Source organism: Salvelinus fontinalis, chromosome 15 (assembly GCF_029448725.1).
Source record: "Salvelinus fontinalis isolate EN_2023a chromosome 15, ASM2944872v1, whole genome shotgun sequence".
Lineage (NCBI taxonomy): Eukaryota > Metazoa > Chordata > Actinopteri > Salmoniformes > Salmonidae > Salvelinus > Salvelinus fontinalis.
The window spans coordinates 44,238,093-44,310,181 of NC_074679.1; the positions used below are offsets into that span (position 1 = coordinate 44,238,093).

At 42.9% G+C, this 72,089-nt stretch overlaps 1 long non-coding RNA gene across 1 annotated transcript; it reads left to right on the forward strand.

Annotated features, from left to right (window-relative positions):
* Nucleotides 1-9,565: 9,565 nt before the first annotated feature.
* LOC129812049 (uncharacterized) lies at nucleotides 9,566-47,130 on the forward strand. Its single transcript, XR_008752976.1, has 3 exons — nucleotides 9,566-9,863; nucleotides 15,172-15,279; nucleotides 43,055-47,130. It is a non-coding gene; the product is annotated as an uncharacterized LOC129812049 (long non-coding RNA).
* Nucleotides 47,131-72,089: the final 24,959 nt, after the last annotated feature.

A 72,089-nucleotide genomic window follows, 5' to 3' on the forward strand; every position in this document is an offset into this window, starting at 1 on the left:
TTAGTCCCTTCCTGTACTCCCTGTTCACCCATGACTGCGTGGCCAAACACGACTCCAACACCATCATTAAGTATACTGATGACACAACAGTGGTAGGCCTGATCACCGACAACAATGAGACAGCCTATAGGGAGGAGGTCAGGGACCTGGCAGTGTGATGCCAGAACAACAACCTCTCCCTCAATGTGATCAAGACCATGGAGTTGATAGTGGACTACAGGAAAAGGCGGGCTGAACAGGTCCCCATTAGCATCAACGAGGCTGTAGTGGAGCGGGTCGAGAGTTTAAAGTTCCTTGGTGTCCACATCACCAACTAACTATTATGGTCCAAACACACCAAGACAGTTGTGAAGAGGGCACGACAACACCTTTTCCCCCTCAGGAGATTGAAAAGATTTGGCATGGGTCCCCAGATCCTCAAAAAGTTATCCAGCTGCACCATCGAGAGCATCCTGACCAGTTGCATCTCCGCCTTGTATGGCAACTGCTCGGCATCTGACCATAAGGCGCTACAGAGGGTAATGCGTACGGCCCAGTACATCACTGGGGCCAAGCCTCCTGCCATCCAGGGCCTATATAGTAGGCGGTGTCAGAGGAAAGCCCAAAAAATAGTCAGACTCCAGTCACCCATGTCATAGACTGTTTTCTCTGCTACCGCCAGGCAAGAGGTACCGGAGCCCCAAGTCTAGGTCCAAAAGGCTCCTTAATCTACTCCCAAGCCATAAGACTGCTGAACAATGAATCAAATGGCCACCGGACTATTTACATTGACACCCCCTTCATTTGTTTTGTACACTGCTGCTACTCGCTGTTTATTATCTATGCATAGTCACTTCACCCCTGTGACAAATTACCTTGACTAACCTGTACTCCTGCACATTGACTCGGTACCGGTACCCCCTGTATTTAGCCTCGTTATTGTTATTTATTGTGTTATTTTTTATTATTTTTTACTTTAGTTTATTTGGTAAATATTTTTTGAACTCTGTCTTGAACTGCACTGTTGGTTAAGGGCTTGTAAGTAAGCATTTCATGTTGTATTTGGCGCATGTGACAAATACAGTTTGATGTGATTTGATTTGAAATATGTCATACAGTATACGCTTTTAATTTTTGTTGCCCTAGGCTACCTACCTAAAATACTTGCTTGCCTACCTAATTTCCTTTCATTGGCAACAATAGGCCAGCTAGTTAACATTACCATAATACATCTAGCGACATGTTGACTTCCATCCTCTCAGGCCAGGGGGACAATGTATGAATTTATGGTTGGATCAGAATCCCCGTTATAATCATTGGCCAGTATGGAGAATTAAGTAAAACCACAAGTCCAAATTCCTATCTCCATCCAAGGCTAAGTTAGGAAAGGGATGATTTTAGCTAGCTAGCTAGCCACTGGATGACAACACAATGAGATGCAACAATTTTCTTTATTTTTCTGTCAATAATAACATTTGGCTTGTAGTGTGAAGCCAAATCCAAACTGGCTTCCCTTGACCCTTTTTTCTGTGAATGGTCCTGGTGTTATCCAGGATCATTCACAGCTGAGCTCACTCAGTTTTGCTCAATGCTGATTGGCTATTATTATTATTTTTTATTATCAAGGGAAGCCAAATGCTCGCTGTCTTCCATTGCATTCAATTCTACAGTGGCAGCAATGTCATACTCTTTCTGACCAGACAGCATCAGATAGATACCCGACACATACTGAGACAGCGCTGAAATACTTTCAGCAGCCTCTTGCGAATTGAAGTAAATGTAAATGATTTTGTATGTTTTTTTTCTTAGGTAATTTTTTGGGGGAAGCCTGCCTTCCCTTGGCATCCATGAGCACACGCCACTGCCTGGATGGCAAGGAGCTCGGCCCCAGTGATGTACTAGGCCATAAACACTACCCTATAGCGCCTTGCGGTCGGATGCCAAAAAGTTGCCTTACCAAGCGGTGATGCAGCAAGTCAAGATGCTCTCAATGGTGCAGCTGTAGAAAGTTTTGAGGATCTGAGGGGCAATGCCAAATGTTTTCAACCTCCAGAGAAGGAAGAGGTGTTGTGCCTTCTTCACGACTCTGTTGGTGTGTGTGGATCCTGTTACTATCTTTGTGATGTGGACACAGAGGAACTTGAAGCTCTCGATCTGCTCCACTTCAGCCCCATTGGTGTCGATGGGGGTGTGCTCATCCCTACGTTTCCTGTAGTCTCAGATCAGCTCCTTTGTCTTGCTGACATTGACGGGGGGGTTGTTGTCCTGGCACCACACTGCCAGGTCACTGACCTCCTCCCTGTAGGCCGCCTTATCGTCGTTGGTGATCAAGCCAATCACTGTGGTGTCATCAGCAAACTTAATGACTCTCTTTCTCTATCTCTCTCCCTGTGTCCTTCTCCACACCCTCTAACCTCCCTCTGCATCGCCAGGGCCTGTTAAGAGCAGGGCGGGAGGGAGGAAAGGCTGGAGGGATGGAGGGAGGGAGGTAAAGTGTGTTGTGTGGGTAGCGGTTGGGTGGTGAGGCCCAGGATTTACCTGCTGGGCTGCAGCAGCAGACATTAAGGCAGCCAAGAGGCATCAGGCGCCACTGAAGCCTGACAGTTGCCCACATCAAAGTACAGAGGGAGGGAGGACACACCTTGATCCAGCCAGTAGGCCCCCCACCCCGCATCTCTCTCTCTCACTCTCTTGTCTCCTCTGTTCAACCCCCTGTCCCCTCACGTATCCCCTCACTCTCTCCTCCTTTCTCTTCTCTCCTCGCGCACCTTGATCCACCCACCCCTCAATTCTCACTCTCTCCTTTTTCCTCTCTTCAACTCTCACTCCTCACGCTATCCCACTCTCTTGTCCTCTCCTGCCCCCACCCCCCTCCACTCCACACATACACCCCATACCTGTCCGGACAGACACACCAGACAGTAGGCCACCCAGCCTCAGTCCCAGCCTTCAAAGACCTGAGAGCCTGAGAGACACGAGACACAAATAAACGTCTAGACGCTATATCTCACTGTGACCTAATGTCTTGGAATCTTTCTTTTTGTTCCATTCTTCTTTTTTTCTCTCTTTCTTTTTCATACGTGCACACTGTGTTGAGTTAAGATGACAGGTCAGGTCCAGGAAGTGGTGGAAGGAGGAAAGAGAGAATACTGTGTGTCTCTAAGAGCAATTAGACACTGGGTGCTTACATGGGAGGGAGTGTCACTTCACTCCCAAGCCTCAGTCTCAAAACCTAAAAGATCTGCACTGAGATGGTTTGTGAATATGGGCTCAGGTATGTACATGAAATGCATACAGACTCACAAAGATCCACTCCTATATGCTGTAGTCCATTTGGTTAACTAAATGTCCTGATTGCCTTTCAGAGTATAATGATTCCAGATACTCAATGCAGTAATTCCATAGACGAGCAAGCTATTCAACTGTCACACTGCACAGGGACATACAGAAATGGCGAGAGAGAGAGGGAGGCAGCTAGGCTAACAAAGTGTCTATGTGGGCATTTATAGCAGATAAACACTTAATGGCCTCCGCCACGTCATCTGTGTGTTTTATCTCCTTTCCTCAATCAGTCTCTTTATTAGAGCCTCCTCTAACGGTCTGTAAAATCGAACATAGTCAACGTACACTAATACACCATGTGGCCATGAATTACTGGGTGGCGTTCTGCTAGTTATGCTGTGGGACTAAGGCTCTCTCCTATTGATAGGCCCATAGATCATGTCTGCTACAGACAATCACAGATGGGTAATTGGAGCTTTTATGGTTGCAGATTTTATGCAGCTATTTGATATAAATTACCACACAAAGCACTAGCTGACCCAAGTCCTTTTATTCCCACACAGTCTTTGTTGGATTGGACAGGGCCTGTCTGAATAGTTCCTCTTAATAGTGTGAGGACCTCGGAGCCATTGGATCCCAATATTGTTTTTAATACATACCTGCTCCTGTTCTGTCTGAGGGCATTAATTATGTTTAGTACAGCTGGAAGACAAAAAGAGAAAGGAACAATCTCTCTCTCTCTTTCTCTCTCAGCTCCTCCCGCCACCCAGTGCTGGAAGGTGATTTTAATTGCCATGTGAAAACCACAAAAAAGAGAGCAGGCTCTCAATAAACATACGGAGCCACACCTAATGGGGGAATAGTTTAACCTTGCAGAGGAGAGAGAGAGAGGCTACCCGCACTGTAATTACAAAAGGAAAGTATTCTAGTGTTCTGTTGGGGGAATTCCAGCGTAAATGGAATGTGATTTCCTTTTTACGCACTTTTTACGCATATTGCGACATTGAACTTTAGCAAGAGAATAGCATGCTATTCACCCGCCATGGAGGAGGTGTGCCTTTAGATAACACCTTTACGCGCAATGAAACAATGAATAAGGTCGAGCAACCAGTGGAACAACATCGACTTTATTTTGTCTGATAGGAATAACACAATTCTCCATACACTGCAATTTACAAATTGATAAGAGCTATTGATAAGAGCTAGGTAAATGAGTAAGCCATTTGGATAAGGACAATTATTTTAGATCGATTTTATCTTATGATCACCGGAGACTAATGTAAAAACCAGTCAGCCAACTGCAGCATATCAACGTTTTCCATAGTAAGGTTCATGAAATGCTGCCCTTTATAACTTGGAAACCCAAATATTTGGCTTCAGCCTTGCTCAAATGACAGTCTAGAGACAAACCTACCGAGTTGATTTATGATTTCTATAACTTTTTAATCATATGCCCAGGCTTTTTTTTTGTACAATTTATAGATGACAGGTTGCCCATTATAGGGCAACCTGTCATCGGCATCTGGGTCCCAGGAGCATTACTTGGAGACGAGGCGATCTCTCTGTCTTGTCATTCAGTTAAGCCTGTACTCGATTGAACTACTGAGAAGTGCATAGGAAAATGTGTGCGTATGAAAGCCGTACATTTCCTAAGTCTGAATCGGTCCCTGAGTGATCTGCATGGCTTTATAGTGTACAGAGGTGTACAGAGGTGGTGGTAGTGGAGGGAATTATATTAATCAAGAAAAGGCCTAAATCAATCCATTTACAACAGTCAAACCATTGCTAAGGTCACAGCACACTCCACCTGTACATTTTGGTAACATATTTCACTGTATATTGATGCGGTTCCCAAACTAGGGGTCACATGGGGTCGCCTGATATGAAAATGGGGTTGCGCGATAATTTCCAAAATCCCTGAAACTTCTACAGTATATATATGCAAAAATATACATATATATAATATCGTCATTGTATCTCAAAATCACGGTAATGTGGTTCAACTTAAAAATCTAAATGAAAATGATTAAAATCTAAAAGAAACCATTTTTTCCAGTGCCCTTAGAGCATGGTAAAAGGCCGCACTTGAGCGTTGCACTTGAATCATTCCCACGATGAATAGCCAGGCCCGCTACGCTATGAAACCACACACTATAGCAGAGACTTTGATATTACCAGCCGCAAGTGATATGGTGAGGCAGAGGCACAGAAACTCACATCAATACCTTTGTCAGATAACACCGTTAAATGAAGAATTCATGCTATTGCTAGCAATCAAGAGGAAACTGACTGAACCACTCAAACTCCCCAGCTTATGCTCTCCAAACGGACTTTAGCTGTGAGGGCTGAGATGCCCACGTAATTACTTTTGTTCGCTATACATGTCGGGGGATGCTATTCACGAGGACATAATGTTCTGTCACATGATTCCCGGGCAGGAAACGGCACAGGGGATGTTCAGTGTGCTGCGTGGCTATATTGACGAAAAAAACTATTCCGTGGGATCGAATGGTTGGCTTTCGCACAGATGGGGCTCCATCAATGGCGGGATGGCGGGTAGGCCTCTGCACTCTAGATATGAATGTGTCTCCCTCTGCCATATGGACGCATTGTCTGATACACCGAGAGCAACTGGCGGCAAAAGAGCTGAGCAGGGAACTCTGAGATATACTGCAGCAGGTAACTTAGATTGTAAACTACATCAAACCACATCGACTACATGCACTCCTGTTCACAAAACTATGTGGAGATATGGGATCAGAGCGTGACAATGTTCCATTTCATACCAAGGCTTGGTGGTTATCGAGGGGCAGTGTTGGAATGATTTTTCACATTGAGAGAGGTTCGAACTGTTGTCATTCACAATGGATGTAAAAAAAAAAAAACTGACTTGGTTAATTATTTGGGAAACTGAACAAACTGAAAGCAAAGCACACAGGGGAAACACAAAAACATTCTACAGATGAGTGACCGAATCAGCGGATTCAGAGAAAATTATTATTATTGGAGAGAGAGTCTTTCAAAAGAGAACCCTACCCCCTTCCCTCGGCTGTGCCTGTTTCTAACAGAAAACAGCATCAACAAGTGTCCCACACGAGTGATGACTGCTCACCTCCAACGCTTGGAAGAGCACTTTGGGACCTACTTCCCAATCCGTTTGACTGTGATCCTGCCTCAGTTGACAAGCTGGTAAGTGAAATCGAACAGCTGATCCAGCTGGCATGTGACCGATTGCATTCATTAATGCAGCATTCAAAACAACTGGGAACTCGGAAATCTCAGACTTCAGTGTGTTCAATACAACTGGGAACTCAGAAAAAATGTAGCTCCGACTGGGAAAAATCATTTTAAACTATCATCCAACTCGCAATTCCAACTTGGGAACTCGGGCCTCTTTCTAGAGCTCTGACTGAGTTCCCAGTTGTCTTGAAAGCATCATAAAACTCATGATACCTTTCGTCAGCTCATATCTGTGTGAAGCTGGATTCAGTGCTTTAGTCTGCATTAAAACCAAATATCGATCCAGGTTGGATGTGACAGCAGAGATGATGTGCGCACTGTCGACCAAAACCTGACATGCGTCAAGCACTCCCATCTCATTGATACGTTAAGATACATTATGTCAGACTAATTTGCAATTGACTGTCATAGCCCCACATTAAAAGTATGTGATGGTGAGTTGAGAAGACAATCAGAAATACTGTTAGAATGTTTTTCAATTGACTGCCAGAGCCCCAAATAAAAAAGTAAACATTGGCTGTTAATTACATCATTTTCTTTTACATGGTTGGGGTCGCGATAATTTTCAGATATCAAAATTGGGTCATGGGCCCAAAATGTTTGGGAACCCCTTTCTTACACACATCGACTAAAGAGAGCGAGATTACAGTCGTCCGGAACAGCTGGTGCTCTCATGCATAGTTCAGTGTTGCTTGCCTAAAAGTGCGCATAAAAAACATTTAGCTCGTCTGGTAGGCTTGCATCGCTGGGCTACTCACGGCTGTGCTTCCCTTAGAAATCCGTGATAGTTTGCAAGCCCTGCCACATCTGTTGAGTGTCAAAGCAGTCCTGTATTGATTTGCCTGTTGGATGAAGTCGTAGCGGGATTTCTTATAAGTGTCCGGATTAGTGTCGCTCTCTTTGAAAGCGGCAGCTCTAGACTTTAGCTAAGTGCTGATGTTGACTGTAATCCATGGCTTCTGGTTGGAGAATGTATGTTCAGTCACTGTGGGGACGACATAGTCGATGCACTTATCAATGAAGCCAGTGATGTGGTGAACTCCTCAGTGTTATCAGATGAATACCTGAACATATTCCAGTCTGTGCTCGTGAAAATGTCCTGTAGCTTATCATCCGCTTCATCTGACCACTTCTGTATTGAGCGCGTCACTGGTACTTCCTGTTTGAGTTCTTGCTTGTAAGAAGGAAGCAGGAAGAACGAGTCATGGTCTAATTTACCAAAGGGAGGGTGAGGAAGGGCCTTGTATGCGTTTGTGTGTGTGGAGTAAATGTGATCTTGCGCAACTCATCAGTGAAGAGCACATTTTGCCAGTCCTGTCTGGTCCAGCGACGGTGGGTTTGAGCCCATAGGTGACTTTGTTGCCGGTGATGTCTGGTGAGGACCTGCCTTACAACAGGCCTACAAGCCCTCAGTCCAGCCTCTCTCAGCCTATTGCGGACAGTCTGAGCATTGTGCGTTCCTGGGCAGTTGTTGTTGCCATCCTGTACCTGTCCCGCAGGTGTGATGTTCGGATGTACCAATCCTGTGCAGGTGTTGTTACACATGGTCTGCCACTGCGAGGACGATCAGCTGTCCGTCCTGTCTTCCTGTAGCGCTGTCTTAGGCGTCTCACAGTACAGACATTGCAATTTATTGCCCTGGCCACATCTGCAGTCCTCATGCCTCCTTGCAGCATGCCTAAGGCACATTCACGCAGATGAGCAGGGACCCTGGACATCTTTCTTTTGTTTTTTTTCAGAGTCAGTAGAAAGGCCTCTTTAGTGTCCTACGTTTTCATAACTGTGACCTTAATTGCCTACCATCTGTAAGCTGTTAGTGTGTTAACAACCGTTCCACAGGTGCATGTTCATGAGTTGTTTATGGTTCATTGAACAAGCATGAGAAACAGTGTTTAAACCTTTTATAATGAAGATCTGTGAAGTTATTTGGATTTTTACGAATTATCTTTGAGAGACAGGGTCCTGAAAAATGGACGTTTCTTTTTTACTGAGTTTATGTATGGTCTGCAGCTGATCATACGTTATTCTAACTGAGCAAAAAAACTTGACACTGCCTTAACATTAGAGATTGGTCACCAGCTGTTGTTAACAAAGAGACACATCTCTCCTCCCTTCATCTTAACCGGGTCTGCCATCCGGTCTTGATGATGCATAGAAAAACCAATGAAACTTGCAGTACCAATCAAAAGTTTGGAAACACCTACTCAATTCAATTTTTTACTATTTTCTACATTGTAGAATAATAGTGAAGACATCGAAACTATGAAATAACACATATGGAATCATGTAGTAACCAAAAAAGTGTTAAACAAATCAAAATATATTTTATATTTGAGATTCTTCAAAGTAGCCACCCTTTGCCTCCATGACAGCTTTGCACACTCTTGGCATTCTCTCAACCAGCTTTATGAGATAGTCACCTGGAATGCATTTCAATTAAAAGGTGTGCCATGTTAAAAGTTAATATGTGGAATTTCTTTCGTTCTTAATGCATTTGAGCCAAACACAAGTTGTGTTGTGACAAGGTAGGGGGGTATACAGAAGATAGCCATATTTGGTAAAAGATCAAGTCCATATTATGGCAAGAACAGCTCTAATAAGCAAAGAGAAACGCAAGACCATCATTACCTTAAGATATGAAGATCAATCAATGCAGAAAATTTCAAGAACTTTAAAAGTTTCTTCAAGTGCAGTCGCAAAAAACATCAAGCGCTGTGATGAAACTGGCTCTCCTGAGGACCACCACAAGAAAGGAAGACCCAGAGTTACCTCTGCTGCAGAGGATAACTCCTTCAAGACTGTTGGAAAAGCATTCCAGGTGAAGCTGGTTGAGAGAATGCCAAGAGTATGCAAAGCTGTCATGAAGGCAAAGGGTGGCTACTTTGAAGAATCTAAAATCAATTTTGTTTTGTTTAACACTTCTTTGGTTCTTTGGTTACTACACGATTCCATATGTGTATTTCATAGTTTTGATGTCTTCACTATTATTCTACAATGTAGAAAATAGTCCAAATTAAGAACAACCCTTGAATGAGTAGGTTTGTCCAAACTTTTGACTGGTACTGTATGCCCATGTCCTCTTTCAGCCACGACTCTGAGAATCATAGGATATTACAGTTGTTCAGGTCCTCTTGAAAGGATAGTCTCGAACTGATCTCATCGATTATGTTCTCCAGTAACTGCACATTTGCCAAAAGAACAGAGGGCAATGGTGGTCTATTTGCTCGCCAACATAATCTTGTCAGGATGCCGCGTCACCTGCCTCTCTTTCTGCATGCTTCTTCCTCCGAGTCCCATGAGAGAGTAAGCAGAACGTCCAGAGCTGCCGACTCGTTGAAGTAGATATTCTCGTCCACATCGAGGTTAGTGATCGCTGTTCTGATGATGTCCAGAAGCTGTTTTCGGTCGTAGGAAATGATGGCGGAGACATTATGTAAAAAAAAACCCGAAAAAAACACACAAATTGGTCAGGAGCCGTATTCACTGCAGCACCATCTCTACACCGGGTCACAAGCCAGTGGCTACACCACAGTGTTTACCGCAGAAGACCCACAACATAACACAGATCTCCCCCTCTCTTCCTCTCTTTGTCCCTGGGATAGAGGGATGACAGACGGGAGCAGCGAGCGAGAGCGCGTGGGCGAGTGAACATGAATTGGTGCGCTGCTGGGACTGGCACTCTCAGGTCTGGGAGAAAATATGAGGGAAAATGTATGGGATTAGAAGAAAGGTTGCTGGGTGGATTAGCTGGCCCTTCATAGTGGAAGTACGTTCGTGCATGCAGGGGTGTTCTGCTGATGTGGACTACAGGGAAACAAACTGACACGAGGCAGAAGCATGTTCATTATTGTGACCATAAGCAGTAGGCCTAATTATTTGTTAATAGGATAGGGAAATACAGTCATTGTTTGTGTCTCTATTATTGAGTTGTGTGAAGGTCTAAGGCTATGGTTAGAAAGAGGGAACAATTTGATGATGGCCTTGTGGTTTTGGCTCTCTATGGCGTGTTTAGCAGGAGGGGTGTTGATTTGAGGCCTGGGGAGGCAACAATGATGGTCTGTGTGTGTGTCTGTGTGTGTCTGAGAAGAAGTGATGATTTGGGGTCTGTAGTGCTCCTGTGGGGAGGCCTGTACTGTGTGGCAGGCTGAGGGTTGGTGTTGGGTGAGGAGGGGGAGACAGACAGACAGACAGACAGGGTGAGGAGTGCGGGTTGGGGGTCTTGGCTGGCACTCAGTGCAGGGCTGCAATGTGAGACAGTTATCAGCAGGAGCCATGAGTGTCCCTCTCACCCCAAGAGACCTGGAAGAACAACATGACTGCTGCCCCGCATGGCTACACCCTGGCACACACACACACACACACACCCTGGCACACACACACACACACACACACACACACACACACACACACACACACACACACACACACACACACACACACACACACACACACACACCGCTTTGTTTTGGTGAAATCTCAGGAAATTTTGGAGTGTAAAAATGTTTGACCACAAAAATTCCTATTTTCCCTAAACCCTAACCTATTCCTAATCTTAACCACAAACTCCTAAACCTAACCCTGATTTCAACACGTTCTCACTAAAGAATATTTGCCAGAAGTCTACTGGCATGCTCTGATAATACAATTATGTACCTTGTAATAAAATACAGCTCTCGACAGTTAACTGACAGTGGTAAGGTGCTGAGTTCTTGACATCTATTACCACTTGTGGTGTGAGTTCAAATCCCCCATGGTGCCCCCAAAATATTAGAAATGTAGACTCTTTTCCCAATACAATACTGCAATAAAAGTAAGGTGCAATCACCACCTTGAAAATGAAGATCAGGGGCTCAATTCAATCCAACCCGCATTGCAGTATTTACTCAAAAGCACTTTGTCCAATGGTCAAATTATCTCACAGATTGGTCTTGGGTACTATATAAAAACCTTCAACTACTACCAGGTCGACCCCACACACAAGGTATGCTTTCACTTTTTGGAATTAGATCTGTGTGGGTATGTCACGTTCTGACCATAGTTCGTTTGTGTTTTCCTTGTTTTAGTGTTGGTCAGGACGTGAGCTGGGTGGGCATTCTATGTTTTGTGTTTCTATGTTGGGTTTGTTGTTTGGCCTAATATGGTTCTCAATCAGAGGCAGGTGTTTGTCATTGTCTCTGATTGGGAACCATATTAAGGTAGCCTGTTTTCACTGTTGGTTTGTGGGTGATTGTTCCTGTTCGTGCGTTCATGGTTTCCATGGTCTCTGGTTCAGGACTGTAGCTTCGTTGGTTTTTCGTCTGTTTATTGTTTTTGTTCATAATTGATTAGTATTCTAATAAATATGGATACACACCACGCTGCGCTTTGGTCCTCCTCTCCTTCTACCGACGGAAGACATTACAGGGTACGGATGAATATTGTAAATAAAGGACAACAAAACAATATGTATATTTCCCTCTTGTGGGATTAGAACTCAGTCATGGTGGTTGGGAAAGATACGAGTTGACATCACCACCAGTGTCATCTAATTTCGTGTTACGATGGATCTAGCTACAAATATAAAAGTATAATCGTCATAACCTACATGTTTTTGTCTTCGTAAAAGCACATCGATGTGTATGAAATGGTAAGCAAAAACTGCCTTACTGCCTTTTGAAATTTCTGTGATATCAATAGTCGAGCCAAGGAAGCATCATGCTAAATATATCGACACACCACTTACCAAGACCATTGCCAAATAAGGCACACTGTCACCTGCTTTTAGGTACGCCTTGAGGTGGTACCACCAGGCAGAGAATGTATTTCATACCGAACCCCTCCCTTGCGATGACGTAGAGGCACCTGCCTCTGCGTCACAATTTCAATGGTAGAGTTGAACCGCTAGTGGCAAAAAGAGCTAGATTTAATCCTAAAAGACCAACATATATAACTTTTGCAACAAACTGTCAAAATTAAGACTAGAATTGACATGTTTCACTATAACTAAGCCTAAAACATCTGGTTTTTGATTAAATACATATTTTTTTCATGAAACTTCATCTTAAAAAATCAGCTGGGACAGCACAGGTGAAACACATCCTGACTAACGAGATGACTCGCCAGCACAGGTGAAACACATACTGACTAAGGTGATTCCGGTCATTGTGCCAGCTAATGTGCTAGCGTGCTAACCAACCTTGAAATGGAGAGAAAAAACAACCTGTAAAACACACACACACACACACACACACACACACACACACACACACACACACACACACACACACACACACACACACACACACACACACACACACACACACACACACACACACACACACACAGCTCCTCCTCAAGTCCCCCACTCCTCCCCCCTTTTAGTTTGATGGCATTTTTTCAGGTAAATGATAAAAGCCGACTTGCAGTTAGGAAATGAGAAGTGTTCCTGACAGGCAGCCAGGTTTCATACGGGTCCAAACTCAGGGGCTGACATTTTCATTAGCAACATCCAGAGATGGGCAGTATTTCTGTTACATGTATTTGAAATATGTGCTTTAATTACTTTTGAGTATTTTGTATGTTGTATTACACTGGGCTAAACCACGCTCCAATGTAGTTTGTAACAAAATACTTTTGAAAGCTGTCATTTGTATTTTCAAAATACTTTTCTATAGCATTTATTTCCAGCTGTTCACAATTTTGTGGGCCCCTTTCACCCTAGATTGGCATCAAAATCTAAATGAATTCAATGTAAAAATGAACTGTAATGTATTACTGTAATGAGCTCCGCCCCAAAACAAGGCTAATAATAATACCCAGTGTGCATTGCAGTTGTTAATTTTCACATTTACGTTTACAATTAGGTCATTTAGTAAACGCTCTTATCCAGAGTGAATTCAACTAAGGTTGATAAACAACAACATATCACAGTCATAGCGAGTAAGACATTTCTGTAAATGTTACTAAGAATGTTGTTGCTGTGTGGCTGGCTATTTGCAAATGTATTTTGGTGTTTTAAAATACAAACTGGATGTATTTTAATTAAATACAATACAATCTTATTTTTTATTTTGATGCATTGGTCTTTAGAGTATTTTGTACTTGTATTTAGAGTATTTTGTACTTGTATTTTGTAATTGTAATTTATGCACATCCCTGGCAACATCCGCCTTTGAATTAGCTAAGCATTGTTGTTGGGCTTTGTGGTTTCACACACAGCATATACTTTGCCTAATCTCCCTAAAGACGCTTGGCAAATCTGAACTGTTTGTGTGCTTCTTTCAGGAATTTCGTCATTACAGGTTTTGTGTTTGTTTGTTTTGATTTTCTCCCTTTTTATATGTAGCACGGCCTGTCTTTCATCATGATCTGGTCTTATTGGAACCACTGACAGAAAACGACTGTAGCTTTTTCATTCTCACTATCAGCCACTGGCATGACCCCATGGAAGACAATGCCATCTTGCCATATCGTCTGCCCTGCCTATACTACATCAAATCAATGGCATAACTACACTAACCACAAATCATCAGTAAATGTCCATATAGACTACTTACTCTACTGTATCCTATATTTCTTCAGTGGAATGACAGGCTGTTGGAATGTTGCCACTGAAAGAATGTCTCGAGGAATGTTCTTCTAGTTAGCAGTTTACTGTCCAATGTGCTGACGCATAACATTCCTGAGATTGCAATACTTTCAGGTTTGAGAAAGTACAAAAGAAAATGTAACTTTCTCCACCCTGACCTACTTTGCGTGTGTGTGTGTGTGTGTGTGTGTGTGTAGTCCCATGGATATCTTATCCACATCACTGCTCCACCCACAGTGCAGGGTAGAAGTACTGGTACTCTCAATAGGACGTTCAGTTTGATTGTGTGTAACTACTGTATGTGCACCTGTCCGCATGAGTGCAGTGTTGTCTCCCTCTCTTTCTCCACCCATAACCCATCTCCCATCTAGCCTAACCAATCTTACAGCTAACCTCAACATCTGCAACCCCCTCCTCTCCATCTTTACCGTCTCTTCCCTTCAACTTATTTTTGCTTTCCCCCCAAAATACACCCCCCCCCCCACCCCGCTCTACCCTGCCGGCTCCCCTTCTCTAACCCCACTTCTCCCCCTCTTACCCCTTTCCCACTCTCCTCTCAAGACCCACCTCCAGACCTTCTTCTTCCCTTACTACAAATCTCTACCCCTTCCTCCACTCTCCAACCCAACCATCCTGTTCCTTCCTTCCCCAAATCTCCCCCTCCTCTCCCTCCCTGTCTCCCCCCTCTGTCCCGTGGTGCTGTGTCCTCTGGCTGCTGTGTCATGTGCTGCTGCCATAGGGGAGGTCCTCTCCACCCAGAAGGTTGTTTTACAGGTAGTTACCCTCCTCATTGTGGATATAAAGCCACTAGATAGACACTGTGATCTGCTGCCTGCCGTCAGCCGCCCGTCCCTGCGCTCAAACACAGCCCGACATCATGTGGCCCTTTCTAGGCTTTGAGGGCTGTCGCTACTTGCTACGGACAGGGGTCGTGTCCCAAATGACAACCTATTCCCTATATAGTGCACATCTTTGACCATTTGGGAGGCATACAGTCTCTCACTGCTGATGGTCCTTACAGCATCTCGACCAGGAGATGATCAGAATGACCAGGTATGGATAAAAACGTGACGTACACAGATATTTATTTCACCTTTTTTTAGCCAGGTAACCAGACTGGAGGGAGAAGATAATACATTTGCTATAGAGGACAGACTGGAGGACCCACTTTTCATCCACTTGACTCCAGATGACCAAATGATGATAGCCAGGTAAGACATTTGGAACAAATGTTCCTTTTTAGAGTAACAACATGATAAGAGAGCCTGAATAGGATTCTCTGGCTGGTTATGTTTTCTCCAAGTATAAATAAATCACTTTTTAATATCTTTTTAACATTTGTAATAGGATTTAGGAGTTATGCTAAACAAGATGATTTGTCACTCAATTCGACACATGTTGTATTTGTAAACTATTATAAAAAAAATATTAATCTATCTAGATTTATAATATTTTTGACTAGATAAATTGAAAATGTTTCATTCATAGCAGCGTTGTAATTTACATCTGCATAATCTGCTATTTTGATTAATGTCTTTCGGAGCATATGCAGCGGGGATATGGGTACTTTTAACTCTAAACGGATTTAACATGTTGGATTAGCGCAAAGGCAGGAACCTCTTCCAAATTACAAAACATTCTTAATATTTTCTCATTTGCTGAAAATGGATGTACAGGGATCTTTGCGTGTAATACCATGAACATGTGTGTAAAGTTGGAGATGGAACTTGGCCCTGTGCTGCCACAACAAACAGACCTATCTGACAGCTCACACTTTAATCCCTGATTTTATTCACTAATCATTATTCAAATTAGATTTCTGGAGGGAAAAACAAAGATATGTTAAAAATCGGTTTAGAGTAAGAGAGTAAACTACCGGAAAATAAATAGCCTATTCAAACAGCAACATCTAAAATACCTTAGACTACATATTCAACCAATGATGGACATACACTATATATACAAAAAGTATGTGGACACCCCTGCTGACAGGTGTATAAAATCGAGGACACGGCCGTGCAATCTCCATAGACAAACATTGTAGAATGACCTTAATGAAGAGCTCAGTGACTTTCAATGTGAGATTGTCATAGAATGCCACCTTTCCAACAAGTCAGTTCATCAAATTTCAGCCCTGCTAGAGGTGCCCCGGTTAACTATAAATGCTGTTAATGTGAAGTGGAAATATCTAGGAGCTACAAGGGATCAGCCGCAAAGTAGGTCCTTGGTTGCAAACCTTCACTGACGAGTTCCAAAATGCCTCTGGAAGCAATGTCAGCACAAGAACGGTTCGTTGGGAGCTTCATTAAAATGGATTTCCATGGCCGTGCAGCCGCACACAAACCTAAGATCACTATGTGCAATGCCAAGCGTCGGCTGGAGTGGTGTAAATGCTTGCCGCCATTGGACTCAGTGGAAACGCGTTCTCTGGAGTGATGAATTACGCTTCACCATCTGTCAGTCCGGATGCCAGGAGAATGCTACTGTACCTGTGCCAATGCATAGTGCCAACTGTAAAGTTGTGATGGTCTGGGGTCGTTTTTCATGGGGGCTAGGCCCCTTAGTTCCAGTGAAGGGAAATCAACACTACAGCATACAATGACATTCTAGACGATACTGTGCTTCCAACTTTGTGGCAACAGTTTGGGGAAGGGCCTTTCCTCTTTCAGCATGACAATGCACCTGTGCAGAAAGTGAGGTTCATACAGAAATGGTTTGTTGAGATTGGTGTGGAAGAACTTGACGGGCCTGCACAGAGCTCTGACCTGAACCCCATCAAATATCTTTGGCCTAATCGCCCAAAATCAGTGCCCGACCTCACTAATGCTTTTGTGGCTGAATGGAAGCAAGTCCTCGCAGCAATGTTCCAACATTTAGTGCAAAGCCTTCCCAGAAGAGCGGAGGCTGTTATAACAGCACAGGGGATCAACTCCATATTAATGCCCATGATTTTGGGCTGAGATATTCTACGAGCATACTTTTGTCCACATACTTTTATCCATGTAGCGTATGTCTATTTTCAGTATGTTGGTGTGTGCACGTCACGCACATGCTCTACTCTCGCTCGCTCTCTGTGCATGCGTATGTGGGAATGTGCACATTCATATTTAACATACAGTTAATCCCACTGACCCCCAAAAAATTGCTCCTAAAAGATGTGGAGGAAACAACACAACAACCAGCACAGCCTCCGGTCTGATCGTGATTGAACAGGTCTTTAGATTAAGTCAACTTGACCAACCTGGGTTCATAAATACAGCCAACAACTCTCTTTTTCTCTCCCTTTTCTCCTTTGGTCAGTGGATTTACTGTGGTAGGAGTAATAACTGTCAGGGCAAATGCCTGGTAAAGTGCCGGACAAGGGACCAGCGGAGGGGGAGTATTTATCACGGTATTGACTTTGTGACTGCGGTGTCGTGAACTCTTTTGTCATAAACTGGAGCACTCAGAGCGAGCGCAGGCGATCAATACGAGGAAAACTGCTGTCAGGTCCTCTCCCAGGGAGCATTGCTTTTGTTACAGCCACTTAGGGGTCTGATAAATGCCCCCGCCGCAGAGAGAGAGGGGAGGAGAGGAATCGAGAGGCAGAGAGAGGAACCCAAATTCCTACACCTACCACCCCCCCCCATGCAATTCACACACACACACGCACACACACAGGGGTCCTTGCTCTGAAGGTAGTGAGTACAGACACAGAGATTTCTAGGAATTTCCAAAGCAATTCTTATAGTGCTAGAGAGCGTTTGGATTGTCATATTTCTGCTGTACTTGAGGCTATTTATAGCTCTTTTTTCTCACATTGTGTTTTGCCTTTCTTGGATTGAACCCTACCGGACCTTTCCACTGTGTTCAAAAAAATATCCTACAAAATATTTAAATTCATAAAACTCTGTAAAAACATCTAAAAATGCTTCCACGGTGAACGCTGGAAACCTTGGTCAGGATGTGAAAAGGCACGGAAGAAAACACAAAATAGAGGACTTTTCTATTCTATAGCATCGCAGTGGTAGTGGATAACAAATGAGTACGTAGCGCTGGATTCAAGGAATGTATGTGGAGTACAATGGATCCCAGGAGCAGTGCTGAGTTCTTCTCTAACCTACTGTGTCTCAATTCTTTTTACCAAAAGTCACACCTACAGTGCATTCGGAAAGTAGTCCGACCCCTTGACCTTTTCCACATTTTGTTACTTTACAGCCTTACTCTAAAATGTATGAAATAGTTATTTTCACCCGTCATCAATCTACACACAATACCCAATAACGACAAAGCAAAAACAGATTTTTAGACATTGTTGCACATTTATTAAATATCAATAGCCACAATATGACATTTACATAAGTATTCAGAGCCATTACTCAGTACTTTGTTGAAGCACCTTTGGCAGCGATTACAGCCTCGAGTCTTCTTGGGTATGACGCTACAAGCTTGGCACACCTGTATTTGTGGAGTTTCTCCCATTCTTCTCTGCAGATCCTCTCAAGCTCTGTCAGGTTGGATGGGGAGCGTTGCTGCACAGCTATTTTCAGGTCTCTCCAGAGTTCGATCGGGTTCAACTCCAGCCTCAGGCTGGGCCACTCAAGGATATTCATAGAATTGTCCCGAAGCCACTCCTGCGTTGTCTTCGCTGTGTGCTTAGGGTCGTTGTTCTGTTGGAAAGTGAACCTTCGCCCCAGTCTGAAGTCCTGAGCGTTCTGGAGCAGGTTTTCATCAAGGATCTTATTGTATTTTGCTCCGTTCATCCTCGATCCTGACTAGTCTCCCAGTCCACGCCACTAAAAAACCTCCCCACAGCATGATGATGCTGTTACCACCATACTTTACCGTAGGAATGGTGTCAGGTTTCCTTCAGATGTGATACTTGGCATTCAGGCCAAAGAGTTCAATCATGGTTTCATCAAACAAGAGAATCTTGTTTCTCATGGTCTGAGAGCCTTTTGGCAAACTTCAAGCGGGCTGTCATGTGACTTTTATGGAGGAGTGGCTTCCGTCTGGCCACTCTACCATAAAGGCCTTATTGGTGGAGTGCTGCAAAGATGGTTGTCCTTCTGGAAGATTATCCCATCTCCACAGAGGAACTCTAGAACTCTGTCAGAGTGACCATCAGGTTCTTGGTCACCTCCTGATCAAGACCCTTCTCTCCCGATTGCTCAGTTTGGCGAGCCGGCCAGCTCTAGGAGGAGTCTTGGTGCTTCCCAACTTCTTCCATTTAAGAATGATGGAGGCCACTGTGTTCTTGTGAACCTTCAATGCTGCATGTCTTGGTACCCTTCCACAGATCTGTGCTCTGACACAATCCTTATTAACTCAAGACATTTCAGTTTTCATTTTTTACTAATTTGTGAAAAAGCCTAAAAACATCATTCCCCTTTGACATTATCGGGTATTGTGTCTGAGTTACACAAAATCTCAATTTCATTCATATTAAATTGTTGAAAAAGGCAAGGGTTGTGAATACTTTCTGAACGCACACCAACCCACAGTATTGTACACTCTAAATAAATGTATTAAAAATAACCCAGCGCTGGGACACACGTTGGAGTATTTTTGACCCAGCCAATTGGATCCCTTATTTGGGTTATTGAGCCATGATGAGAAGGCTGGACGTGTGGCTTAGTATGGGCATGGCTTTCAGATAGTCATTTTTCACCACGTGTGAGAGTAAATGTCATTACGGTTCATCTGTTCTGTTGTATTGTGAGGTTGCGTGCTGACATTTTTGTAACTTAACCTGTCTAGGATGAGGGTGCCGCTGGCGGCACTCCCCCCCCCCCCCCCCCCCCCCACTGAAAAGGCAGAGCCGCGAAATTCAAAAAAAATATTTTTTTTAAATATTCAACTTTCACACATTAAAGTCCAATACAGCTAATGAAAGACACAGATCTTGTGAATCCAGCCAACATGTCCGATTTTTAAAATGTTTTACAGGGAAGACACAATATGTAAAGATGTACATCTATTACCTAAAAACACATTAGCATAATCCACCATCTTTTATTTGTCCACCAACACCAGTAGCTATCACCAATTCGGCTAAACTAAGATATTTATAGCCCCTAACCAAGAAAAAAACTCATTAGATGACAGTCTGATAACATATTTATGGTATGGGATAGGTTTTGTTAGAAAAAAGTGCATATTTCAGGTAGATGGCATAGGTTACAATTGCACCCACCGTCACAAATGGAATAGAAAAACTACTTAGAGCAACGTGTTTACCTACTTACTAATCATCAAACATTTCGTAAAAATACACAGCATACACGAATCGAAAGACACAGATCCTGTGAATACAGACAATATTTCAGATTTTCTAAGTGTCTTACAGCGAAAACACAATAAATCGTTATATTAGCATAGCACATAGCACATAGCAGCCCAGCATCGATTCTAGCCAAAGTGAGCGATAAAAGTCAACATCGCCAAAATATATTAATTTTGTTCACTAACCTTCTCAGAATTCTTCAGATGACACTCCTGTAACATCATATTACACAATCCATATAGAGTTTGATCGAAAATGTTTATATTTAGCCACCAAAATCATGGTTAGACAATGTGAAATGTAGCTCAGCTGGTCAGAAAATGTCCTTGCGCCACTTAGACAGTGATCTACTCTTATACATAAATACTCATAAACGTGACTAAAAAATATAGGGTGGACAGGGATTGATAGACAATTTAATTCTTAATACAATCGCGGAATTACATTTTTTAATTTATCCTTACTTTTCAATACAGTTTGCGCCAAGCGAAGCTACGTCAAAAAACATGGCGTCCTAAGCCACTAAAATTTTTCGACAAACACGATTTATCATAATAAAAATGTCCTACTTTGAGCTGTTCTTCCATCAGTATCTTGGGCAAAGGATCCTTTCTTGGGAGTAATCGTCTTTTGGTGGAAAGCTGTCCTCTTGCCATGTGGAAATGCCAACTGCGTTCGGGATGAACTGGAAGCGTGCCCAGCTATTCACAGCTTTTCAGAAATAAATGTCCCAAAATCGCACTAAACGGATATAAATTGCTATAAAACGCTTTAAATTAACTACCTTATGATGTTTTTAACTCCTATAACGAGTAAAAACATGACCGGAAAAATATAACAGGCTAAACTAAGGCTTGGAAAAATAGCAGGTCGATGTCCTCCACGCGCATTACGCAGCTGCAAAGGAGCTCCTACCTACAGGGTTTTTTAATTTGTAGTGCCTGTGAACGCGCAATCGACCCCATTCAAATCGTCATCACGTAAAGGCATCCAGGGGAAGACGTAAGCAGTGTCCGTATAGTCATAGCAATAACAGTGCCCTTTTAACTGACTCCAGAACAGTGGCCAAAATTTCTGAAATCTGACTCCATGTCAGGGAAATTGCTGTAGAATGGGCTCTGTTCCACTTAGAGACAAAATTTCAACTCCTATAGAAACTATAGACTGTTTTCTATCCAATAATAATAATAATATGCATATTGTACGATCAAGGATTTTGTGGGAAGCCGTTTCAAAAATTACACGATTAGCATAAATAGTCACAACAGCGCCCCCATCCTCAACAGGTTAATCATTCTTGCACAAGACGAGTTCCACTAGAGCCTACATGTATGCCAATATTGGGATAGTTAACAGTTGGTTATGATATTTACATAGTAATGTTATTAATTGCATATTAAAAGATGCACTGAATGTTAAATTAACCCACACCAAAGGAATGGACTATTGGGGGCTTGGCTTTCACATAGTTATTTTTGGCCAGCCGTGACAGTAGATGTCATCCATATACACTGCAAATTCAGTGTCCTTCAATTTTTTTGGACTTCACAAAATAAAAAGTGGTAAGTATCCAAACATTGGGCAATGTATAGGCACTTAATAATGAACTCATACTCTTGTGTACGCCTTATTAAAACTGCAAAAGTGTCAGTACTCAAACTTTACATGTGTTGACAATGCAACAACACAGATTAATCGGAATGGCATTTACTCTCACAGGTGGCCAAAAATAACTAGCTGAATTAACCCTACTAAGCCACGCCTCCAATCTTCAGATCTGAGTCAGTGGATCATAGCTCAATAATCCAGTATCCACAATCCAACTTAAAGAAAACACACACACACACACACAATCTAAGAAAAAATAGACATACAGAATGGAGTAAAGGAAAACAATTATAACACTTGACACGTGTAAAAAACATAATTGTTAAACAGAAAAAAAGAATGTGGTTAAACAGACTAACATACAGTGCAGCCATGGTTGGATGATATCGAGACAGAAGCCTTGACCATGACCCCCTGTGACCCTGTGACTCTGTCTGACATCACATGGGTCAAGAGTCAGGGGGTAGTTGACTCCCAGGGGGAGTCTGGGCCCTGGGGAAGGAACCAGGGTTAACGTAACCTCTGACCTCTAACCTCCGGCTGTCAGGGGGCTCTGGAATGCTAGGATTAACGGCTGTGTGGAGGAGAGGTTAGTACAGGACCTCTACATCTCTGTGTCTCTTTTCTTTTCGCTCTGTCTCACGCCCGTCTATTTTATCACTATCACTTTTCTCCCAGTTTCACTATTTCTCTGTCCATCTGACTCTTCTCTTTCTGTCTCTCTGGTCTCTGTCTCACCATGTTGCAGTGAAATAGACTCTAGAACAGAAAGACTACACCTCTCTGTCATCTCCCCCCTTGGGACATAGGTTAAAGTAGGGCAGAGAAGGTGAATGGATGTACTGTATGGATGGCCAGACTTTGTGTGTGTGTGTGAGTGACTGTGTGTGTGTGTGTGTGTGTGTGTTAACATGAGGTTGGATGCTCCAACAGGCAGAAAGAGGGACAGATGATGATAGATCAGTGCTGACCTGTGAATGAAGCGGGAGAGAAGGAAAGAGGAGGGAGATAAGGAAAGAGGAGGGAGATAAGGAAAGAGGAGGGAGATAAGGAAAGAGGAGGGAGATAAGGAAAGAGGAGGGAGAGGGGTTTGAGCTGGGGGGCCGGCTGTAGGGATCAGGCACACTGATTCATGTCACACAGCCTCCCTCCTCTGGGAGTCCTGGGTACTAATGACATAATGTTCACTGTGAGGTCAGAGGGTGTTCAGGTCTGCAGGGTTCTGTGTGTGTCTGGGGTTATGTATTTGGAGACCTTTGGAGACATTAAGCTGCAAACAGCAACGCTTAAAATAGAAAGACTGATAATGAACTTTATAATATCTCTTTCTAAAACGTGACTGAAATAAAGAAGAAAAAAAATGTAATGGAAGAATCAACTCCTACAGTATGAGAACAAATTAATTCACTACTGACAAAATGGTCTCTCCGCCACCCTTTGGTGACCATCCACTACGATGTCATGTTTGACAGATTCAGAAGCAGCTGGGTTGAGGGTGAGAGGGTTCCAGACTGGTCTAGGATCAGCTAGTCCAGTCAGAGATGCTATAGAAGCTTTCAGGTGTTAACCCTAAGCTACAAATCAGCTGGGAGAAGCAGGGAAAAGCAGCCTGGACATCATCCATCACACAGCTACTCTGTTCTAGGTGACTGTACAAGTCCTAGAATTCCTAGAATCTCATACAGCACACTCTCTTTCATTCTCTCTCCATCCCTCTCTCTCTCTCTCTCTCTCTGTTTCCCCCTCTCCATGTCTCTCTCTCAATTGAAAATATATGATGTGGTAAATTGTGTTGTGAAGTACACCGCTCAAAAAAATAAAGGGAACACTTAAACAACACAATGTAACTCCAAGTCAATCACACTTCTGTGAAATCAAACTGTCCACTTAGGAAGCAACACTGATTGACAATAAATTTCACATGCTGTTGTGCAAATGGAATAGACAAAAGGTGGAAATTATAGGCAATTAGTAAGACACCCCCAAAAAAGGAATGGTTCTGCAGGTGGTGACCACACACCACTTCTCAGTTCCTATGCTTCCTGGCTGATGTTTTGGTCACTTTTGAATGCTGGCGGTGCTTTCTCTCTAGTGGTAGCATGAGACGGAGTCTACAACCCACACAAGTGGCTCAGGTAGTGCAGCTCATCCAGGATGGCACATCAATGCGAGCTGTGGCAAAAAGGTTTGCTGTGTCTGTCAGCGTAGTGTCCAGAGCATGGAGGCGCTACCAGGAGACAGGCCAGTACATCAGGAGACGTGGAGGAGGCCGAAGGAGGGCAACAACCCAGCAGCAGGACCGCTACCTCCGCCTTTGTGCAAGGAGGTGCACTGCCAGCGCCCTGCAAAATGACCTCCAGCAGGCCACAAATGTGCATGTGTCTGCTCAAACGGTCAGAAACAGACTCCATGAGGGTGGTATGAGGGCCCGACGTCCACAGGTGGGGGTTGTGCTTACAGCCCAACACCGTGCAGGACATTTGGCATTTGCCAGAGAACACCAAGATTGGCAAATTTCGCCACTGGCGCCCTGTGCTCTTCACAGATGAAAGCAGGTTCACACTGAGCACATGAGCACATGTGACAGACGTGACAGAGTCTGTAGACGCCGTGGAGAACGTTCTGCTGCCTGCAACATCCTCCAGCATGACCGGTTTGGCGATGGGTCAGTCATGGTGTGGGGTGGCATTTCTTTGTGGGCCCGCACAGCCCTCCATGTGCTCGCCAGAGGTAGCCTGACTGCCATTAGGTACCGAGATGAGATCCTCAGACCCCTTGTGAGACCATATGCTGACACATGCACATTTGTGGCCTGCTGGAGGTCATTTTGCAGGGCTCTGGCAGTGCACCTCCTTGCACAAAGGCGGAGGTAGCGGTCCTGCTGCTGGGTTGTTGCCCTCCTACGGCCTCCTCCACGTCTCCTGATGTACTGGCCTGTCTCCTGGTAGCGCCTCCATGCTCTGGACACTACGCTGACAGACACAGCAAACCTTTTTGCCACAGCTCGCATTGATGTGCCATCCTGGATGAGCTGCACTACCTGAGCCACTTGTGTGGGTTGTAGACTCCGTCTCATGCTACCACTAGAGCGAAAGCACCGCCAGCATTCAAAAGTGACCAAAACATCAGCCAGGAAGCATAGGAACTGAGAAGTGGTCTGTGGTCACCACCTGAAGAATCACTCCTTTTTTGGGGGTGTCTTGCTAATTGCCTATAATTTCCACCTTTTGTCTAATCCATTTGCACAACAGCATGTGAAATGTATTGTCAATCAGTGTTGCTTCCTAAGTGGACAGTTTGATTTCACAGAAGTGTGATTGACTTGGAGTTACATTGTGTTGTTTAAGTGTTCCCTTTATTTTTTTGAGCGGTGTATGTTTATGCTCACTGTAATTGCATTTAACCAGCTAGGAGCAAGGTACTTTTAGGCCAGCACCTAAACATTTCAACAGCACACTTTCAAACCCTTTTTTCTCTCATTTGAACAAACAGATATTTGATTTTGTTTAATTAGACTTTGGCAAAATGAAAAATTTAGCTTGACCCTAAATCAAACAAAGAAGAAATATGATGTTTGAGAACGTAGTACCAGTGCTTTATTACAAAAGTTTTATTTCCAGGTGTAACATGTGAAATTACACTGTCTCTCCAATTAGAGGGGTGCCACTGTTACAGGAGTTGGAGGGTGTTAAAGAGTCAAGTCACTTACTGCTACAGAGCCAATTGAAAACAGCCCGTCTGCTGTTCGTATTGACAGATTGGAATGTGCAAATATCAGGAATAATACTTTGAGTCCCTAAATAATGAATTTCTTCTACGGGAATTTTAAGAGAGAGGGAAGGTAACGATATTGATGGCATGAATGGTATTTTTACATTCCATCTTTTATGATCAGAAGGCCACTATTTTTATCCGCTGCAAAAAATGTTAAACAACTACTTTAATGAACACTGGTATGAAAGTTTAACTTCTTCCGGTCATTCTGGAACAGGTGTTTCCCCATTGTTATACCTCACCTTACACCAATCTGTGACAGAGCGACTTCAACTATGACTTTAATAGAGAACCCTTTAACAATGAGCAGAAGCTATTAGCAGTGTGTTTTCAGTGCACTGCCTCTGCTGGTAGACAGTCTCCTAAATAAAAAAATACTAGCTCCAAATAATTGTATTATAAACTCATCAAAATTACAAAAGTCTCTCACTGTCAACTGCGATTATTTTCAGCAAACTTAACATGTGTAAATATTTGTACGAACATAACAAGATTTAACAACTGAGACATAAACTGAACAAGTTCCACAGACATGTGACTAACAGAAACGGAATAATGTGTCCCTGAACAAAGGGGGGGGGGGGGTCATCATCATCAAAGTAACAGTCTGTATCTGGTGTGGCCACCACTGCATTAAGTACTGCAGTGCATCTCCTTCTCATGGACTGCACCAGATTTGCCAGTACTTGCTGTGAGATGTTACCCCACTCTTCCACCAAGGCACCTGCAAGTTCCCTGACATTTCTGGGGGGAATGGACCTAGCCCTCACCCTCCAATCCAACAGGTCCCAGACGTGCTCGATGGGATTGAGATCCGGGCGCTTCGCTGGCCATGGCAGAACACTGACATTCCTGTCTTGCAGGAAATCACGCACAGAACGAGCAGTATGGCTGGTGGCATTATCATGCTGGAAGGTCATGTCAGGATGAGCCTACAGTAAGGGTACCACATGAGGGAGGAGGATGTCTTCCCTGTAACAAGCTCAGTCCGATGATGCCTTGACACACCGTCCCAGACCATGACGGACCCTCCACCTCCGAATCGATCCCGCTCCAGAGTACAGGCCTCGGTGTAAGGCTCATTCCTTTGATGATGAACGCGAATCCGACCATCACCCCTGGTGAGACAAAACCGCGACTCGTCAGTGACGGTGGGTTTGTGCCCATAGGCGACGTTGTTGCCGGTGATGTCTGGTGAGGACCTGCCTTACAACAGGCCTACAGCCCTCAGTCCAGCCTCTCTCAGCCTATTGCGGACAGTCTGAGCACTGATGGAGGGATTATGCGTTCCAGGTGTAACTTGGGCAGTTGTTGTTGCCATCCTGTACCTGTCCCGCAGGTGTGATGTTCGGATGTACCGATCCTGTGCAGGTGCTGTTACACGTGGTCTGCCACTGTGAGGATGATCAGCTGTCCGTCCTGTCTCCCTGTAGCGCTGTCTTAGGCGTCTCACAGTACGGACATTGCCATTTATTGCCCTGGCCACATCTGCAGTCCTCATGCCTCCTTGCAGCATGCCTAAGGCACATTCACGCAGATGAGCAGGGTACCTGGGCATCTTTCTTTTGGTGTTTTTAAGAGTCAGTAGAAAGGCCTCTTTAGTGTCTTCAGTTTTCATAACTGTGACCTTAATTGCCTACCGTCTGTAAGCTGTTAGTGTCTTAACGACCGTTCCACAGGTGCATGTTCGTTAATTGTTGATGGTTCATTGAACAAGCATGAGAAACAGTGTTTAAACCTTTTACAATGAAGATCTGTGAAGTTATTTGGATTTTTACGAATTATCTTTGAGAGACAGGGTCTTGAGAAAGGGCCGTTTCTTTTTTTGCTGAGTTTATGTGTGAGGCATGTTCTCAATATAGCAAGATACAGCCCAGGCCTACCGTTGACTCTACATTAATTACTGAAATACGTTTGGAGGAGCATGTCTTTGGCAACCGTATGAGAGGCTCTCTTAGTGGACGGTAATGGATACTTGAACAAGCAAAATTAAATGATGCAGGTAGGCATATGTGTGTATGTTTAGGACAGTGGTCACCAACTTTTTTGGAGTCGAGGCCACTGTCTGAGTCAAAATTACAAGCCGAGATCTAACATATGTATACTTTTTTCACGTGAAAAACGTAACCCTATGCAACATTAACCTATTATAAACAGTCCCGGAGTAATGAGGTGTGTGCAGTGGGCTATAGGTCCAACACATTATCACTGCATATTGGCTTTGCTTAAATTGCCCTGCCAATGCATTGCTGTTCTTCTCAGACCATTTAAAAACATTGAAATCAACATTTGAGGTAGGCTATATGATCCCACCGGTAATAGATCAGTTGTTGTATTTCCTGTTAGACACAGTGAGTGAGAATAAATGTTTTATTTTACTGGGCTGGTGGTGCCTGCATCTGATGGTCAGTCCCAGTGGAGGGAGAGGACAGCAGATTGAGGGTCTGCCTCTCAACATTCCTCCGCTCTCCCTTTCCTGACACTCACCAAAAAGGGACGCAGTCCTCCAGCTGATAGCAAAACTCCAGTGGCACTGCATTATTTCTGCCTCGTGCACCAATTCATTTTGTTACAATGACCAGAGAAAGTGAAATATTCCTTGATATTAAAAAATAACCCAAAGCCTCTAATAATAACAACACAAGCCTATCGATACACTTTCCTACTCATTCATTGCAGCTACAGTGCTGGTTGTGGGGTGAGTGGAAGTAGGTAGAACGCACATGTTATGGCTCATAAAAGAGTTGAATAGAAAGCTTTGACAGTGCTGAGTAAAAACTTAAACATGAACTCACTCGTAAAAACAGCATCTCTTTACTGTATTCATTGACAGTCTCTAGTCGTGGTTTTAAATGTTTAGAAATCTGACAGTATCAACTTTGCCGTAGCCTTCTTTTATGCCAGGTACGTTACTGTAGACAGGGTAATCTGAGCCATCCGATTGGCCAGTGGTACGCCTATAGTGAACTTGATTTACTCCACGTGCCTGCGGTGAATGCATAGTTTGTACCTTCAGACATATGAAATGGTTCAAAATGGGAACGTGTCGCCTACCTGGCGCGCGGGGCAGCTGAATCGGGTGCACCTAACGCCAACAGTGCAAGACGAATAAAAAATGTTTATCGTTGGGTTTTTAACAGAAATGTTTGGCGATCGATTAGAAATGCCTTGGAGATCGACTAGTCGTTCGCGATCGACCGATTGGTGACCACTGTTTTAGAATGTGCATCATATTTTCAACTCAAGGCAACTCAAGGCACAATGTATAACACCTTTTATGGATAGGCTGCTTGGCTGCTAGGCCAGCATAAAAAGGATACCCGACAACCCATTGCTGTTGATCCAGACTTTGTTATAGCTGGGTGCGGGTAGCCTAATGAAGGCTTGGTTTTTAACCAAGTGATTAAAAACCAAGTTACAGCAAAAGGACTTAAATGTTTCTGAACACGACGGTCACCGGCATCATCTCATATCTCGTTTCATGATGGACATGTGGACACATGTATGGAGGGGTTTTTAAGCACATCCAAAATAATAACGGGAGCTAGCTGAAATAATGTACAATAGCCCACATTAAATAAAAAGAGGATGTCCGCTCGCAGTTTTGCTGTTCCCAAACTTGATCTTTTAATAAAGCTTTGGTGTGTATGATTTATTTCAAAGCAGTCTCACAAGCCCAAGCCTTTATTGATAGGCTTGGCTAGCTACTAGTACTTGGTGAATGCAGTGGGCAGGACGGAAACAGCCTTCATTGAGGGGAGGGGAAGCTATGCTTGATTTTAATCAAATTAAACATTCCCATAGCTATATGGGCAGTGTGCGTTACGGCTGGATAGGCTGTGCTTCCGCTCTCAAAATCCATGTCATTACCAACCTGTAACGTCCTGACCAGAGTTCTTATGTGTTTTGCTTGTTTAGTGTTGGTCAGGACGTGAGCTGGGTGGGAATTCTATGTTGTGTGTCTAGTTTGTCTGTTTCTGTGTCCAGCCTAATATGGTTCTCAATCAGAGGCAGCTGTCAATCGTTGTCCCTGATTGAGAATCATACATAGGTGGCTTGTTTTGTGTTGGGGATTGTGGGTGGTTGTTTCTTGTCTCTGTGTTTTGTCTGCACCAGATAGGACTGTTTCGGTTTGCCACATTTTGTTGTTTTATATCGTTGTAAGTGTTCACTGTTTTGGTTTAATTAAACATGTTGAGCACTGGCTACGCTGCGTGTTGGTCCGATCCCTGCTACACCTCTTCTAGTGAAGAGAAGGAAGGCTGCCGTTACACAACCGCGTTACCACTAAGACCTGCTTTTCATTGGTCTTAAATCTTACCATTTGCGGCGCATGAAATTGTCACTTTTATGCTTGTTTATAAGGACACACCTCAAATATTGTCACCCCCGTCCCTCAGAGCAAGTGGACTGATGTTAGAGGAGTAAATTGATGAACCTGGTGCAAGGGGGGGAAAATTCCAGAGCAACAGTTTTTACATGCTGAAATTGCAGACTAAGGTGTTTAGCGCCAGCAAAAAAAGAGCCTTCTATCTCTATATTTCTCTCTCTCTCTCTGGGCCATTGTAGTGTGTTTGACTGGTGTATTGTAGTGTTGTGGCGCTGTGCGCCCCTGTTCCAGGGGTCAAGGTATTGTGGAGGCTGGAAGGCAGAGCCTCATGTTCCCTCTCTATTGTTCTCTCTAGAGGTGGTGGGGGAACACTGCTCTGATGAAAAGGTGACAGATACATTCATGTAGTAGTGCAAAACCTGTGCTCACACTGGAAACACACACACACACACACACACACACACACACACACACACACACACACACACACACACACACACACACACACACACACACAGGGTCTCACCTTGAGTTGATGGAACTCAGTTGCAGAGGCGTCATGCCCAAAAAGGGCACAAGGGCACGTGCCCCCTTAGATTTTTTCAAATGTTGTTTTTTTCAAATGTCAAATGAATTACTCAATTTAATTTTTAAGCCCACATTTTAGCAAAATTATTTATAAAAGATCTGTCAGTGGTATTTTGTGGAGGAGACACACTGACTGAACCATGCAAAGAGTACAGCATATACTGTGTGCAGATAGTACTGTCAGTGGTGGAGAAGAGAGAGTGTTGAGTGATACAAACAGTGTTTGATTTGATTTTAGCTGCCGGTGATGGGCAGGACTCGCAGGAGGTATGTTAGTAAATTCATTTGATCAAGCTATGTAGCCAATTGATTCATCCTTGATGAATAAATAAAACAAAAATGTTTTGTTGTTTCTCTCTAATACTAGCCACCTAGCAATGCTATTAAGTTACCTTTAGCTAGCCAGCTACATACCTAGCTACCAAGCCATTTCAGGCTATTAATCAGTATACAGTAATCCCTCGTTTATCGCGGGGGTTACGTTCCGAAAATGACCCGCGATAAGTGAAATCCGCGAAATAGAAAACTTTTTTTTTTTTTACAATTAGCAACTATTACATGTATACAAATACAGTGACTCACGTGTAGGCCGTTTCACTGCTCTTCAGACTGGGCCGCTGCATCCTGACTGCGCTCTGCAGTGTTCTCTTCTTCTGAAGCCTGCGGTGCAGGTGTGTTTGTTCGGGAGAAGAACATAGTGATAGGCAGCTGTTGTCGCTCTTTTTTCTTCTTTGCAAAAAGATCCTTGTACACCGACATGCCACCATCGATTACGTTGGAGAACTGTAATGAACGGCTCATCAAAGGGTCCCATTCCTCAGCTACTCGCTTAAGTTCAGTGGCCATTCGCACCATGGTTGCTAAGCGACCAAGCGTTAGTCCTTCCTCCTCATCTCTCGTGTCCAATTCGTAGCATGTTTTGATACAAGAAGCGGGAGGGAGTTTTTAGCGAATCAGAATGCAGAGCACAATGCACCAAAAAAAAAAAAAAATGCATTATGAAAATCCGCGAAATAGCGAATCCGCGATAAGTGAACCGCGAAGTGGCGAGGGATCACTGTATAAGAGAACTAATAGGACTGCCCTGGGGGAGCTCCTGTCCGAGTTGGTTGGAACTTCTTCAGCGCACTGATAATAAAGGATGATTCCTTTAATATTGACTTCAGGTGTCCCTGGTGATAATTTCCATGACATGGTGTTGAATTTCCACAACAAGCTGTTGCAGGCCAGCCCCCCTCTATCCTCATGTATTTAGTGCCCCCTCTAAAATAATGTGTGCACGACACCCCCTCTCAATTGTATAGTGCAGGTGATGTGAGCATCTCTATAGTGGAAATAGAATAACTTGAGACAGAACATTGATTTGAGTTCCTGCCTCCCCACTGTGATTGAAGGGCAGTGAACTACTGCACTCCTTGATTGACACTGTGTTCAACTTTTGTTTGTCTTCTTAAAAAAGGCTGCAGCCTGCTTCATTTCCACACAAAATGCAGGAAGTACTTGTTGCACATGCACCACGAATTAGGGTAAGCAGATCTTCAACTAACCTGTAGAATAATTGTTTTTGTCTCTATTTTGTCTCTAATAAAAGCTGTACTCACGGCCAAATAAAACATTCAATTTTTGTCAAAAAAAGTTAACATATTTTAGTGATTTGTTTTATCAGCCATAGCGGCTTCAAGCATTTCTTCAGACACACACACATAAATGTCTTTAACATCGGTTTCAAGGAAGTTTGGTTTTACAATGACAACGTCAATAAAACAGGCATTGACTGCTTCTCGCCCTAGTCACAGGGCCCTCATAAATGACTCAGAGAGAGAGAGAGAGAGAAGAAATTGAGGGATAATGATGAGACAGGAGACAGGGAAGAGGGATGAACCTACTGTACACTCAGAAAAAAGGGTTCCAAAAGGGTTCTTTCAGCAAGGATAGGGTTCTACCAAGAACCATTTTCATCTGAAGAAGCCTTTTTGGAAGAGAAGGCAAAGGCAAATAGTTCTACCTAGAACCTTTTTCATCCTAAGAACTGTTTTTAGAATAAAGGGTTCTTTGATAATTGTTTGGAAGGCAAGAAGGGTTCTACATAGAAACCTTTAGAATCTGACTTCTTTGGGATAGGGGGCAGTATTTTCACGTCCGGATGAAAAGCGTGCCCAAAGTAAACTGCCTGTTTATCAGGCCCAGAAGCTAGGATATTCATATAATTGGATTTAGATTTGGATGGAAAACACTCTGAAGTTTCTAAAACTGTTTGAATGATGTCTGTGAGTATAACAGAACTTATTGTGCAGGCGAAACCCCGAGGACAAACCAACCAGGATGTTATTTTTTGAGGTCACTCTCTTTTCAATGGGTTTTCTATGGGGATCTAGATTTCTAAGGCAGTTGCTTGCAGTTCCTATCGCTTCCACTGGATGTCAAGTCTTTAGCAATTGGTTGATGTTTTTCCTTTGTGAAATGAAAAAGTAGGGCTGTCCAGAACGAGTGTCGAGTGAAGTGTACTGTTTGATAGAGGCGCGTGACCTGAAAAGCACGCTCCACTTTGTTTTCCTACTGTATTGAACGCAGTTTATCCCGTCTTAAATTGTATCGATTATTTACGTTTAAAAATACCTAAAGTTGTATTAGAAAAGTTGTTTGAAATGTTTGGCCAAAGATTACAGGTAACTTATGAGATATTTTGTAATCATGTTGCGCGAGTTGGAAACGGTGTATTTTCTGAATCGTACGCGCCAAATAAATGGACATTTTGGATATATAACGACAGAATTTATCGAACAAAATGACCATTTGTGATGTTTAACCTCTTAGCGCTAGGGGTCAGATTTATTTTAAATTTTTTTTAATAACGTGTCCAACGTAAACGGACATTTTCTCTGGCCCAGATCGTAGAATATGCATATAATTTACAGATTAGGATAGAAAACACTCCAAAGTTTCCAAAACGGTCAAAATATTGTCTGTGAATATAACAATACTTATTCTGCATTCGAAAACCTGAGAAAATGTAACCCGGAAGTGATTTTTTATTTGTATTATTATTCTTATTTTTTATCTGTGTTTCCTGGCCTATCCTCCATTTAAAGGGGTATCTACCAGATTCCTCTTCCTCAGGCTGTGACCAGGCTATAGTTTCAGGCTTTTATTTTGAAAAATGAACGAGTTTATTCAAAACTAGTCAAGTGTCCTCCGAATAGTTCCTGCGCGCGCGAGAGGAGCTCCCCATTTTCCGTTTGTCTCTTATTGAATAGGTTATGGTCCGGTTGAAATATTATCGATTATGTTTGTTAAAAACAATCTGAGGATTGATTATAAAAAACATTTGATGTTTCTACGACCATTACGGATACTTTTTGGAATTTGTCGAAGGGAACACGGCTTTGATTTTCTGAGCATAATGCGCAACCCAAATGGCGGTTTTTGGTGATAAAAGTAATATTTATCGAACCAAAATAACATTTGTTGTGTAACTGGGAGTCTTGTGAGTGGAAACATCCGAAGATTATCAAATGTAAGCGATTTAATTTCATTGCTTTTCTGACTTTCGTGACCAAGCTAACCAAGCTAATATAAGGCTAGCTTGTTGTAGCATTGAAAGCTACACTCACAAAAGCTTGGATTACTTTCGCTGTAAAGTATATTTTCAAAATCTGACACGATAGGTGGATTAACAACAAGCTAAGATGTGTTTTGGTATATTTCACTTGTGATTGCATGATTATAAATATTTTTTGTAATATTTTTGCATTTGGCACCCTGCAATTCTAGCGGTTGTGTAGGAAAGTGATCCCGTAAAAGGGATCCGTAGCTGAGAGAAGTTAATGGACATATTGGAGTGCCAACAAAAGAAAATCTTCAAAGGTAAGGCATGAATTATATGTTATTTCTGACTTTTGTGTTGTGCCTGGCGAGTTGAACTATGATTTTCATGTGTATGTTTGATGGGGTGCTGTCTTCAGATAATAGCATGGTTTGCTTTCGCCGTAAAGCCTTTTTGGAATCGGACACTGTGGTTGGATTAACAAGAAATGTATCTTTAAAATGGTGTATAATACTTGTATGTCTAAGGATTTTTATTATGAGATTTTTGTTGTTTGAATTTGGCGCCCTGCAATTTCACTTGCTCTTGTTGAGGTGGGATGCTAGCATCCCACAAATCCCAGAGAGATTAATTAAGCTTTAAATTGTATTTTTTTCTTGGTACTAAGTAGTCTCCATATACGTTTGAAGTCGGAAGTTTACATACACTTAGGTTGGAGTTATTAAAACTCGCTTTTCAACCACTCCACAAATTTCTTGTTAACAAACTATAGTTTTGGCAAGTCGGTTAGAAAATCTAATTTGTGCATGACACAAGTCATTTTTCCAACAATTGTTTACAGACAGATTATTTCACTTATAATTCACTGTATCACAATTCCATTAGGTCAGAAGTTTACATACACTAAGTTGACTGTGCCTTTAAACAGCTTGGAAAATTCCAGAAAATTATGTCATGGCTTTAGAAGCTTCTGATAGGCAAATTGACATCATTTCAGTCAATTGGACCTGTACCTGTGGATGTATTTCAAGGCCTACCTCCAAACTCAGTGCCTCCTTGCTTGACATCATGGGAAAATCAAAAGAAATCAACCAAGACCTCAGTAAAAAATTGTAGACCTCCACAAGTCTGGTTCATCCTTGGGAGCAATTTCCAAATGCCTGAATGTAGCACGTTCATCTGTACAAACAATAGTACTTAAGAATAAACACCATGGGACCACGCAGCCATCATACCGCTCAGGAAGGAGACGCATTCTGTCTCCTAGAGATGAACGTACTTTTGTGCGAAAAGTGCAAATCCATCCCAGAACAACAGCAAAGGACCTTGTGAAGCTGCAGGAGGAAACAGATACAAAAGTATCTATATCCACAGTAAAACGAGTCCTATATCGATGTAACCTGAAAGGCCGCTCAGCAAGGAAGAAGCCACTGCTCCAAAACTGCCATAAAAAAGCCAGACTACGCTTTGCAACTGCACATGGGGACAAAGATCGTACTTTTTAGAAAAATGTCCTTTGGTCTGATGAAACAAAAATAGAACTGTTTAGCCATAATGACCATCGTTATGTTTGGAGGAAAAACGGGGAGGCTTGCAAGCCGAAGAACAGCATCCCAACTGTGAAGCACGGGGGTGGCAGCATCATGTTGTGGGGGTGCTTTGCTGCAGGAGGGACTGGTGCATTTCACAAAATAGATGGCATCATGAGGGAGGAAAATTATGTGGATGCATTGAAGCAACATCTCAAGACATCAGTCAAGAAGTTAAAGCTTGGTCACAAATTGGTCTTCCAAATGGACAATGACCCCAAGCATACATCCAAAGGTGTGGCAAAATAGCTTAAGGACAACAAAGTTAAACTATTGGAGTGGCCATCACAAAGCCCTGACCTCAATCCCATAGAAATTTTGTGGGCAGAACTAAAAAAAGCGTGTGCGACCAAGGAGGCCTACAAACCTGACTCAGTTACACCAGCTCTGTCAGGAGGAATGGGCTAGAATTCACCCAACGTATTGTGGGAAGCTTGTGTAAGACTACCCAAAACGTTTGATCCAAGTTAAACAATTTAATGGCAATGATACACTCAATTAGTACTTTGTATGTAAACTTTATGATGAAAGAAATAAAAGCTGAAATAAACCATTCTAGTCTCTCTGCTATTATTCTGACATTTCACATTCTTAAAATAAAGTGGTTATCTAACTGACCTAAGACAGGGACATTTTACGAGGATTAAATGTCAGGAATTGTGTAAAACTGAGTTTAAATGTATTTAGCTAAGGTGTATGTAAACTTCCGACTTCAACTGTATATCTCCATTCATTTTTTTCTACTGGTACCGGGGGACCTTCAGACGAGTCTTGTGAGGCCTTAAGGCTTCCTAGATCAAAACAACCAACATGTACATGTTTGTGAGAGGCTATATGCCAAACTAGCAGGATGTCTCATGGTCTGAAAACACCGCTCCCGCTCCGTCACGTTTCACTGCAGATGCGGAGGTGCGACTTCGGCTGATGGGGTGGATCGTGACCGCCTCCAATGCAAAACAGATATCTCTAGCTTAAACTGATTATTTTTATGGGGATATTATTATTATTATGCGAATTTGATTTCCGTAGGGGGCCTCTGACATTGACTCTCGGGGGTTTTAATACAGTGGCTGGTATGGCCTCAGAGATACGGACCAAGAACTGATGTCCACTAGAGAGGACAAAAATTAATTACTGGGTCTCAGGAGGATATGGAACACAGTAAATGTAGCAATGGCCAGTTTAAACTAGTGTGGATTTTTCAGTGTAACATTTCTAGTGTGGATTTTTCAGTGTAACATTTCTGGTGTTGATCCATGATTTAAATGAACTTAACACTCAGTGGTGTAAAAGAACAATATCACTCTAAACCCCAAGGCATTTTTTAACTAAAATACTTATAGTAAGTTGAACTCAAAACAAATGAAAAGTCATCATTGTCTAAAATATTTGTGGTACTGACTCAAAACTAAATGAGAAGACACATCAGCTCTATTTTGTTAAGCGATGATAACAAATCAAAACATTCCCGAATGCTCTACAGCAGGTTGGTTGATTAACCTTACGCTACATGAAGATAAATAAAAAAAATCTAAAATAATCCAATAATTTAGTTCGATTTTCACCCTTTACTGAAATGGTTGTTCCCGTTCAAACGCACCGTTCTTAATCCTGGCAGTCATTATGAATGCAGATTGTGGGTGAATACAAATGTCTACTGTTGGATATCCTCGGTCTGGCAAGATTCCAATAGGAATTACACATCACTTATCAAGCCAGTATAATATTATATGCAAAATTATGGGAAATTTCTCCGGTATTCTAGAAATCCTGGTTGGAAATATCTTCAAATTTCTTCAACCAAGGTTTTTTGAAAATTCAATAATTTTGGTTAAGTTTCTGGAATTTTGTAACCCTACTCTAAGCCTGATGTGGCCTTTCAACCATGCGTTTCAGACCACAGTATTAAGCTAAAACTAGGCCTCAAAATAAGGCTTTATGAGATGCGCAATGTATTGTTATACAGCGTTTAGTCATAATTAAAACATTCACTCACTTAGTGAAAAACACAGGACTGAAAGTCAATGAATTCAACAACCATGTCTCCTTTCCACAAGTACAATCATGGGTGGTAACTCTACACTTCACTCGAAAAGGCAAAGCACACTTGGACATTATGTTGGAGGCGTGGCTTAGTGGGAGTGTTAATCCACATTTTCAAGCTTACACAAGGGTCACGGTTTGAGTAAAGACTACAAAATCATTGAAAGTAACTGTACTCAGATGTATTAAGTGCAACGAGTCTCCTCAAAAGTTTTGAGTAATGACAGCACATTGGGGTGTTGTCGTTAATAACCAGAGTTGATAGTGATTGTGTCATCTTCCCTACCCTGGCAGGTTGTGGGTTATTGACAGCGCCAGTTGTTGGATATTCTTACTCTTGCTGGATTCCAATAGAAATCTCATGTCCCTTTACAAGCCAGCATAATGTGACCTTTAATCCAGGAGTTTACTAATATCATTGTGTTCGGGTATAACTAGGGGCTCAAAGAAAGGCCTTTATGAAATGTATTGTCATAAAGAGTTAATATTTTAAAGGCTGGTTGAACTGTTCATAAACTGTTCTTGGAAGAACTCTTCTAAGATAAAAAAAAAAAGGTTCACGGTAGAACCCTTCATAGAGGGTTCTAGTTAGAACCGTTTACAGGGGGTCCTAAAAAGGGTACCCCTATGGGGACATACCAAAGGGCACCCTTTTTCCCAAGAGTGTAGAACGAGAGTGTGATGGAGAAAAAGAAAAGAGGAAGAAAGAGGAGAGGGAATAGCAGACAGGAGAGTGGAGCAGAGCGCAGGGAAGGGGAGTGGAGCAGAGCGCAGGGAAGGGGAGTGGAGCAGGGCGCGGGGAAGGAGAGTGGAGCAGAGCGCGGGGAAGGGGAGTGGAGCAGAGCGCGGGGAAGGGGAGTGGAGCAGAGCGCGGGGAAGGGGAGTGGAGCAGAGCGCGGGGAAGGGGAGTGGAGCAGAGCGCGGGGAAGGGGAGTGGAGCAGAGCGCGGGGAAGGGGAGTGGAGCAGAGCGCGGGGAAGGGGAGTGGAGCAGAGCGCGGGGAAGGAGAGTGGAGCAGAGCGCGGGGAAGGAGAGTGGAGCAGAGCGCGGGGAAGGAGAGTGGAGCAGAGCGCGGGGAAGGAGAGTGGAGCAGAGCGCGCGGGGAAGGAGAGTGGAGCAGAGCGCGGGGAAGGAGAGTGGAGCAGAGCGCGGGGAAGGGGAGTGGAGCAGAGCGCAGGGAAGGGGAGTGGAGCAGAGCGCAGGGAAGGGGAGTGGAGCAGAGCGCGGGGAAGGGGAGTGGAGCAGAGCGCGGGGAAGGGGAGTGGAGCAGAGCGCGGGGAAGGGGAGTGGAGCAGAGCGCAGGGAAGGGGAGTGGTTGTCCTGTTGCACAGCTGCTTTGGAGGAGGTTATTTATGTTTGCGCCACTCTTTGTAAACCAATTGGGCATCAAATGAGAATACAGAGGTTAATGTTGGTCGTTTTGTCAGGGTTGATTTATGGAAAGTCTCCAGACCCCAGGCCCTCCAACGGGCTTCCTTGACCCAGAGCTGCGGCTGGGGCTTTTATCAAGGGTTTGGGAAACTAGGGAACTCTGCAGGGGGTGGAGGAAGAGAAAACGGGACAGGAGGAAATAGCCTACTTGTTTAAAGTGGAGTGGAGAAAGTATTATGAATGTTAGGCTATCAGTAGCATATATGGCTCCAAAGAATTTGATCTGATACATTGTATTAAGTCAGAATCAACATCTTCTCAAAGATAATATATATAATATATAAACCCCATATCTGAGGTTTATGTGAGACTGCTGACAAGCTACTTTAACAAAAGTAAAAGAAAGCTTTAATTTAAATGCACACAGTCTCTACCAGTCTCTACCACGGCATATCTCCAGGTCTTCATGTTGATGCACCATCTGCATCACGGTAATCACTAACATCATGCTGGAACAGCAGCTGGATCATCAGCAATAAACAGAAAAACAAACCCCACTTTTTCACTTGTCCTTTTGTCCCATTTTCCGTTCACAGTGCGACATTCATGTAAATATCCAGCTCTAAACTGTAAGTCAGCCACAATGAAAACAGTTAGAGAAGTGGTTGAGTCCTGATTTGAATGTAACCCTGTGACCTCCCCCTGGAGAGTTGTTGTGACACCAGGTGGAGTGGAGACCTGGTGAGCGGTGGGAGACTGGGCAGAGGGTCAGCTGTGGTGTGTGCCTATGTGTCTATGTGTCTATGTCGTGTGTGTGTTAGCATATGTGTCTGGGTGTATGTGGGTGTCCATCTATGTGTGTGTATCCTTCTGTATGTGTGTATATATGTGTGTTTGCATGCATTTGTGTGTGTGTGTGTGTCTGTGTGTCAGTCCTTTTGTGTGTGTGTGTATCCCTGAAATATAGAGATATGAGGCTCAGTATAGTCAGTCATGAAACGGTTAGCCTTCCCCTTGCATATGGAGTCCAGCAGAGCCCGTCTCTCCAGCCGACCCCGGTGCACGGGCTCACTCAACCGCGCAACCCGAGCCCTTCTGATGACCGGTGTCACTGGGGCATTGCCATGGCAACGCGGACGACATCTACCGGGAGAAGATGAGTGGGGCGGGGGTGGTTATGACATCAAACTGGACCTGACCTTGACCGCACACAGATCACAGGGAATAGGAGAGAGGGGAAATGAAGAGAAACAGAGAGAGAGAAGGTAGGAAATAAAGAAATGTCATGTGAACATTTCAAGAGAAAGGGTTTTTACAGTATGTGGCGGTGTTATACTAGGTTTGGCTCTGAAAATGGTAACATGCACAACACCAGACTTTTAAGTCCTTTTGTGAACCAGGGTGACAGCGTCAGTAGCCCAGCTATGGGTAAGGGGGAGCTCTCCCCTCAACCCTAAACAAATAGGATACGTCCCAAATGGCACGTTATCACCCATGTAGTGCACCACTTTTGGAAAATTGCACCACTTTTGGAAATGAGCTCTCTGGGCCCTGGTCAAAAGTAGGGCACTACATAGCAAAAAGGATGCCAAAGACCATCGTCATAGTCCCCTCTCTAAATGGTAGAGGAAGATGTAGCGACGCTGGTCCAGTTCATGATTTCATAAACAATTTATTCCATGAATTATTGAATTCCCCCATAGATGTGGGCTGACAGATTGGCAGACATGCACTAGACTAGTGGACATTACATAGTGAGAGGAACACGGATGTGTGATCTGTCCGTTTTGAAAGTAAGATGGGGGGGATGAAAACATGAAGCATGTCTCCCAAATGGCACCCTATTCCATATATGGTGCACTACTTTTGACCAGAGTGCAACTGGCCTTTGTCAAAAGTAGTGCACTGAGAATAGGGTGTCATTTGGGATGTAAAAAGTACACCCTATATGTGATGGGGGGGGGGAGGTGGGGGGTGAAGAGAGACATAAGAAGGTTGTCAACTCCAGACAGGCATTGTAACGTTCGTCGTTAGAATGAGACCAAGGTACAGCGTGGTAGGCGTACATTTTCCTTTCATTTTAAATGTTCCACCAAAAAAACTATTCAACGCACGTAAAGCTAGTAGTGCAAACATATGCAACACAAAAAGACAAGATCCCACAACAGAAAGTGTGAAAAAGGGCTGCCTAAGTATGATCCCCAATCAGAGACAACGATAGACAGCTGCCTCTGATTGGGAACCATACTCGGCCAAAAACAAAGAAATAGACAACATAGAATGCCCACCCCAAATCACACCCTGACCTAACCAAATAGAGAAATAAAACGGCTCTCTAAGGTCAGGGTGTGACAGGCATCATATGCTGGTAGAAGATGCCACACCTAAAGTTGACCTACGGATGACCTACATGTGGGGAGATGGCTGGTATTTATGTTACATGTATTTGAAATACGTATTTAAATTACTTCAGAGTATTTTGTCATTTAAAGTACACTTTTCAGAACTACATTCCAATGTATTTTGTATTTTCAAAATACTAAATACTTTTCTATACCATTTTTTCAGCAGTTCCCATTTTGTGCCACACCCCCTTTCACCCTGCATTGCTTTCAGAAGGCCAGATACTTGCAAATGTATGTTTGTATTTGAAAATACAAAATATATGTATTTTAATGAAATACATTACAAAATACCAGTATTTTGTAGTTTATTTTGATACATTGATTTTGATACTATGATATTTTGTAATTTTTCCCATCCCTGTGTGAGTGAGAGAGACAGAAAGAGTCCGAGATAGAGAGAGCGATCAGGGGAAGTTAAGAGCAATTGATCAGAAACCCCCAGAACCTCTAAGCATATTACAATTCCCAAAATTACATCATTAGTGGCCATGCAAAACTAAACCAATTCATTTTGATTGTTGACGTCCAAAAATCACCATCTTTCAATTTCTCTGTAGCTGAATGTCTCAGTGCAGATAGGCATGTACAATAATGAACGAGGCTCAGTAAGAGTGAGAGAGAGTAGCCTACTTCAGTAGAAGCTTCCTGTCTGAAGGAGCCTCCCGGGACAGAGGCTGTGTGGAAATTCATTTGGAATGCAGCCACACTCTCAAGTGAATGACCATATCAGCTTACCCAATTCAAATACCCCAAAATCTGGGGAGAGGAGGAAGGATTACTGGCTTGCTCTATTAGCCTCCCAGAGAGATAGCTGACACCTATCTCCCCCGGAATGTTAGTGGGGGGTGTCTATGGGCCCTGCTCAAAAGTAGTACACTATAAGGGGAATAGGTTGCCATTTGGGATTCAGCCAGGGAGAGCCTGGCCACCATCAAGCCAAGTCAGACAAAGACTTTCTGCAGTAATTACTAGGACCCGATGATCGATCGGGTTTCTACTATGCGGTTGTTTCTGAAATGGTGCCCCAATCCCTATGTTGCGCCCTACTTAAAGTAGTGCACTATATAGGGAATAGGGTGCCATTTCAGTCTCAACCTAAGACGATGGTCTGTGGCAAGTGGACTTAAGTTTAGTTGAGTATATCAGATGTCCTCATAACTGGTCCTCGAGAGCTGAAGTGTTCTCTCACTGGTGAATGACTCATCAATTGATGTCAATACAGGCCAGACATTCCGATATGACCACTTGCTCTGCCAGTGAGAGGCCTTACTGAATGAGAAATTACACACCCCAAAAAAATGACAAAAGCTTTTGCATTATGTTTTAGGAGGAAGCAAAAAAAAAAGCTAAGTACGCTTTCAATCACTCCCGTAAGTGAAAACCTAAACAAGCCAGTCTCCCATGGAGCCATATAGAGATATCACTACCAGGCATGAAAGATGACAACGCTCCCTCTCTCCCTTTTCACAGTTAATCAATGGAGCTGACCTTTGCATACGGCCCCTTGCTGGGTGATTAAAGCCAAGTCTCAACACAGAGGGATTGTGAGGGAGGGAGGGAGCGTGGAGAAACAGCCATCCAGATGGGGAGGAGAATAGGACGACCGCCCGCTGCTATGTCATTTCCATCTCTTCCTGCCTACTTCTCCAATACTTTTTATTGAAGGACCTCATACAGACTCAGAGGATTCACAGGTAATGGTTTATTGTCTATAGTCTTAATCTTACATTGCTGTTCTGTTCTATTCGGATGTGATGTGTGAAATTCTATGAGATACTACAAAAAACACAGAGAGAGAGTGTGAGAGAGTGAGAGAGAGAGAGAGAGAGAGAGAGGGCAGAAAGAAAGAAATAGGTGAAAAGAGTGTTTAGCCTATGTGAATGTTTTACGTCAGGTTGGCGACGTATCCAACTTTTCAGTCCTTTTGTTAATGCCAGGACTTTTGTTAATACAAGCATAAACAACATGGTAGATAGGGGGGGGATAGGCAGGGTTGCTTTCAGGCCGTACGGTGTGGTTTGTATGTGTTCTGTGCTCTATACTGTGAAGCAGGCAGGATGGTTGTACGGTGTGGTTTGTATGTGTTCTGTGCTCTATACTGTGAAGCAGGCAGGATGGTTGTAATTCACACTTCATTCCTGCTAAACCTAACCATAATCCCTGAGTGCCTTTCCCTGGCCCCGCTCCAAAACGCTCTTAACAAAAATGTCTTTGGTGGATGAATACCAGGGAAGGAGTGTCATGGAGGTGAAAGATTTATAATGTGAACGGCACAAACTTCCTCGTAAATCAAAGCAAATGCTTTCAGGTAGCAGGTCTGGCATTTATGCAAGCCAAGCTGAGCAGGAGCAAGAGAGTGAGGATGGGAGAGAGAGAGATGCGGGAGAGAGAGAGAGAAAGAGAATGATGGTGGTCAGGGTGTGGTGTACGAAGGCCTGGAGGGGATCACAGGAGTGAAGGGGAGATAAATAAAAAGAAAGAAGGAGAGGAAAAAGAATGTGTACAAGGGTCAGGATTAAAAGAGACTCCTGTATAGTCACACTGTTTCTTCTCGCTATTTAACGGTGCTGGAATGTTGGATAAGATGGAACTCTTATTGCTGAATTGCTTGCCCTTCCTTCTTGGACTGCACTTTGTTTACCCTTTCTTAGTCAACGGAGCAGATTCATCTGAAACAACGTCTGAACGTGTCTCTCTCAGAGTCAAAGGTTTTTTGTTGGTATTGAAAAAGCTTCTTTTTTTTTTTAAAGACAGAGAGCCACGTCGGGTGGCAGACACAGACACACTGCCACCCATTAGCCTACAACAGCAGCTTGAGAAACAGGGCAGACATTTTGGGTGTCTATGCAGAAATGATGGAAATATGTTCAAACGTCTGTAGACGTCCCTAACCCCCACTCCACTCCATACACTCACAGCTCCCTAATTATCCGCGTCTATCTAACTGCTAACTGAAAGCCACAGGTGATGTACATAATGGGTAAAGACCTGGGCTGCATGCCAATGGGCCCTGGTCAAAAGTACTGCACTATACAGTGCAAGAGGCGTCACTGCAGTCCCTGGTTCGAATCCAGGCTGCATCACATCCGGTCGTGATTGGGAGTTCCATAGGTTGGCCCAGCGTCGTCCGGGTTTGGCTGGGGTAGACCGTCATTGTAAATAAGAATTTGTTCTTGACTGACTTGCCTAGTTAAATAAAGGTTAAATAAAAGTAAAATACAAAATAAATATAGGAACTAGAGAGCCATTTGGAGTGCACAACTGGCGGCCACAGACAGACATGGACAGCGTGTGTAAATGTCCTTCTGACACTGTGTCTTGAGAGGTGAACTGAAGAACACGCCATCCGTCCAAATGACCAACCAGCTCTGCAGTCTAACCGGCTCTAGTCTGGGGTTAAACTTCAATGTTTCAGGGTCTATTCTTTCCTCCTGACTCTTTTAACATGGACAGCTGGATGGCTGTCAGGGTGCGCCCCAAATGGCATCCTATATCCGACATAGGGCAGTACTTTTGACCAGGCCCCTGGTGCACTATATAGGTAATAGGGTGCCATTTGGGATGCTCACTCTGTGAATGAGAGCGGGGGACTCTGTCTCTTCACAGGTCTCACCCGAAGAGCGCCTTGAGAGTGCAGGTAATTAAAGAGTACTGTGTGCAAATGACAAACTCCCGTTATGACACGCAGACAGGACTAGAAAGAGGTATTTTTTTTCATGATGTTGAGAAGTATCGCTAGCTATGCTGGCTCCTTGTAGGTTTATGTTGGATAGGCTGGTTCTCTCTGGTCTGGTCTTAAGGGAGCAGCAGCGTGATTATCTGTGATGATTTATTTGTAAAAAACGACAAACTGTGTTTCTTTTTGAGGCCTGTAATTTACTGTCATTCTTATGTCAAGGTCTGGTGACTGACATTAGCACAACAAAGGTCAAAGGGTAATGAACATCTCCCAACAGATTGGTCACATTCCAGGTCGACTACATTTCAGACGTTGTATCATTGCATCAACCAATGGTTGTGCACCACCGCCTTCACCTGCACAGTCGGGAATCAGATTGGTATATCATGGGATGTTGTGTGATCTGCCATGCGTCTGCGATGTAGTTAGCTTGGAACGTGACCGTTATGTACTGATTGAACAAGATTGGAGACTTCTCTGGACCTGGTTTATGTGGTGCGGCCCTATGGGGCATGATGCTTCTAATACCATTGGTGTGGGTTTTATTCCTGCATGCTGTATATCCTGTGGTGGTCGGTGCCGTTTAAGATGAGGGAGGACAATTGTTTTTTATGAACATGGCCTTATTTCTATTACAGCATATTGGATGACTGTCATTCATATTCCATTCACCCAGTTCAATGTAACATTGATAGGTTTAGGCTACTACATGATACTTGAATTGTCCCTATACCCATCATGAGGTTACCACAACCTAGCCTATGAACGAAAGATTACAACGTAGGTGCAGACAGATCGAGAGAAACGTTTGAGATGATAGACAGTGACACATGGACAGACTGTGAAACATTCAATACCGGCTTGCACACTCTTGCCTGCATCTAGCTGATCTAGGGTGTAATCATTAGTCCAACAGTTGCAAACGAGAGTTTCTATTGGACAAATTCAGGTATTTTTTCCCCAGGTATTTTTAGGATACGTTTTTCAACAGAATAGGTGGAATGAATACACCCCTGATCATGCATAAACAAAGTTCACTTTCATAGCAGCCATGTTGTATTCCCTCTCACATTTTCCAATCGTTTGTGGACTTCAATGAACAACACATCAGCTGTATGTGACCAGGCGAAAAAACCTTTCCAAGCTAAACCATGTCATAACCACTACACACAGCCTACATCATGGTCCCCATATTAGCTAAAGTAACATCCTAGTCAACATAGCTAATAGAACTAATACGTTAGTAAACCCTCTACAATCATGCAGTAACGTTACAGTGTTTAGTCAGTAAGCAGTAAGCAGTCCCCGGTGGCAATAAATGAATTAAACCAAAAGCTTACCTTGAGTTGGAAGAGTTCCAGTTTTGTGTTGGATAGTCATAGCCAGATAGCTAACATAGAATCCCTCTGTTTGAGTCGGGTGTTTGAGTAACTAAACTAGCCAACTGCATTTGCTAGCTAAGTAAGTGAAACTGAAAAAAAAGACAATTTCTCTCTCTCTCTCTCTCTCTCTTGCTTCTCCTTAATTTTTCAAGAAATGAATTTGTTCTCTCTCTAGAGTCAACTACTCACCACATTTTATGCACCACAGTGCTAGCTAGCTGTAGCTTATGCTTTCAGTACTAGATTCATTCTCTGATCCTTTGATTGGGTGGACAACATGTCAGTTAATTCTGAAAGAGCTCTGATAGGTTGGAGGACATCCTTCGGAAGTTGTCATAATTACTGTGTAAGTCTATGGAAAGGGGTGAGAGCCAAAAGCCTCCTATGTTATGTATTGAAGTCAATTTAAATGTAATCTTTATTTAACTAGGCAAGTCAGTTAAGAACAAATTCTTATTTACAATGACGGCCTACCCCGTCAAACCCGGACGACGCTGGGACAATTGTGCACCGCTCTATGGGATTCCCAATCACGGCCCGATGTGATGCAGCCTGGATCCAAAACAGGTACTGCAGTGACGTCTCTTGCACTGAGATGCAGTGTCTTAGTACCAAGAGGAGGATGGAAGCTAGCTTTCCTCCGGCTACACAATGGTGCTACCCTACAGTGCTGTTGAGGCTACTGTAGACCTTCATTACAAGCAGTGTGTTTTAATCAATTATCTGGTGACGTGAAAATATTTAGCGTAGTATTATCTAAAAAAGATAACTCTTTCAATGTTTTACAATTTGTATTTTTATGAGATTCACTGAGGAGGATGGTGCTCCACTTACTCCTCTGAGGAGCCTCCACTGAGTACATCCCACTTTCTGAATATAATATACACTGGTTGCACAAAACATTAAGAACACCTTCCTAACATTGAGTTGCACCCCCCCTTTGCCTCAGTTTGTCAGGCCATGGACTATAACAACGTGTCGAAAGCATTCCACAGGAATGCTGGCCCATGTTGACTCCAAAGTTCTGTTAAGTTGGCTTGATGTCCTTTGGGTGGCAGACCATTCTTGATATTGTACACACGGGAAACTGTTGGGCGTGAGAAACCCAGCATCGTTGCAGTTCTTGACACAAACCTTCTTTAATCATTCCCCATCTTCATCTACACTGATTGAAGTGGATTTAACAAGTAGGGGTGTCCCGAGTAGTAGGAGAAAACGAGTATCGTAACAGATATGGACAATTTTCTGGATACGATTATGATCCAAGTATTTTTTTTGTAATTATCCTTGATAAGATTTTTATTTATTTGTTGGTGCCAGCAAGCATCTTTCTCATGTCAGTCAGTCACATATTTTCTAAACCATACCGCACTGTCTTTGAGTCAGTCATGTGCATGGTCTAAATAAGTCAACTGGCAAGTTTTCATGTCTATAAAGAGAAGGGCGGGATGTATGTTGATCCTGCTGCTCTGGTTGGATAGAGGGAAGTTGTATTTCTCAGTCCACTCCCTTTGTAATTTCACCGGATGTTTTCGGTCTCATCTTTTAGATTGTTGCTGCCTGTTACTGTGATAAATCACATGGTGAGGATGCTTGCCATCAAGCTGTCAATGTGCATAATATTTAACAAGTGGGGCAAGATTAGGGAAATAATATGGACCGCTAATGCGCAAGTGGACTTTCTATAAATGTATATAGAAATGTATATCAAAATATGCTGTATGTTAAATGCATCGGAAAATGTATTTAATGTATTTCAAAATAGATTGTGAAATACATTAAAGAATGTATTTGATAATATGGTTTCACATGTAGTTATTGATATATTTGGTAAATATATTTGGAAATATTTTGTAAAATATATTCCAACATGCATTTAATGGTGACATGCAGTTCGTGAACGATTCGTTCTATTTGAGCGACTCTATTTACTGATTCGAGAGGCATGATTCATTTTTTTGAGTGACTCGTTCATTTTAGTCATTTGTTTAACCTGATAGTGCAGGCCGCAATGAGTCCTACAGGAGGATTAATACACGCTCCTCCGGCTCAGCGGCTCCAGGCACAGAGGTGCTTCGACCACCAACTGTCTGTCATATGCTCGTAGAGCATAGAGAAGAAAAAGACATGTTTAGATCTGATCATTGATCAGATGGTGCAGCAAGAATGAATGAAATTGATTATTGAATGTGATGATGGACACCGCTTTGTAGAACCATAACATACACAGTCTCTGCTCAACAAACTCGAACTCGAGAACAAATTGTTTGGGGGGGGTCTGCAGTTCGTGAACGACATTGTGCTTATCATTCTCCCGGCAGTCAAGCAATGTATTCCGCCAAGAGTCGTTCACAATCTAGCCTGGTTGCGGCCACAACTAGTCCTAATTTCAAATGTAGCAATAAATAATCGTATTTGTGTGCCTAGCAATCATGTACATGGCTTAAAAGTCTAAAAGTCTCAGACACAAATGACAGCTCCAATAAGCCCCCTATGGTGAATGACATCATGACTTTTTCGAGGTGGTCATCGTTTGCTGATAAGGGGTCCTGCCCCCCTATGGTGAACGAGATGTGAACAAGAGGCTGGTATAATCATGAATCTTTTGAGTTTTCAGGTCATCGTTCACCGGTAGCGGGTCCTGAGTACTTCTGGCATTCAAATTTGTCAAAAGATTAGTTATTTTGATCGAACAAGTCAAAAAGATCTGAAAAATCTTTATTAAAACATGACAACTATAATAAATTGGCCAAATCCTTTTGTTATAAAATGGTGACTGTCTTAATGAGACGTCAGTATGCTCTTTGGTATTCCATGTACTCATACGTCAATAATGCAAAACTGGCCGTGTGCAAGCTTACCTTTTAATCACAGAACGCATTAACTTTTCAAAAAGCATAAGCCACGCCTTCCAGTCTTCTAATAGGCTGCCGCAGCTATATATTTGGTCAAAATTATTTATTGTACAAATGCACTAACATGCATTTAAATGACTACAAACATGATACATTATCAGTCATGTGGTGATGCCATGTCTTTCATGTGCATCATGACAAATAAACAAACTTAAGAGCATTGCAACCAACGCCCAAGGGGTCGTTCCATGAAATGAGTGCATTTTGCCTCCCTTTGATATGTTAAGTAGAAATTATGCACCATTCTTTGGGTGAAAAACCTGTTATATCAAATTAATTGCGCTTTAATAATAGACCGCATGCACATGGAGATTTCAATAAATCAGATTTTTTTTTAATAAAGACTTGTTAAAGTGCCAAAATTCAGCATTGTGAATAATGAAACTCGGGGAGAAAAAGGTGTAGATTCACGCGCAGAGCGTTGCAAGTGTTTATTTCGCCTTCGTAGAAGGCCAGATTCGTGGTCACAGGACAGGCAACGGTTATACACAGGTAGGCAAACAGGCAGGTGAAACAACTAGGACTGAAGGCTATAACTGGTTCTCACAAACGAGCTAGGAAACGGCTTAGTAGAGTCAAAACGAACAATACCTCACAAAGGCACAGACAGAATGAACTGAACTAAATAAGGAGCTGATGAGACCAGGTGAGTAACTAACTCAGGTGAAATCAATGAACAAAAATGAAAGACAGGGCTACGTTCAAGAACACAAAGAAACAGGGCTACGTTCAAGAACACAACGAAACAGAACACAAGGTTGACTAAGCCAATATATACAGAACCTTACAATGACATGTCCCTCCATGTACCCTCTGTGACCTCTAGGAAGGTTCTTTCTCCAAGTTTTCCCCATCGTTGTAAAGCCCGAGTTATTTCGTTTCTTTGACAAAGTCCTTTCTGAAGACGATTATTCATTTCATGTCGTTAGTGATTCATTTACGTCTGTCCCTCATTTTAAGGTCCACCCTGTCACACGAACTGAACTCTCGTATTAATATGGTGAAACTTTCCCTTTTTTGAAATATTTATTTTTGAAAGAAACATTGAACATCTAATAGTCGGATGAGGCCACAGTGTCTCCTGACCGCTCCTGTCTCAGCCTCCAGTATTTATGCTGCAGTAGTTTATGTGTCGGGGGGCTAGGGTCAGTTGGTTATACCTGGAGTACTTCTCCTGTCTTATCCAGTGTCCTGTGTGAATTTAAGTATGCTCTCTCTAATTCTCTCGTTCTCTCTTTCTTTCTCTCTCTCTGAGAACCTGAGACCTAGGACCATACGTCACGGCAAACCGGGCATGATGACTCCTTGCTCTCCCCAGTCCACCTGGCCTTGCTGCTGTTCCAGTTTCAACTGCTCTGCCTGCGGTTATGGAACCCCTACCTGTCCCAGACCTGCTGCTTTCAACTCTTAATGATCGGCTATGAAAAGCCAACTGACATTTATTCCTGATTATTATTTGACCATGCTTGTCATTTATGAACATTTTGAAAATCTTGGCTCTCTCTAATTTTCTCCTTCTCTCTTTCTTTCTCTCTCTCGGAGGACCTGAGCCCTAGGACCATACGTCAGGACTACCGGGCATGATGACTCCTTGCTGTCCCCAGTCCACCTGGCCTTGCTGCTATTCCAGTTTCAACTGTTCTGCTTGCGGTTATGGAACCGCCACCTGTCCCAGACCTGCTGTTTTCAACTCTTAATGATCGGCTATGAAAAGCCAACTGAAAAATATTCATGATTATTATTTGACCATGCTTGTCACTTATGAACATTTTGAACATCTTGGCATAGTTCTGTTATAATCTCCACCCGGCACAGCCAGAAGAGGACTGGCCACCCCTCATAGCCTTGTTCCTCTCTAGGTTTCTTCCTAAGTTTTGGCCTTTCTAGGGAGTTTTTCCTAGCCACCGTGCTTCTACACCTGCATTGCTTGCTGTTTGGGGTTTTAGGCTGGGTTTCTGTACAGCACTTCGAGATATTAGCTGATGTACGAAGGGCTATATAAAATAAACTTGATTGATTGATTGATTGATAGTCAAATCATAGCGTAAAAGCAGGTGAGCTGGTTCTGCTCTTTTTGTCAAGTTTCTGGTGTTTTGAGGTGAGAAACGGAGCGGGTCGAGGATAACATGTCAACCCTGTTAACCATAGACAGGAAAAAAGAAGAAGAAGAACTAATATTGCGTTCAATTGCCCCTCGCTGTTGCACACACCGCGCTTCCTTTCCCCCATCACAAAGGGATTCACGGACGGCTATTCAAGTGGACTTTTCCCAAATGTGGTAAATTCCCTCCACTTCCCACTTGTTAACAAACGCACCATAACAGCAATAACGATCCACTGTATAATACCACTCGTTGGAAGCCCAAGACCCAGTCTTACACTTTTACAAATTGTGGAGCGTAATGCGATGTATAGGTTTTGTTTAAATCGATAGAAACTCAAATAAAACAATTATAAAAACAGCCTGATCTTGGGCACTAGAGTGTTTTCGTGATTTAATTAAGCTGAAGAGAGACACTTACTTTAGTACCCCCCCCCTCTTGAGATGGGAAAACCAGTTTGTTTTATGAAGTTGAACACGTGCTCTTTATGACAGGATTTACAAAAATAGGTGAAATCAACTGATTTGCCCTTTTTACTCACCATCCCAACTTAAATTATATCCCTGCCAAAGTTTTGGCTTGGCGGCCTCAAAAAGTATCTCCATTGATCAATACGTAAAGAGTCATTTAAGAAGCCAAATTAGGAACCACCCCGTAGACTTGATGTCGTAGCAATGAATTTCAGGAATATTGTCAGGTCTTACATGCACAAAGACGCAAACGACTGTACACACATCTGTGGAATACGTTTAGCAGTTTAGCAAAGATGCAAATGTATCTACATGTATTTAAATCTATTTTACGTGTTGTTAAATATATTGAAATGTACGTTCAAAAAAAAATAACCGTATGGAAACCCATCCTAGCTCATTATTATGGAGTTCACAGAAGATTGAATCTAGTTAGATGATGTTGGCTTGCACCTTTACTAATCCCATATGGTCACATATAAAGAATCCAGTACCATTATCGTTTCCCTCAGCAGAGCCGGCACATTGTAAATACTTCAGTAAACACACTGTCTTTGTTGTGGTCAGCTCCGGCGTTCACCAACAGTGTGTTTCCCAAGCAAGCTGTCATTAAAATGTGGTCCGCCCACCAAAACCTTCTCTTTGTACCTGGAATTGATGCAGGTGGCTTGTTTAATTGCCCTGGAAATAAGTCTTTTTTTTGTCCTGTAAATGCTTTATTAAACGTATGTCAAATACATGACTTGGTCTTTCGAAAAATGTACTTCTGCTTCTGTCTTTTAGGTGTGTAGTGTATTCTAAAGAGAATCTCTGCAAATGGGAGGCCTTCTAAACAGGCTGCAAGGCCTCAGTGCATGGCAATGATATGTCTGTCAACTTATTCGGCCTAGCGTTTGGTATGCTGAGGATGTGGATAAGGGTTCTGGGCAGTGCTTGAAGTACTTGTTACTCATTTTGGGTGCCGGTACTATTTATATTTAGGTATTACATATAATATTCTATAACAGGTGTCTATACTCAAGCAGTAGAACTTTTGAGGTGCCGGTACTCAATACTGCTGTGTACTGGCCCAATTCAAGCACTGGTTCCGGGTCAAGCTAAGTGCACATGTGTCTGAGATCTTTAACACTAGCTAGTCAAGAGTCAAGAGTGGCAGGTAAGGTAGTTCAGGAAGTAACTGATTTCCATAATTCCTGGAGAGCCAAAATGTGTAAGGAAGTAGCTGTCAAAACTCACTCATCTCAAACTAAAACAAGCCACTGGTTAACTGAAAATGTTGTTCTGGAACATGTGTTGCATTACATAAGAAGCTAACAGTGGTTTGACCATGTACAGTATTAGATTGTATTAGATTAGCTACCAATAGTTTGGACATTTTCCTTACAGAAACGCTCAGATTTATGAGATAAGACCTGACTAACGCATGCATATTTGAGCGTACAGTATGTACCACTGAGAAAACCCATCTTGACCACAATAATAAACTTGTAAGAAGAAAAGTCTCATTTGGACAATTGCCAGTGAAAGCCAAGGGGAAGAGAAGCAAAGGGAGTGTGGGAGGGATATCTCCTAGCTGGAGAAAGAGAGAGGGATAGAGAGAGAGGAAAAAGAGAGAGAGAGAGAGGGAGGGATACAGATATAGAGAGAGGGATACAGATATAGAGAGAGGAGATAGATAGGGAGAGGGATAGAGAGAGACGGAAGGAGAGAGGGATAGATAGAGAGAGAGAGAGAGGGATAGAGAGGGATAGAGAGGGGAATAGCGAGGGATAGAGAGAGAGGGATAGAGAGAGAGAGGGATATGGAGAGAGGGAGATATATATATATATAGAGAGAGACGGATAGAGAGAGGGGGATATAGAGAGGGATAGATAGGGAGGGATAGAGAGAGACGGAAGGAGAGAGAGAGAGAGAGAGAGGGATAGAGAGAGAGAGAGAGAGGGATAGAGAGAGATGGGGATGGAGAGGGATAGAAAGAGGGGGTTATAGAGAGGGATAGAGAGAGGGGGGATAGAGAGGGATAGAGAGAGGGGGATAGAGAGGGATTGAGAGAGATAGAGAGAGAGAGAGGGGGATAGAGAGGGATAGAGAGAGAGGGGATGGAGAGAGAGGGGGATGGAGAGAGAGGGGGATAGTGAGGGATAGATAGAGATGGAAGGAGAGAGGGATAGATAGAGAGGGATACAGAGAGAGAGAGAGAGAGAGAGAGAGAGAGAGAGAGAGAGAGAGAGAGAGAGAGAGAGAGAGAGAGAGAGAGAGAGAGAGAGAGAGAGAGAGAGAGAGAGACAGAGACAGAGACAGAGACAGAGAGGCTAAAGCTAATCCACTTATTAAGGCAACAACTGCAGCCGGGAACCAGTGCCTGATATTAATACCTAATCATGAGTTAATTAAAGCAGGGTTAGTTAGCGCCTAATCCTCAGTGATGGGGGGTGATACTGCAGGAACTCACTGAGTGTGTCCTGAGGGGAACTAACTGTACAGTAGGTCTGTGGACTGGGGGAAGAGTGGGTTGCTCTAGCTAGCTCAACTATGGCCTGGTGAGTAGAGCTAGCGTGGCTTCTTGGGTAGTGCTAGCTAGCTCTGTGGGCTAGTGGATTGAGTTAGCATGGGTGTAGTGTTAGCTAGCACTGTGGGTTGGGGAAGTGCTAGCCCGGTTCCTTGAGTAGTGCTAGTTAGGTCTGTGGGCTAGTGGATTGAGTTAGGATGGGTGTAGTGTTAGCTAGCACTGTGGGTTGAGGAAGTGCTAGCACAGCTCCTTGAGTAGTGCTAGTTAGGTCTGTGGGCTGTGGGAAGAGTTAGCAAGGCTCCTTGAGTAGCGTTAACTATTTCTGGTCTAGAACGCCTTTTTGATTGGAGTACACCTGTGGTAAATTCAATTGATTGGACATGATTTGGAAAGGCACACACGTCTATATAGGTCCCACAGTTGACAGAGTATGTCAGAGCAAAAACCAAGCCATGAAGTTGAAGGAATTGTCCGTAAAGCTCCGAGACAGGATTGTGTTGAGGCACAGATCTGGGGAAGGGTCTATGGAGGGACCTGAAAATGGCTATGCAGCGATGCTCCCCATCCAACCTGACAGAGGTTGAGAGGATCTGCAGAGAAGAATGGGAGAAACTCCCCAAATGTAGGTGTGCCAAGCTTGTAGCGTCATACACCAGAAGACTCAAGGCTGTAATCGCTGCCAAAGGTGCTTCAACAATGTGCTGAGTAAAGGGTCTGAAATCATATTTAAATATTATATTTCAGGTTGAATTTTTTTTTTGAATTAGGAAAAAAATCTAAAAACCTGCTTTTGCTTTGTCATTATGGTGTATTGTGTGTAGATTGATGAGGGGAGAAAACGATCATATCCATTTTTTTATCCGTCTGTAACGGAACAAAACGTTACTATATTAGCGACTTTTGTGTTGTTTATCGTGAGAACGCTATTAATACATTCTAATGTAGATAATGCTGCAGTTCCATCCTTTTCAATAAAACCGCAGTATGTCTAACTCAATGCAGTGTTTTTTAAATGTGAAAATATTTTTTTTTACAGCCAAATTCTAGCAAGTTAAAGGACCATTCTTTAAATTCAATCATTTGTATAATTTGACAACCCTATTAATTTAATATTGAAATATGTAACATGCAGTAAAAAATGAAGCAAGTTTCAAATAATGAACAGGAATGACATTTACTTTCACGGGTGGCCTAAAATAATCATCTGAAAGCCACACCCACCAATAGGCCACGCCTTTGTCTTATCCAAACATGGGTTCATAAAAAAAAAAATAGAGACGTGATTAATGGCATAAAAAAAGTGTAACACTAAATAGATGTAACAGAAATGCTGCCCATCTCTGACAGTAGCTCAATAACCCAGCATCAATAACCCAACCTGGCTCTGGAAAGGGGCTGCAATTTGATGAATGTAGTGAGAGAAACAGATAGCGCCAAATGTCCGCCCCTGTCTCCCCCTTGTGGCACAGTACTCCTTCCGCGTGTGCATCATTGTGTGTATGAATTTACATTCGAAAGAAGCGGAATTATAACTCTCACTACGATACACAACAAACAGCTGAGTATCCCAGAGAAGAAGAGAAACACAGAGGGAATACAATGAGAATTGTGCAGCAGGGAAAGAAAGAAAGAAAGAAAGAAAGAAAGCGGGATTCAGGGTTTTAGGGATGGATGGAGAAGAGTAGAGAAAGGGGCGAAGGAATGAAAGAGGCTACTAATAAAATCAGCGCCATAAAAATGTAAAAAAAATCTCATCACACATTCTTAGAAAAAAAGAGTGGAACCCAAAAGAGATCTACCTGGAACCAAATAGGGTTCTCCTATGGGGACAACAGAAGAACCAGTTTGGAACACTTTTTTTCTAAGAGTGTACAACAATTCCCAGGCAGCCAGTAAAGTCTAATTTAAAACATATTTTCTAAACGAATTCCCTGAACCTTGTCTGCTGAATTGTTAAACATCTGAGCTTTCACAATAATGAGAGAAACAAAAAGGAAAATATTAATCCTTGGGAGAGAGGGAAAGAGAGGGGGAGAGAGAGAGAGAGAGAGAGAGAGAGAGAGAGAGAGAGAGAGAGAGAGAGAGAGAGAGAGAGAGAGAGAGAGAGAGAGAGAGAGAGAGAGAGAGAGAGAGAGTGACAGAGAGAGAGAGACAGAGAGAGAGAGATGGAGAGACTAAGGGGAAGAGAGAAAGGGAAGTGGTCTTTACTGCCGGAGGGAGAGAGAAAGGGAGCAGGGGTCAGAGAAGCTCAGCTGCAGAGGAATAGAGGAGTGGGTTTAAGCAGGAGAGTAAACAGATGTAAATTCTATGATGGCAGACATTGGCAGCCGTCCAAAGGGCAAATGCTTTTTTTTTTCTCTCTCTCTCCCTAAAGGTTGAGATTAATTTGCCTGTTATGTCTCTCTCTCTCCCTCTCACGTTTGTGCTATCCACATATTTCTCTCTCTCCTTCCCTCTCTTGCTCTATTTCTCTCTCTGTTTCTCTCTCTTGCTCTCTCTCTCTCTCTCTCTCTTGCTCTCTCTCTCTCTCTCTTTCCCTCTCTTGCTCTATTTCTCTCTGTCTCTCTCTATATTGCTCTCTCTCTCTTTCTCTTGTTTTCTACATCTAATTACAAACAGCATGGTACATGTGTTGTGTGCCCTGTGTAATGTCAAATGTACACACAAACACAGAAAACACAATCACGTGCAGTATCTAATGCACAGGGCGATGACAACAAGACTGTGGCATGAATAAATAGTGTTGTGCTGATCTTTTCAGTGTGGAGTTTTCACTAAAGCATAAATGTGTGTGTGTGTGTGTGTGTGTGTGTGTGTGTGTGTGTGTGTGTGTGTGTGTGTGTGTGTGTGTGTGTGTGTGTGTGTGTGTGTGTGTGTGTGTGTGTGTGTGTGTGTGTGTGTGTGTGTGTGTGTGTGTGTGTGTGTGTGTGTGTGTGTGTGTGTGTGTGTGTGTGTGTGTGGGAGAGAGAGTGTGGATTACTCTTCCCCGAAGATTATTTTTATCGGAGGTAGTCATTAAGAATGCTGCTGGATTATCATCCAAAGCTAGCTCCTGTTATTCGTACCAAATTGTACCCTATTTCCTATGTATTGCACTACTTTTGACAAAACTTGTCAAAAGTAGTGCACTATACATGGGATTGGGTGCCATTTGGGATGCATCCCTTGCTGTACGGGGGGCTTGCCAGAAGAGCCGGCTGGGAAGGGAAGGCTAAGGGTACATTCCAAATGGCACACTATTCCTTATATAGGACAATGAGCTCTGGGCTAATTAGATCTGTCTATCTGAGGCTCATCCATCTTCTGCTGCTGAAATCATCCCATCACCCCCCCCTTCCCCCCGGCCCACCTTGGCCCCAGCCCTCCCCCTCTCTAAATACATTGTTCTTTATGAGTCTATCATTCACATTATGACCTAATAATGAGCTACTCCTGGCCAGGCAAACGTAATGGATGTTTTGTGTGTGTAGGAGGGCAGAGCCGTCTGTGTGTGGTGTGTGTGTCGGCGTGCACGCGTGTGTGATTATTCGTGTTTTTTTTGTTGTGGATTGGAAGTTCCTGACGGTGTCTCTCTAGGGTAGAGTGAGACAGAGGATACTTTTATGATCTGGACAATGACTTTCAAATAAACACCTGTGTCATGATGATAGGTAGTGGTTATATATCTCAAGATTATCCTATTTCCCTTTATGTTAATTGACCAATCAATCCCTTTGTCCACCCAAAAAGTACTTATACTTAAAAGTTTGCGCTTGTATTATTGGATGGTATTTTGGTATTCATTAGGATCCCCATTAGTCGCTGCAAAAGCATCAGATACTCTTCCTGGAGTCCACATGAAACAGGACATAATACATGGTACAGAACATGATTAGTCAAGGACTGAAATAAATACATTTAAAATATCACACATAGCCTACATATCCGTACATACACACAATATCTAGGTCTAATACATAGTACAATACAAGATATATAAAATGGCTGAAAAAATGGCTGACTGTGAAGAGACCTCTGGTTGAATTTCTTGCGTTGTACCGATGAGTGGCCGAACACATCAACACCTCGCACACAATCCAATGGTGATGCAGTCAATCTCTTCTCAACTTTGAGCCAGGAGAGATTGACATGCATGTTACTGACACTTTCCCTCCGAGTACATCTGAGAGAGAGAGAGCGAGAGAGAGAGAGAGAGAGAAAGAGAGAGAGAGAGAGAGAGAGAGATTTCATTACAGTGAATGGCAGGTTAAGTGGGGATGCGATAATGCCCTGACAGTAATGGTAACTTTAATTTCCTTTCCTATTGTGGAGATTTATGTAAAGAAATTAAATTCCACAAGCTCCCAGGCCTCAATAATCATTATGCAGTGGTTGAGGGCAGAACTGTTTTCATAGTCAAAATAATATCTAAAAGGAGTGGGTTAAGCCCTGGAGAAAAAAGGGAAATCTGTAACTGCTTAATGAACACAAAGGACATTAATACCAACAGACAAAAAGAAGACAGAAAAAGTTCAGGGCATTTGAGTTATACTGAACAAAAATATTAACACAACATGTAAAGTGTTTCATGAGCTGAAATAAAGACATTTGTTTACATCCCTGTTAGTGAGAATGTATTCTTTGCCAAGATAATCCATCCATCCAGGTGTGGCATATCACACAGGTGCACCTTGTGCCGGGGACAATAAAGGGCCACTCTAAAATGTGTAGTTTTTAAGAATTTGTCTGTAGATCCAACCGGCCTCACAATCGCAGACCATGTGTAACCACGCCAGCCCAGGACCTCCACATCCAGCTTCTTCATCTGCAGGATCGTCTGAGGGGGGAGGGGTACTGAGAAGTATTTCTGTGTGTAATAAAGCCCTTTTGTGGGGAAAAACTAATTCTGATAGGCTGGGCTTGGCTCCTTAGTCCCAGGCCCCTGCCCAGTCATACGGAATCCATAGATTACGGCCTAGTTAATTAATTTCTATTGACTAATCTTCTTCTATGAACTGTAACTCAGTAAAATCTTTGAAATTGTTGCATTTATATTTTTGTTTAGTATATAATATTTTATATAAGATGGGTAGTGGTTATTTTGAGACTGCATAGCAAAATCATTGGTGTACATTTAACTCTGAAAGTGTAAAATGTTCACTATTTTCTGTGAACATATGAGTCCAAAATAACACTTTTGAAAGTGTTAAAGATTTAACTGTTGCAGAGTTCCCCATTTTACTCTTAAAGTGTTCAAATGAACGTGATTGTGGTGTTGGCATAGCTACTGTAGAGTAATACGCAACACCTACAGTGTAAAACATAACACTTGATTTAGAGTAAATTGGACTCACTTTTGACTCTGTTACACTTCTTCAGTGTGAGATATGAACACCTGTAGCTTTACAGTAAATCACTTTTGGTTGTTGTTTTAACAATGTATGAGTACATCTGAGCAAATTGTATGACTGTATTTGTTAGTGACAGAGGCTGTTGAATTCCTTCCTTTCAAGGCCTGTGACTTTCACCAAGTGAGTCCCTGGGCAAATGTTATTATTAAAATGTAACTATGGCAATACATTACATACAATACATTACATACAATACATTACACACTCAGTGGCCTGTTTATTAGGTACACAATCCCGTTCACGAAAATGGTTCGCTGCTACAGACAGCGAGTCATGTGGCCGTGGCTTGGTATATGAAGCAGGCAGACAGGCATAGAGGCATTCAGTTACTGTTAGATTGAATGGGCAAAATGAGTGACCTTAACGACTTTGAGTGTGGTATGATCGTCGGTACCAGGCTTGCCAGTTCCAGTTTCTCAGAAACAGACGGCCTCCTGGGCTATTCACGCACAACAGTGTCTAGGGCAGGGTTCCCCAATTCGTCCCACGGGTGCTTTCATTTGGCCCCCAAATTTGTCTGAGCCCCCCATAAAAACGGTTTTAGTTTTTTTAAATTTTCATTGTTGGACATAAAAGATGGAAATCAGCTCCAATTTATTTTATTTTGAGAAATATGTCCCAAAGTATTCCCACACGTAATAGAGAGACAGGTTATCATACACAAATGTAAGCAAGACATTATTGTTTTAGTCAAACATTACATCTGTTTTGGCTTCTTGCTGTCAAATAGCAGTCTGCAAATTATTTGTAATTATGTTCCGGCCCCCCGACCTTTCGCTCAACCAAAAATAGGACCGCGGCTAAATCTAGTTGATGATCCCTGGTCTAGTGTTTACCAAGAATGGCGTGACAAACAAAAAACATCCAGTCAGCAGCAGTCCTGTGGGCGAAAACAGATACTGTAGTTGATGAGAGATCGAAGGAGAATGGCAAGAATCGTGCAAGCTAACAGGAGGGCCACACACACAGGCAAATAATGGCGCAGTACAACAGCGGTGTGCAGAACGGCATCTTGGACAAACAACTTGTCGGTTCTTGTCACGGATGGGCTATTGCAGTAGACGGCCACACAAGGTTCCACTCCTATCAGCTAAAAACAAGAAGAAGCGGCTTTAGCGGGCACGCGATCACCAACACTGGACAACTGAGGAGTGGAAAAACATTGTCTGGTCTCACGAATCCCGGTTCCTGTTGCGTAATGCTGATGGCAGTGTCAGGATTTGGAGTCCATGGCCCCATCCTGCCTGGTGTCAACGGTAGAGGCTGGTGGCGGAGGTGTAATCGTGTGGGGAATGTTTTCCTTGCACACATTACGTCCCTTGATACCAATTGAGCAACGTTTCCATGCCCCGAATAATTCAGCCATTTCTGGATGCAAAGGGGTGGTCTGACCCGGTACTAGAAAACTGGCCACTGAGTGTTGATCATGAGGTCTTACTTATTGGCCTAGTTTATGGTTTAAAATGACCCTAAACGAGTGGTGTTAGGGAACTCCTGGTTTACTGAACACATCAGGCCTCCAAGTCACATTATGCTGGCTTGCAAAGTGATGTGTAATTCCTATTGGAATCCAGCCAGAGTTATGATATTCCAGAGTTAGGATATCCAACAGGTGGGCTATCCATTCAGAATGACTTTCATTAACGAGTGCAATAAATCTAACTAACTGATTGCGTTAGTTTAGAAAAATGTATGTTATTTATCTTTGTGTAGTATAAGATGTATCAATCAATGTACATGTAAAAACACAGATATTAAACAATCCCCAAAAAATGGGACTGTTTTACTCTCCCAAGTGTAAAATAATAACTCTGGTTACTAACACCAACACTGGGTGTTCTTTTACACCATTGAGTTTTAATCTCACTCTTACAGAGTGAATTTAACTCCTGAGTCGACACCAGAAATGTCACACTGAAAAATCAACACTGGCTAATTAGCTGTTTAGCTACAACCAACCTGCCAATAACGCAACAGGTCTGTTGTTTACCGAATAGGGCTCTGGTCAAAATTACTGCACTATGTAGGGGATATGGTGCCATTTGGGATGGAGTCCTGTTGTCATTTGGGATGCAGACCCAGAACTTTTTGGGAAAAAAGCATACGCTGGAATGTGCAATATGCTTAATGTCCTTCGAGGTGCACATTTTGAAGTTTGTATATGTTTGCAAAACCAGTCAGTGAGGGTCCAACACTGCATACAGAGCTCTCAGTACACTCACTTTTGGCGCACTGTAGGCTACAATACCTCGAGTTTCCCCTGTAGTGTTTTCTGCTTTTCATTAAAACACTTATGGCTGTTTTTTGGGGGGGCCTAAATTAAAAATGTTCACATGGGCAGAATATTGTACATATAGCCTACAGAAATGCATTCAGTAATGCAGTTCATGTGAAAATATCTGGTAAAATGACGACATTGGTACAAAAGACTTTGTACAGAAATGGAAACGTTGAGATTTTAGAGAGACAAAGTAAGTTGACTTTCTCATCCACAAATGCATCTCAAGAGTACGGTAAGTACGCTGCTTAACAGCTCACGTCAGCGGGACGGGGGGCCTTTTCATTAGGAGGGACAGCTACCGTGGATCGCTGAAATTATTATTATGATCACACCGACTCAATTTAAATATTATGGGGACACCTATACGTTTGGCAGCTACGCACGAGAAATCAGTGTAGCCTTTTATCATCTAGACATGATGTTGAAATGTCTTCATGCCTGGAACAAAAACCCCCAGGCCTCCGTCATAACGCAATTGAATGAAAGAAAAATAATTACAGAGGGCAGATTAGAAAAAACGAATCCCGTTCTAAACCTCCCTTTCTCTGTTAAATCTTACTAGACCCTGCTTTAAATCGAGCAGACAATAGCAGATGACCAACATCAATTTAGGGATATTGATAAATTGTCCCCTTGGTGGCCCACCAGGTGTCCATCCCTGTGTATTAGGTATTCAGATGATTGATTAGAATGACTCTTTCAGAATATTCACACCTAGCCTACTAGTCAATCAGCACACACTTTTCTGGACATTTCCTACCTGTGTAGGTCAGTCACATTCCAACTTCTTTTCATTCAATTTATTTTTATTTTTAAGTAGACCATTAATAGGCCACAGTCAGACTTTCAATAGGCTGTGTTTTTACACAGGCAGCACAATCATACTTCTTTTCTCCTACTAATTGGTCTTGGGACCAATGTGAAATTAATATGGTTGATTTTTAAGGTTAGGGAAAAGTGCATTTGAATATTGTTACTTTCTAGGATGTCAATATAAATGTAAGTATTTATGGTTGTTTGTAATATTGTCTTGCCTTTTAATCATTATATAGTATTCAGAACCCTTCACTTTTTCCACATTTTGTTACGTTACAGCCTTATTCTAAAATGGACAACACACAATACCCCATAATCAAAAGACAAAAACAGGTTAATAATTTTTTTGCAAACGTATTACAAATGAAAACTCTGAAATATTACATTTACATAAGTATTCAGATCCTTTACTCAGTACTTTGTTGAAGCACCTTTGGCAGCAATTACAATCTTCTTGGGTATGATGCTACAAGCTTGGCACACCTGTATTTGGGGAATTTCTTCCATTCTTCTCTGTAGATCCTCTCAAGCTCTGAAAGGTTGGATGGGGAGCGTTGCTGCACAGCTATTTTCAGGTCTCTCCAGAGATGTTAGATCGGGATCAAGTCCGGGCTGGGCAACTCAAGGATATTCAGACACTTTTCCCGAAGCCAATCCTGCATTGTCTTGGCTGTGTGCTTAGGGTCGTTGTCCTGTTGGAATGTGAACTTTCGCCCCAGTCTTTGGTTCTGAGCACTCTGGAGCAGGTTTTCAACAAGGATCTCTCTATACTTTGCACCGTTCATCTTTCCCTCGATTCTGACCAGTCTCCATGCTGCTGAAAAACATCCCCACAGCATGATGCTGCCACCACCATGCTTCACCGTAGGGATGGTGCCAGGTTTCCTCCAGACGTGACGTTTTGCATTCAGGCCAACGAGTTTAATCTTGGTTTCATTAGACCAGAGAATCTTGTTCCTCATGGTCTGAGAGACTTTAGGTGCCTTTTGGCAAACTCCAAGTGGGCTGTCATGTGCCTTTTACTGAGGAGTGGCTTCCGCCTGACCACTCTACCATAAAGGCCTAATTGTTGGGGTGGTGCAGAGATGGTTGTCTTTCTGGAAGGTTCTTCCATCTTCACAGTGGAGGTCCTTCTCCCCCTGAATGCTCAGTTTGGCCGGGCGGCCAGCTCTAGGAAGAGTCTTGGTGGTTCCAAACTTCTTCCATTTAAGAATGATGTAGGCCACTGTGTTCTTGGGGACCTTCAATGCTGCAGAAAATTGTTGGTACCCTTCCCCAGATGTGTACCTTGACACAATCCTCTCTCGGATCTCTACAGACAATTCCTTCAACCTCATGGCTTGGTTTTTGCTCTGACATGCACTGTCAACTGTGGGACCTTATATAGACAGGTGTGTGCCTTTCCAAATCATGTCCAATCAATTGAATTTACCACAGGTGGACTCCAATCAAGCTGTAGAAACATCTCAAAGATGATCAATGGAAACAGGATGAACCTAAGCTTAATTTTGAGTCCCATTGCTAAGGGTCTGAATACTTATGTAAATAAGGTATTTCTGTTTTACATTTTTAATAGATGTGCAAACATTTCTAAAAACCTGTTTTCACTTTGTAATTATGGGGTTTTGTGTGTAGATTGACGAGGAACATTTTCTTTTTAATCCTTTTTATAATAAGGCTGTAACGTAACAAAATTTGGAAAAAGTGAAGGGGTCTGAATACTTTCCGAATGCACTGTATGTGTTATTGTTTTTACCATCAAGGACCACTTTGGAAACAAGCATATTTATTTATACTTTTAAGTGATATCCTCTGGGTCCACATTGTACATTTTGTTGTACATGTTTGTTATCCAAAATGAATTCCATTTTGACCAATCAGATCAGCACTTTTGCCAATAATTGGGCAAAAGATCAGAATTTGGTTGCCTGTGTAAACACAGCCATTTCAGTGCCAATCACTAGCAGCCTAATACTCCTCCATTTGATTGACAGATTTGGTGTGCTGCTGTCAAGTCTGAGCGGATCGGTCAGAACAAGTCGCAAGCCGCAATTCTTATCCAGCATAAACTGTTTCAGTCTACTTTTCTTGGAAATATCGAAGGCCTAGTTTATTATTGATTATTAGATTCTAGAGCAAATTGAAAGCAAATTCATTGTTACCAGGTTAAAATAACTTTCGGTTTCTTCCTTTGTTTATTCTAGGCTATTGAATGTGTGAAAGTTTTTTAATTTATTAATAAATGTATTAGTAGGCTTACAAATTAGGCTAGTACATTTCTCAAGTAATCCACCCAACCCTGTTTTATTCTGTCTACAGGAAGCCAACTAAAGGAGCACATGCTTCCCGTGACTTGTTTTTTAAGGGGGGTTACAGATTAAAAAGAAAATGATCAAAGAAATGCACACAAAGATAAGCCCAACTCATTCAGTCACCATCCACCCACCTGCATCCTCCTTCCCAACCCAGAGCCCCCCACCCCACCGCAATCAGATTGATTGAGAGATTCAAGGGGCTATCATCAGAACTCAAGGGGCTATCATCCGAATTCAAGGGGCTATCATCAGAATTTTTTCATTCATGCACTTCATAATACATTTTGCAACTTTTCCCCAGAAGCATTTAACTGCAAGGCACTCCCACATCATATGAATGTGCCTACCTGATTTAGGGAACACACTGAACAGTTGGGAGTTGGGGCCAATATCATTGAAAAACACTTCCTTATTGTTAAAGACAGTCTGTGGACAAACTTAAAATGTATAAATTAATGCTTTGGATGCCAAGGTCATATGTTTCCATATTATGTTCCAGTTAAAAGCTTTTTCAGATTTAAGCAGATCTGTGGGCCATACTTTTATAATGGCAAGCTCAGAATATGAGCTTTCCAAAAGTTGTTTATATATTAAAGAAAGGAGCTCACGCTTCCTGTGTCTTGTTCAAACGCATGCAACTCAGATATTTTTTTTTAGAGACAAAGATATAGTATAGGCTGTTTTCAGACAGGTTTAAACAGCCAGCTATGTATACAGTTACACCAGCCACCCTGGATGCGCGGACGAAAGAGTCGCCTACGAAGGAGTTCGCTTCTTCTGCAACATTTGTTCTAAAAAAGAACGCTTTGTGGCGCTGCTTCAGTAAGAACAGGCCCAGCTAAAGTCAGAAGAAAAACAAACACATCCACCATTAATTAAATGTCCCAGTCATATCATTGTGCCATCAGTAATCACTGATAAATGTGCAGATTGGGTGTGACTCTGACCATGGCATTTCTTTAGCCATTAGCACCTCTAGTGAGGGTTTATGGAAACATTATAGACTCCTTCCATGCAGCCAACATCTAAGGCCATGTCTAGACTTGACAGTTAATGCCGTTTTTGTATTCTGATCATGGAGTTTGGATCCTGGAATTCCAAACAAATCATGTGTGTACTCTTACATTTAAATGTGTCCACCATGTCCACATTTTGTCCCGATTCCCTTTTCCCACACTATACTAAAATGCAAGTATGCATTCTGCAAATGGTGGAATAGGCAAAATAGCTAACTACTGTAGCTAACTAGCCAGCTAACCTTTGCAGTAAGCCAGCAAGCTAGCTAGCAAGGTTAAAGGGATTGCAAATGGGTTAGCATTACCAAAAAAAAAAAAACTTTTCCTAAGTATTAGCTACGTTTGAAGCCAGCGAGCACGTTCCTGATACGCTAGGAACGTATTTCCTCTCGGTCCCAAAACACACGTTTTCAGGAGACTTATGGGTGGAGTGCTGACATCACCCACTATATGCACTCTGGTAGCTTGATTGCATCCAGACTGAGGACACACACACACACACACACACACACACACACACACACACACACACACACACACACACACACACACACACACACACACACACACACACACACACACACACACACACACACACACACACACACACACACACACAGGGACTAAATTGGACCATACAGGCTGGCTGCTCCTGCATCACTTATTAAAACCATACCTTATCAGATGCGGAGTGCCATTGAAGTTTGACATTGATAAAAAATAATCTGTTTGCACGGCCGCTGTGTGAGGCAGTGTGTGTGTGTGTGTGTGTGTCAGTGGTTTTAAAGATCAGCGGTGTAGTAAATAGCTGGAAAATGTTTTTAAATCAGGCCTCTTGAATCAGTTGAGTTGTAATGGCTTAATTGCCAAGGAACTCTAAGGTTAATAAGGTCTACAAATAAAACATATTTTTGTTTGCTTTTAGATGACTTTCAGTATGGGAAGATACACAATGCAGCAGTCATCGTGATAACGTGTCAACCATAGAGATCCTATTAGGTATTCTGATTCCTAATTCTATGATGTCAACAAAGGTAACGAAGGTAATACTGAGGGATCTCCCAGTGCTAGTTCATATGTTACAAAAAAACATTGTTATTCATTTTTTTGTTATTCTGAAATCAATTCAAAGATTGTGTGTTTTCTGATTGTAGCTAAGCTCTTTCCCTGTGTATCACGTTCACTAATTTTCCTGCGTTTTAGACGGGTCAGCATCCTGTAATGGTGCAAGCTTTATGCAAGTTGAGGAACGCAAAATGAAACGAGTGATTCTCTGAAACGTGACGTGACAGAGAGAAAGAGAGAGAGGGAGAGAGGGGAAAGAGAGCGAGAGCAATTACACAAGAGAGAAAGAGGGAGGGAGAGAGTTTTAAAACAATAAAGAGAATATATAAAGGGACCCTTCACACTGAGGAAAATGTATCTCTTAATATTCATTAGCGCTGAACAGTGGGGAGTCTCTCTCGTTCTCTCTCTCAGACAGGCTCTCTCTCTCTCACTCTTCCTGTCTCTCTGACACGGATACAGGGCTGAGATATTCAGTAGATGATGTAGGCCGCTCTCAGGGGGTTCGCGTATCAGAACTTTTAACCGAGCAGAGTCCCCCCTCTTCTTTGTCTCAATCACCAGAGACACTGATTCAAATTCTGAATCCGACTGAGAGTATATGATGTTATGTCTGTCTGCCATTTGAGTTGATGTCCTGACTGTGTGGTCCTGGGTCTGGTTGAAGTGCTGTAACTGTAACCGCCTGTTGTTATTCTCCAACCTCATCACAAAACTGCCAGAAGACAATGACAACATGGACCCATAAAATAGACATAGGTCTACTTTTCCTTCTACTGTGTGCAGCTCAGGCACTACACGTCTGTTGTCTTTGTGCAGCAAGCACCACTAGTCCATTGTGCACAATGTGCATTTGCCCTCTTACGGTAGCTCTGTCTTGGCGTTCGCAATGGCGATGTGCAAAACAATAAGAATGGTAGACTAATATTCCGGACTGTTGTTTATCAGGGAGACTTCACAATCTCCTTTAAATGAGCTAGCGTCTCTTTAATCGCCACAGGGAAGTTTCGTTGTGACTTTTGACTTGCAGGAGTTTTTTTCCCTCTGTTTTAGATTCCGATTCCGAGTCTTTAATAGTCACGTGTACAGGGTTGCAGGCGTGATTGCAGGGTAAAGTGAACGTCTTAGGCTCCCAGCGCCAAGATTCAGAACTAAGTGAAATAAAATGATGGAAATGGTCCTAAAAAAACAACAAGTAGAAGTAGAAATAGCACTGTGTACATCATAGCGACTGTGGCGGTGATGAATAAATACATGACCCTCTCCCTAACCACCTAACACATGGTGAACAAAAAGAGCCCCACTGTCAGCGTGCTAGAGAAAGAGATTGTTAAGGCTTACTGCCTGCAGGTGAGGAGACAGTGTCAGGAGAGGTGGCGGTGGAGGTGGTGGGGGTAGTGGCTGTCATGCACCACACCTGTTGGAGGAGCTAATGACATTACCGGGAGAAAGAGGCAAATGAACGCCATCTAAATATACATGTGTTATATAGGAGAGGCAAGGCGGTAACAGGGCAAAACAAAGGCCCCGTCATGTTTATCCATCAAGGATGGCCATGGCTGTGGCATCATTGTGTGGTTCACGTTCAATTCAACTTACACGTGTTTTGTTTACGTGCTCCTTTATCCTCTTCTATCCTTTTTTAAAATGTTACTTTGAAAGAGACTTTACTTTTTCCTGTCTATAGAGAGAGAGGCACCTTGTCCTTGGCAAATACGTTTTAATTAGCTTGTTGAAAACTGAGATAAGGAACTATTGAGGCTGCATGGGGGAAAATGTACTTGCTGCTCGCTATGACTGTGATATGTGGTTTTCTCACCCAGCTAAGATGAATGGACTAATTGTAAGTCACTCTGGATAAGAGCATCTGCTAAATGACTCAAATGTAAAATGTAAAATGCATGGCCATGAGGCCAGGGCTGCGTCTCAAATAGTACCCTAGTTCCGATATGAGGCACTACTTTTGCCCATGGTGAAAAGTAGTGCCCTATATAGGGAATAGGGTGGCATTTGGGATACAGTACCTATACACACTGCCAGGAAGGCTATGATGTGAAGTCTCTGTAACACAATGGAGAGAGATGGAAGGATAGAAGGAACAGAGCGAGAGAACAGTAGAAGAAGGATGAGCGATCGAGAGAGTAGTGGTAGAAGAGACAAGGGTCTATTTAAGTTGAGGACAAGGGCTTTGCATCAACCCATCCTGTGACCGTGGGTTGTGAGTACTAACAACAACAAAAAGCAAATGTAATAAATAACCCTGGCCCTATTAGGCTGAGGCACTGTGAAGTTATTGAACAGTAAAAGACTACTATACTGCTACTCTGTGCAGTGACATAGACATCGTTTTTGGCTAGGCCTATAGTAGTCTACTGCTGTTCTTTGGAGCGACATGGTTTTAGGCCAGGGCTGTAGTCTAGTCTATAGGCCACAAACCACAATGGTAAGCCTGTGAAAAGATCACCATTAGAGCTGGTTGTACAATGACCACAAGTGGTCAGATTAGTCTGAGCTGGGAAACACCAAGACTGACATGTCTTCCTGGCAACCTTCAACTCAGCTGACCGGTCTCTACAGTTGCGAACACAGAGCGGACAGCAGCAGAGACAGAGAGACAGTACATATTGCTGCAGATGGTATAGGGTGAAGTAGAAAGAGAGAGACAGTACATATAGCTGTAGAGGGTGAATGAGAAAGAGAGAGACAGTATATATAGCTGCAGATGGTAGAGGGTGAAGGAGAAAGAGAGAGACAGTACATATAGCTGTAGAGGGTGAATGAGAAAGAGAGAGACAGTACATATAGCTGCAGATAGTAGAGGGTGAATGAGAAAGAGAGAGACAGTACATATAGCTGCAGATGGTAGAGGGTGAAGGAGAAAGAGAGAGACAGTACATATAGCTGCAGATGGTAGAGGGTGAAGGAGAAAGGGAGAGACAGTACATATAGCTGCAGATGGTAGAGGGTGAAGGAGAAAGAGAGAGACAGTACATATAGCTGCAGATGGTAGAGGGTGAAGGAGAAAGAGAGAGACAGTACATATAGCTGCAGATGGTAGAGGGTGAAGGAGAAAGAGAGAGACAGTACATATAGCTGCAGATGGTAGAGGGTGAAGGAGAAAGAGAGAGACAGTACATATAGCTGCAGATGGTAGAGGGTGAAGTAGAAAGAGAGAGACAGTACATATAGCTGTAGAGGGTGAAGGAGAAAGAGAGAGACAGTACATATAGCTGCAGATGGTAGAGGGTGAAGGAGAAAGAGAGAGACAGTACATATAGCTGCAGATGGTAGAGGGTGAAGGAGAAAGAGAGAGACAGTACATATAGCTGCAGATGGTAGAGGGTGAAGGAGAAGAGAGAGACAGTACATATAGCTGCAGATGGTAGAGGGTGAATGAGAAAGAGAGAGACAGTACATATAGCTGCAGATGGTATAGGGTGAAGGAGAAAGAGAGAGACAGTACATATAGCTGCAGATGGTAGAGGGTGAAGGAGAAAGAGAGAGACAGTACATATAGCTGCAGATGGTATAGGGTGAAGGAGAAAGAGAGAGACAGTAGATATAGCTGCAGATGGTAGAGGGTGAAGGAGAAAGGGAGAGACAGTACATATAGCTGCAGATGGTAGAGGGTGAAGGAGAAAGAGAGAGACAGTACATATAGCTGCAGATGGTAGAGGGTGAAGTAGAAAGAGAGAGACAGTACATATAGCTGTAGAGGGTGAAGGAGAAAGAGAGAGACAGTACATATAGCTGCAGATGGTAGAGGGTGAAGGAGAAAGAGAGAGACAGTACATATAGCTGCAGATGGTAGAGGGTGAAGGAGAAAGAGAGAGACAGTACATATAGCTGCAGATGGTAGAGGGTGAAGGAGAAAGAGAGAGACAGTACATATAGCTGCAGATGGTAGAGGGTGAAGGAGAAAGAGAGAGACAGTACATATAGCTGCAGATGGTAGAGGGTGAAGGAGAAAGAGAGAGACAGTACATATAGCTGCAGATGGTAGAGGGTGAAGGAGAAAGCGAGAGACAGTACATATAGCTGCAGATGGTAGAGGGTGAAGGAGAAAGAGAGAGACAGTACATATAGCTGCAGATGGTAGAGGGTGAAGGAGAAAGAGAGAGACAGTACATATAGCTGCAGATGGTAGAGGGTGAAGGAGAAAGAGAGAGACAGTACATATAGCTGCAGATGGTAGAGGGTGAAGGAGAAAGAGAGAGACAGTACATATAGCTGCAGATGGTAGAGGGTGAAGTAGAAAGAGAGAGACAGTACATATAGCTGCAGATGGTAGAGGGTGAAGGAGAAAGAGAGAGGAGGTACATATAGCTGTAGAGGGTGAAGGAGAAAGAGAGAGACAGTACATATAGCTGCAGTTGGTAGAGGGTGAAGGAGAAAGAGAGAGACAGTACATATAGCTGCAGATGGTAGAGGGTGAAGGAGAAAGAGAGAGACAGTACATATAGCTGCAGATGGTAGAGGGTGAAGGAGAAAGAGAGAGACAGTACATATAGCTGCAGATGGTAGAGGGTGAAGGAGAAAGAGAGAGACAGTGCATATAGCTGCAG